This window comes from Brachyhypopomus gauderio, chromosome 3 (genome assembly GCF_052324685.1).
Source record: "Brachyhypopomus gauderio isolate BG-103 chromosome 3, BGAUD_0.2, whole genome shotgun sequence".
NCBI classification, from domain to species: Eukaryota; Metazoa; Chordata; class Actinopteri; order Gymnotiformes; family Hypopomidae; genus Brachyhypopomus; species Brachyhypopomus gauderio.
Genome location: NC_135213.1, coordinates 27,258,626 through 27,330,714, shown reverse-complemented (window position 1 = coordinate 27,330,714; position 72,089 = coordinate 27,258,626). Strand labels below are relative to the sequence as shown.

At 40.0% G+C, this 72,089-nt stretch overlaps 3 protein-coding genes across 3 annotated transcripts; all 3 read left to right on the top strand.

Moving 5' to 3' along the window:
* Positions 1–7,125: 7,125 nt before the first annotated feature.
* Positions 7,126–8,937, top strand: LOC143509800 (C-X-C motif chemokine 10-like). Its single transcript, XM_076998616.1, has 4 exons — positions 7,126–7,238; positions 7,388–7,511; positions 7,845–7,925; positions 8,342–8,937. The coding sequence occupies exons 1-4, from the start codon at positions 7,172–7,174 to the stop codon at positions 8,400–8,402; spliced, it is 333 nt and encodes a 110-aa protein (XP_076854731.1). The 5' UTR covers positions 7,126–7,171; the 3' UTR covers positions 8,403–8,937.
* A 4,598-nt stretch (positions 8,938–13,535) lies between these two features.
* On the top strand, positions 13,536–15,211 carry LOC143509799 (C-X-C motif chemokine 10-like). Its single transcript, XM_076998615.1, has 4 exons — positions 13,536–13,703; positions 13,853–13,976; positions 14,310–14,390; positions 14,807–15,211. Exons 1-4 carry the CDS (start codon positions 13,637–13,639, stop codon positions 14,865–14,867), a joined length of 333 nt encoding a protein of 110 aa, XP_076854730.1. The 5' UTR covers positions 13,536–13,636; the 3' UTR covers positions 14,868–15,211.
* A 10,084-nt stretch (positions 15,212–25,295) lies between these two features.
* On the top strand, positions 25,296–26,226 carry LOC143509798 (C-X-C motif chemokine 11-6-like). The gene is made up of 4 exons (XM_076998614.1): positions 25,296–25,417; positions 25,523–25,649; positions 25,745–25,834; positions 25,959–26,226. The coding sequence occupies exons 1-4, from the start codon at positions 25,360–25,362 to the stop codon at positions 25,969–25,971; spliced, it is 288 nt and encodes a 95-aa protein (XP_076854729.1). The 5' UTR covers positions 25,296–25,359; the 3' UTR covers positions 25,972–26,226.
* The last annotated feature ends 45,863 nt before the right edge of the window (positions 26,227–72,089 follow it).

Genomic DNA, 72,089 nt, shown 5'->3' with positions numbered 1-72,089 from the left:
CCATTTCCATAGTTCCCTCCGTCTGTCACGCCCCTGCTCTCAGTGTTCTCCAGTTGTGCCTCGTTCATGTTCCCTTATCTCAGTGTATTTAGTTTCCCCAGTCCTGTGCTTCCTTGTCGGTGATTGTCATAAGTCCTCTCTGTTCCCTGCTTGCCCTGCTCTCTTCCTCCTCTGTGTCCTGATTCCACGTATGATATTCTCCTGTGATTTCACTATTGTGTATTTTTGTTTTCCCTTTAGTTCTCACCCCTTGTTCCTTTCATGATAGTTCCGTGTGCTCTCTGTTACCTGTGTATATGGTCTCCGTGTTCCTGTCGTTTTATATTTGGATTTCGCCACGTAGCTTTCTCCCTTTCCCTTGCTACTTGTCTGTGTGTGCTTCCTTTGTAGCCTGTTCTTGCCCTAGTTCTATTGTTCCTTAGTCACGTTGTTCTCGCTGTGTTTTGTTTTGTTGCGCCAGTTTTGTTGCTCGTTCATGTTCAGTGTTCTCTTTGATTAGTGTTGTCTGTATTACTTAGTTTGTCATTCTACCCGCGGTTGTTTTATGAATATTCTGTTTGTCACTTACTGCCATTTCTCTACATGTAGATGCTGGTTCCCACTGGTCTAATTTAGTATTGTCCTTTGTGCTTAGTTGTGTATTGTATTGCCCTCGTGCCTGGTGTTTAGCATTCTGTTTATTTAAATAAATCTTACTTTTCTGCATTTGCGTCACGCCTGTCCCCTTGAAACGTTACAAATTTCTTTTAACATTTTCTTTTTGTCTTCTTATTGTGACGGGCAGGGTGAGCGAAAATAAATGGAAGCGATCACGCCAAGTCTCAGGGAATAAGGATGGTTTAATATGTAAAGTGCGCAAACCAAAACCCGTGAACTGATCCGAATTAAGGATATAATAACCAACTGGTACAAAGACAAGACATATATAGACGAACAAACGACCCTCAGGTGAGACGGATCGCGGGCTCCGCCCACCTGAGGGACGAACACAACACCACACCCACAGGACAAGCTGCTGCTGTAGACGGGGGCAACCAGTAGGGGGGGCGCCGTACCGTGACACTTATCTTTGCTTCCTTCTAATGTTTCTTTTTTATTTATTCTGTAAAGCACTTTGAGTGGCATGTATGTATGAAAGGTGCTATACAAATAAAGATTATTTTATTATTATAACATTAAACATTGAAAATATCCAAATTCAACCATTTTTCAATATAAACATCATTAACACATTTTAATACAAATAATTAACATTAAAATATTACATGCTCTATACATTATAGCCTGACCCAAGAGTTACAACCAAAATAACTACTAAGCTCTCACTATAAGGGTAAGGTTTCTTTGATAGAACATGTCATGACACACTCCTACCAAATCATAAAGAGGTTTATGCATTAACTTATAAACCACAATGATTTCATACAAATGATTAACCACATACTGTCATAAAAAAGGGAGACATGAAATTAAGGTCTCTGAAAGTCATTTTGAAAGGGAAAGGGGGTAATTAAATTATGCCTCCATTAACAAGATTAATTTATGTACTGGACACTTGACCACTGAAAGTTTATGATGATGTGCCCCTTCATAACTGAGCCTTGACTATCCAGAGGATCTCATAACTCTCCTAACAAGACCTGGTTAGAATTGGCCTTAACAACCTCCATTCATTTCTTTGCACTTCATCTTCTATTAGAATCACAAAGTTGCCAGTTGGTATATTTCTATGAGGAAGTGCCAGCACTGTACTCCTACCTCCAATGACTCTAAAATTGTTTTACAGGACTATTGAACTCTTGGCCATCTCTTACAAGCACAGATGTAATCTCTAATAAATGTTTAAGGATATTTTCTTACATTAGTCTCTAAACATTTTACTTATGGCATCATACCCATATATTCCAATCAAAATGTTCAAAACAGTTTCAGCCCTCATCCTAATTAGGTTACATTTGACCTAGAGTACGGCATAAATAAATATGGTCCTAAAGCTGAAAATACGAGGTCCGATGATCAAATTCTTTTCGTAATTCATATGAAAACATACCTTCACAAATGGTCTTTGCATTGGGTCATGCATGGGGATTCCTTAACTATGACATTATGGCATACATGTACATTGCTTGATGATTAAGAAAGTGAACAGGAATGCCTACAAAACCCCATCCCACATCTGACTTTAGCATATCGCTTCTATGGCTACTAAAGCTCTTGAACAATTAACTGGCTGTGTGTCTATGCCCAGAGTGTTCCTAATTCTTTGGTCCACAAAGGTGGTGTTGCTCTGTGTATCAAGCAATTTGTAAACAAGCTTTTCTATGTTCGGATTATCCTTTGAGGACACCCGGAGCAACTATGGACTTAACAATAAATGACTTATCCCCAGTTATGCTGAGTGACAGTGCAGATGCTGCTTCACTATCTGGGGATGAAGGTTAGCAGGTTTCTTTTTACAGATATCATATTGGTGAGAAAATAGACAATCTCTCACTCTGTTCCCTGACTTTAAACATCCAAAGCAATGTCCTCTCTCTGACATAATTATGTCAGGTCCTGAACGATCTCCATACATGCTTATGATTTTATCTCTTTGTTTTTCAATCCAATGCATCAATCTAACTTCCAAGATGATTTCAGAAATGTTAGATTTGAACTTCTCGTCTTCCGAACACTTTCCATTGTTCATATTCAGATAACCTTTCAGTTTCCTTTCTCTTTTTTGTACTGCTTCCCTTAGATATGCTGCTCCATTTTTTGTAAGTGTTTGTGGATGACAGGATCGGTGTAAACCGTCATCCATCTCTTTGGCTTCAACTTGTAAGTTGCTGAGTACATTTTCGTTCTTCTCTATTTTGAAGGGTGTTTATTTGTTTCTCTATTATACTGCATTAAATAATACATTAAGCTTTTTTAAATTAAATTAACCTTAATACAGTACACAAGCAAAACTAACACCAAATAACATGCACTAAATAGAACAATACCAATTAAAAAAACTTGGTATTGTCTTTAAGGCAGATTACCTGTTTTAAATGCAGCTCCTCAGGAGGAAACGTCTGATAGAGTCCAATGTAAGAGTCCAACTTTTGTCTTCATATTCACAAATCAATTGCAGACAAATGTTAATATAGTAGTTAATCCTTGGTGCAATACTAATAGTCATCCTAATCTATCACACAATATTAAGTTAATAATACTTACTTTGAAGTCCTTGAAGCCAGCTGTTAGGCAGTACAAACCATATCAACCTTGAAGAAACAAGGTCCCGATATGGCAGCCATCTCACGACTATCTGGAGCCGATAGTGAACGTTCTTACTGTACCATCCCTGCTGAATAGTGGATCATCTCTCAACTGATGATCTGTGCGTCCTTTATTCCCATTTCACACAAACACACTGTAACAACTAAACAAAGCAAAAAACACACGTATCACAACATGCTTTCATTACACAATGGCATAATCATTTAAAATATCCAAATTCAACCCTTTTTTCAATATCATTAACATTAAAATATTACAACACATCATTGGTTGCTTACTGAAGAAGCACACATGCACAGAACAGTGTGGGAGTGGTTATTAAGAGAATGGGAAAGGTATATGTGGCATTAAAATGTGAGGAGGGTTTATATAGTGTATAAATACTTAAATATTTCATGTCATGGCCTGGTGGTAGGGAACTGGTCTTGTGACCAGAGGGTCGTGGGTTCGATTCCCAGATCTGAGGCCATGACTGAGATGCCCTTGAGCAAGGCACCTAACCCCAACTGCTCCCCGGGCGCCGGTCTAGGGCTGTCCACCGCTCTGGGTACGTGTGATCCACAGCCCCCTAGTAATCACTAGTGTGTGTGTTCTAACTGCACAGATGGGTAAAAAGTGGAGGACACATTTCAATTGCGGTGAAAAATGATTGATTGATAAAAATTTGATAAAATATGGCACATATACTGTCTGTACTTCACAGATTTTCAGATATCACGGGTGGTTCTGGAACATATCTCTCATGATAAATGAGGGATTACTGTACTAATAAATCATCTGGTTTGCCACAGCCCCTTTGGTCTGATCAACTACATTTGGTGGGGCCATATTGTTCATTATCTCACAATGGGTCCCACCATTCACTTAAACAACCAACTAGGTCACTTCCTGCTGAATGCTGTCAACAACCTGGCCCCTTTAAATTGATGAATTGACCATGTGGCGGTGCTTATTTGATGAGGATCTTTTTTAGCAAATTATATTTCAAATTAACCTGTATGCCACCCAAGCAGGGGAAATTATTATTGAGGAAATGGCAGCCCACTCATGGGGGTTTAAATGTCACATTCATATTGAGATTACTGTTTCTTCCATGCAGAAATGAAAGACTTCCTCCAGAGATGAGTGTCAACAGATTCAGCTGGATTCTGGCCAACCTGCATCAACATGGACATGCCACAAAGAAAAAAAAACAAGTAGTACAAAATTTGACCTCTCATAAGAAAATTGAAAGAAAACTATAAGAAGCAGTATAGTACAGCCATACAACAAGCCATGGATGAAACAATGGTGAAATTCAGAAGAAGATTTTCATTCAAACAGCACCTGCCTGTGAGGCCTGTGAAGAGTTCTGGACAATGGCTGTGTTCACTGGGAAGAAAGTTGGCAAGACATAATAAGACCTTGGAGGTAAAGTGGCGATGGCTTTCTGTGCACCACTGAAGCATTATCAGATATTTTTTGTTCCAGAGAAAACATTTGTCAACCCTGAAGACTGAAAAGGAGCTTCAGACGGGACACTATGACTTCACAGTGTCTTCTGCTGGAAAATCCTGTGTGAGGTGGAAAGATAACCAAACTGTGAGGCTCCTGTCAACCGTCCACAGTCCTACATCCATCACTGAGATCACAAGGAAAGAGAGCTGGAACTCAAATTAAAATGTGAACTACAACATACATATCGGCTGTGTAAACAAGGCAGACACAGTTTCCTTTATGCAGCAGATTGCAAGAGCAGAAAGTAGTGGAACTGGGTTTTTGCACTTAGTGGATGTCACAATTGTAAATGCTATACAGCATGTCTGTAGACCTACAGCAAGCAATTCCTGCTAAGATGTCCTTGAAGGACTTCCAGTGCTTTGTGGTATCAGTTTTAGTAGGGGACCAAACAAGTTCTAATGAAGATCAAAGTCTTTCAAGACTGCATTAGCATTCCAAGGGAGAAACGCTAATGTGAAGCCTCTCACCTTCTGGTTCAAAGCACATGAAGATGATGTGGTGAGTTCAGTACTAAGAACAGTTCTGCATCATGCAAAATGTGCACAGAGCAGATCTGGACCATTCATCTATCAGACACCAAACAAATGAAAGCGACAATGAAATCATAGAGCAAGCTGAGTCAGTGTCATTTGATGCACTTAATGATTCACCTCAGAAATGAAATGTTCACCCTGAACCTAATAGAACTTCACTCAAATCTGTTTAATGGTACATATCAATAAATGTGGTATTTTGAAAGAAATGCCTGAAATGTCTAGACCAAGCAAAACAAACACATGAGTACAGAGGTTGAATGTTATGATGTATAATTAACAGGTCTTTCTAAACAAATTAGTTAAGAGAAGGTGTTTGGCCACTAGGTGGCATGCAAGTTCTTCATACTGTTTAGTTCATTTTCCTTTGTAAACATTAGAGACCAGTAATAAATACAGAAAATTCAGCACTATAATTTCTATAACAAATAATTTACCTACTTTTTGCTTATAGTCCTTCATTGTATTAGTGAGATTAACACAATGTCTATGTGCATATTTTCTAATAGTATAAAATGTATAATAACACATAAATTGAAGTATAAACATGTATAATGTACAATCTTCATTTCATGTCAAGACAAGCTCCTGCCAAAGGTCAAATTCAGTATCAATAACAGCATCCTCTGTCCCACCAACATCCATGGAGAGAGCGTAGAAGACCATCACATGGAGAGAGAGATAGTAGAAAACCATCACATGGAGAGAATGTGGAAGAGTATCACAGGGAGAGTGAGTAGAAAACCATCACATAGAGAGAGAGAGTAGAAAAACCATCACATGGAGAGAGCTTGGAAGAGTATCACATGGAGAGAGCGTGGAAGAGTATCACATGGAGAGAGCGTGGAAGAGTATCACATGGAGAGAGCGTTGAGGAATATCACATGGAGAGAGCATAGAAGAGCATCACATGGAGAGAGCGTGGAAGAGTATCACATGGAGAGAGCATTGAAGAATATCACATGGAGAGAGCATTGAAGAATATCACATGGAGAGAGCATAGAAGAGCATCACATGGAGAGAGCGTGGAAGAGTATCACATGGAGAGAGCGTTGAGGAATATCACATGGAGAGAGCATTGAAGAATATCACATGGAGAGAGCATAGAAGAGCATCACATGGAGAGAGTGTTGAAGAGTATCACAGGGTATATCACATTTCACATTAGCCTCAGCTTCAACCATAATGCCTTGGAGATTCACACACACAGTCAGCAGTGTCAAAGTGAAAAGTCCAAATCCTGTGCCATATTCTAGAAAACTCATCTAGCTGAAATGGACCATCATTACCCAACTGTGGTCACTGGTCACTTCTTCCTTCTAGGTGCAGACACAGCATATTTACAGAAGGGCAAACTTTGGTGAAACTCCGTGTCCCGTGCCATTTATGTTTTGAATTGTTTTTCCTCATCTTGCAACATTATAGTGTGATTTTACATGTTTTATGCATGTAGAGGTTTTTCTGTGTATACCTTATAAGCAACACTTGTATCTGGCCTGTAGAAAGAATCTTCTATTAGTACCTTTAGGACAATAAATCATAAATCTATGCACCTTAGGTTTACTTTCATTTTTAGTTTTATGTGTGCTCATTTCATTTATGTTTTCTTGTTGTTTACAGATATGATAAAGAGATATCTCTATCTCACATAGAGTTCTGAGTGTGTTACTAATTCAGTGTGAGGCCACGTTAGGTTAGGTCTATTGTAGTGGGATTTTCCCACATGGAATGTCTCATTTGTACACAGCATGTCATTGGTGGAGCATGAAGTGAAAGTCTTGTTGTCTTGTTTCTTTAAAACTGTACCACCCGTCTCCTCCTCCAGTTTTCAGAGTTAACCTTGTCATCCTGATAAAAAGAAGTGTTCCACTATGAAAGCCGCGACTCTCACACTAGTATTTCTGATCATTTTTGGAGTAACTGCAACACTTTGTGCTGGTAAGGTGATCTAAGCTGTATTAAAGTTACAGTAATTTAAAAGTTGCAATGGTTTTACCTTTTATCTTTCAAAGTTAAAAAAATGTGTTGTGTTTTTTGTAGAATGTAACTTTAAGTTATTTGTTAAGCTCTTTGTTTGGGCTCTGTAGGAGTAGGGGGTCCAGTACAGCGCTGTCTGTGTGCTGGAGTTCTTCTGCCCCGGGTCAAACGTCAGAACATTGGCAAGATGGAGGTTTTCCTCTCCAGTCCTTCCTGTCCAAAGACTGAGATTGTGTGAGTATATGTCAGTGGCCTTCATTATAATAATACTTATAATTATTATATTATAACAATTATTGAGTTATAATAATAATTGTTGAGTTCAGTTTCTATATTTATCTATGGTCATGTACTAATCTGTACACTTACATGTGTTTATATGTTTTTACATATATATGTGTTTATATATGTACATGCATACCCACCTCACCTCACATTATGTAACTTAAACTTGAAAGGGGGTACATAAATATACCTCATCTTTATCATTATCATCATCACCACCGTCATCATTGGTTATTTGACATCAAACACCTTGTGTTTGGATCTTTTGTTGTCTTGTTGCAGAACCACACTGAAGCGTACAGGACAAAAACTGTGCCTGGACCCTGATGGAAAGCAAGGCCAGATGATACTGAAGCAAAAAATGTGAGCACCCCCTTAACAACTTACCACCTTACCCCCTTAACACCTTAACACCTTACTCCCTTAACACATTACCATCTTACCCCTTCAACACCTTAACACCTTACCACCTTAAAACCTTACCATCTTACCCCTTCAACACCTTAACACCTTACCACCTTACTCACTTAACAACTTACCATCTTGTCACCTTAACACATTACAAACTTACCATCTTACCCCCTTAATACCTTACCACCTTACCCCATTAACACCTTACCAACTTACCCTCTTAACGTCTTACCGCCTTACCACCTTACCCCTTTAACACCTTACTACCTCCAGTCCTGCCTGCCAACTTGAGTTTACTTAGTTACTCCCAGTTCTGTAAATGTGGAGAGTTCAGCAAACATGGTATCAACTTCCTTCTGTGCTTTCAGTGTAAAGCTGCCAAAGCGAGGGCCCAAGAGAGCAAGAGGGAAGAAGAAGAGACAGCCCTAGAGAGGGGAGCCCCAGGGCGGCCATGTTGGGTCTCACTCTCCATCTTCAACTACAGCTGATTTCAAACACACTGCTTTGGGATGTTTGGTCATTTATATGCCACATGTGATTATCAACATTATGGTGTCATTCTCAGAACTCTGTTACAAATTATCTTTTGCTTCCAGATCATTTCCAGCCATATAACCGGTTTTAGCATCTAATAATAATTTGAGGGTTTGTATAATTTACATGTTTATGTCTAGCTTGTGTGGTGCTCCGTAAGTGAATGTTTTTTGTATCATGTCCAGTAAAGTGACTGATATAAACAAAAAGCACAGATAGTATATCTGATGAGGTAAACTAAATGATCACTATGTCACAGTATGCCACATGCCCAGCATGTACACACACCCACACACACACACACACAGCACGCACACACACACACACACACACACACACACACACACACACACACACACACACACACACACACCACATACGCACATACCCAGCATATACCCACACCCACACACACACACACACACACACACACACACACCACATACGCACACACACACACACACACACACATACACACACACACACACACACACATACACCCAGCACACACACACACACACACACACACACACACACACACACACACACACACACACACACACACACACAGCACACACACACAACACATACACACACACACAGCACATACACACACACAGCATATACACACACACCCAGCACACATGCACATACACACAGCGCACACACACACACGCACTTACGCACACATACACACACACACACACACACACACACACACACACTCACAGCACATACACACACACACCCAACACACACACAGCACATACACACACAGCACACACACACACACACATGCAGCACACAGACACAGACACACACACACACACACACACCCAGCACACACGCAGCACACACATACACACACACACACGCTCACTCACACACACACACACACGCACACATACACACACACACACACTCCCAGTACACACATTCATCTATCAGACACCAAACAAATGAAACACGACAATGAAATCATAGATCAAGCTGAGTCAGTGTCATTTAATGCACTTAATGACTCACCTCAAAAATGAAATGTTCACCCTGAACCTAATAGAACTTCACTCGAATCTGTTTAGTAGTACATATCAATAAATGTGGTATTTTGAAAGAAATGCCTGAAAGGTCTAGAACAAACACATGAGTACAAAGCAGAGCCGGAGTGGCTAATCGGGAGATTCGGGAGGATTCCCGATGGGCCGGCTCATGTCAGTCTCTAGTTTGGGCCGATTGGGAGGGAAAAATAATTTTGGGCCGGATTTGGACATGAAACTCCCGGGCTGAAAATGTGTCCCACTCCGGCCCTGGTACAAAGGTTGAATGTAATGATGTAATTAAAGTTTTTTTCAACTGTTTACACACATTTTCCAAGATTTGTGTCTATTTTTCAAAACTCTACACTCAAAACTCACAATTGCTCACACAAAATGCAAAATGCCTCAAATCTCCAGCAAAATGACACACAACATTCAAAATGTCATAAACACATCTCAAAAGCAAGCACTGACATCACATTGCCAACACCTTTGTCATAATATGACATTTTGGATTCATCATATACACACTGTTGATCAAAACCTAAAGCTCTTCTTTCATTCATGGGATTCTATATTATACAAAAGTGCAGAGAGAAGGTGAAATACTCACAACACGCATAAACAGTTTTCAAACCCAAATTATTTATTTTTTCCAAATAATTTGCTGCTGTTACAGTAATACAATATTTGTACAGTGCAGAAAAAAAAATCCAACCACCACATAGAGTTGGACAGACACCAAAAACGTCTGAAAAAGCTGGGGGTATTGGCTGTGGTTAGGGTATGGGCTGGGGGGTTGAGTGTGTGTCTAGGCTTCATCTCTCCTCTGGGCTGGATCTGGCCACAATACTTCATCCACATCGCAAGCTATGTCCTCTCTTGCTAAACACCGAGGAAAGAAGCTCCTTGCATGGCACATCCATCCTTGAATAGAGGCAGCATCAATGTCGCCACATGCTTCCTCCATCGCCTCAAGAAGTGGAATGCGAGCATGAGGACGACGATCATATACTCGCCAGCACCAGGTGGAGAAGAATTCCTCAGTTGGATTGAGAAAAGGTGAATATGGAGGCAGGTACAGAACAGAGAAGTGAGGATGGGTCACAAACCAGTTCTGGACCAGATGTGCCCGATGAAAACTGACATTGTCCCATATGACCACAAATCTTTGTTGATCTAGATTCTGCCGACCTTGGACAAGAATATTGAGAATTGCATCCAAAAAAGTTATGATATGAGCAGTGGTGTAAGGACCAAGTGTTGCATGGTGATGCAGGACACCATTATTGGTAATGGCAGCACATTGTAATGTTTCCCCCACGTTGTCCTGGGACATTCACAATGGCCCTTTGACCAATGACATTTCTCCCCCTTCTCCTGGTCTAAGTGGGGTTCAAGTCCACCTCATCTATATAAATATACTCATGGCGGACATTTGCATCTGCATCCATCTCCAAAATTCTTTGTAAGAGACAAGAATATATATTTGCACACATGTGCACAACCCAAAAATCTTGATATGTGCAAGTCTAACATACTGGAATTAGATTTGCATACATACATTCACAAAGTCATGATGCAGGTTCTTCACTCTGACGCTGTTCCTTTCAAATGGGACCCTGTATAGCTGCTTCATATATAAGTGATTATTCTGCAGGACACGATGGACAGTGGACAAGCTTACTGTGTCCATGTTATGGAAAACAGTTGCATCGTTGACTATGTGGTACTGGATCTCGTGGATTCATGGTTCAAAACAGACATCTTGACATTTGACCTATTTATAGGCCTATACTTAGCCAATGATTGGTTGGTGTTCAATAAAGTAATGAGTGCTTACACATATGAGGAGTGGGAGTGAAGCACTGGTGATTTAGTGTGGCATTTTGATAGGTTGTGTTTGAAAGATGAAATCAAGTAACTTCCTGTTTGATCTTTGTGTGTTAGGTATAAACTTGTGTGTAGAGTTTTGCTAAATGTGTGTTTGGAAATTGAAAACTGAGTCAGACACTGAGAGTTAGTGTATGGTTTTGCAGATTTGGTGTAAGGTTATGGTGTTTGAAGGGCATATTTTAAAAATTGTGTGAGAAGAAAAGATTTAGTGTGTAAACAGTTGCAAAAACTGTAACAGGTCTTTCTAAACAGATTAGTTAAGAGAAGGTGTTTGGCCACTAGGTGGCATGCAAGTTCTTCATACTGTTTAGTTTATTTTCCTTTGTAAACATAGAGACCAGTAATAAATACAAAAAAATCAGCACTATAATTTCTATAACAAATAATTTACCAGCTTTTTGCTTATGGTCCTTCATTGTATTAGTGAGATTAACACAATGTTTATGTGCATATTTTCTAATAGTATTAAATATATAATACCACATAAATTGAAGTTTAAACATGTATAATGTACAATCTTCATGTCATTTCATGTCAAGACAAGCTCCTGCCAAAAGTCAAATTCAGAATCATTACCAGCATCCTCTGTCCCACCAACATCCATGGAGAGAGAGTAGAAGACCATCACATGGAGAGAGTGTAGAAGACCATCACATGGAGAGAGCGTGGAAGAGTATCACATAGAGAGAGCGTGGAAGAGTATCACATGGAGAGAGTGTAGAAGACCATCACATGGAGAGAGCGTGGAAGAGTATCACATAGAGAGAGCGTGGAAGAGTATCACATGGAGAGAGCGTGGAAGAGTATCACATGGAGAGAGCGTTGAAGAGTATCACATGGAGAGAGCGTTGAAGAGTGTCACATGGAGAGAGCGTGGAAGAGTATCACATGGATATCACATTTCACATTAGCCTCAGATGGAGAGAGCGTAGAAGACCATCACATGGAGAGAGAGAGAGTAGAAAACTATCACATGGAGAGAGTGTGGAAGAGTATCACATGGAGAGAGCGTAGAGGACCATCACACGGAGAGAGAGAGTAGAAAACCATCACATGGAGAGAGTGTGGAAGAGTATCACATGGAGAGAGCGTAGAGGACCATCACACGGAGAGAGAGAGTAGAAAACCATCACATGGAGAGAGTGTGGAAGAGTATCACATGGAGAGAGCGTGGAAAAGTATCACATGGAGAGAGCGTGGAAGAGTAACACATAGAGAGAGCGTGGAAGAGTATCACATGGAGAGAGCGTAGAAGACCATCACATGGAGAGAGAGAGTAGAAAACTATCACATGGAGAGAGTGTGGAAGAGTATCACATGGAGAGAGCGTGGAAAAGTATCACATGGAGAGAGCGTGGAAGAGTATCACATGGAGAGAGCGTAGAGGACCATCACACGGAGAGAGAGAGTAGAAAACCATCACATGGAGAGAGTGTGGAAGAGTGTCACATGGAGAGAGCGTGGAAGAGTATCACAGGGTATATCACATTTCACATTAGCCTCAGCTTCAACCATAATGCCTTGGAGATTCACACACACTGTCAGCAGTGTCAAAGTGAAAAGTCCAAATCCTGTGCCATATTCCAGAAAACTCATCTAGCTGAAATGGACCATCATTACCCAACTGTGGTCACTGGTCACTTCTTCCTTCTAGGTGCAGACACAGCACATTTACAGAAGGGCAAACTTTGGTGAAACTCCGTGTCCCGTGCCATTTATGTTTTGAAATGTTTTTCCTCATCTTGCAACATTATAGTGTGATTTTACATGTTTTATGCATGTACATGTTTTTCTGTGTATACCTTATAAGCAACACTTGTATCTGGCCTGTAGAAAGAATCTTCTATTAGTACCTTTAGGACAATAAATCATAAATCTATGCACCTTAGGTTTACTTTCATTTTTAGTTTTATGTGTGCTCATTTCATTTATGTTTTCTTGTTGTTTACAGATATGATAAAGAGATATCTCTATCTCACATAGAGTTCTGAGTGTGTTACTAATTCAGTGTGAGGCCAGGTTAGGTTAGGTCTATTGTAGTGGGATTTTCCCACATGGAATGTCTCATTTGTACACAGCATGTCATTGGTGGAGCATGAAGTGAAAGTCTTGTTGTCTTGTTTCTTTAAAACTGTACCACCCGTCTCCAGTTTTCAGAGTTAACCTTGTCATCCTGATAAAAAGAAGTGTTCCACTATGAAAGCCGCGACTCTCACACTAGTATTTCTGATCATTTTTGGAGTAACTGCAACACTTTGTGCTGGTAAGGTGATCTAAGCTGTATTAAAGTTACAGTAATTTAAAAGTTGCAATGGTTTTACCTTTTATCTTTCAAAGTTAAAAAAATGTGTTGTGTTTTTTGTAGAATGTAACTTTAAGTTATTTGTTAAACTCTTTGTTTGGGCTCTGTAGGAGTCGGGGGTCCAGTACAGCGCTGTCTGTGTGCTGGAGTTCTTCTGCCCCGGGTCAAACGTCAGAACATTGGCAAGATGGAGGTTTTCCTCTCCAGTCCTTCCTGTCCAAAGACTGAGATTGTGTGAGTATATGTCAGTGGCCTTCATTATAATAATACTTATAATTATTATATTATAACAATTATTGAGTTATAATAATAATTGTTGAGTTCAGTTTCTATATTTATCTATGGTCATGTACTAATCTGTACACTTACATGTGTTTATATGTTTTTACATATATATGTGTTTATATATGTACATGCATACCCACCTCACCTCACATTATGTAACTTAAACTTGAAAGGGGGTACATAAATATACCTCATCTTTATCATTATCATCATCACCACCGTCATCATTGGTTATTTAACATCAAACACCTTGTGTTTGGATCTTTTGTTGTCTTGTTGCAGAACCACACTGAAGCGTACAGGACAAAAACTGTGCCTGGACCCTGATGGAAAGCAAGGCCAGATGATACTGAAGCAAAAAATGTGAGCACCCCCTTAACAACTTACCCCCTTAACACCTTAACACCTTAACACCTTACTCCCTTAACATATTACCATCTTACCCCTTCAACACCTTAACACCTTAAAACCTTACCATCTTACCCCTTCAACACCTTATCACCTTACCACCTTACTCACTTAACAACTTACCATCTTGTCACCTTAACACATTACAAACTTACCATCTTACCCCCTTAATACCTTACCACCTTACCCCATTAACACCTTACCAACTTACCCTCTTAACGTCTTACCACCTTACCACCTTACCCCTTTAACACCTTACTACCTCCAGTCCTGCCTGCCAACTTGAGTTTACTTAGTTACTCCCAGTTCTGTAAATGTGGAGAGTTCAGCAAACATACTGATATGGTATCAACTTCCTTCTGTGCTTTCAGTGTAAAGCTGCCAAAGCGAGGGCCCAAGAGAGCAAGAGGGAAGAAGAAGAGACAGCCCTAGAGAGGGGAGCCCCAGGGCGGCCATGTTGGGTCTCACTCTCCATCTTCAACTACAGCTGATTTCAAACACACTGCTTTGGGATGTTTGGTCATTTATATGCCACATGTGATTATCAACATTATGGTGTCATTCTCAGAACTCTGTTACAAATCATCTTTTGCTTCCAGATAATTTCCAGCCATATAACCGGTTTTAGCATCTAATCATAAACAAAAAAGTTTATACTTGAGGGTTTATATAATTTTAAGTTTGATTACTGCACTGGTCATTCTTTTGTTTGTGGGAAAATGTAACAAAAAAATAAATAAATGAGCTCTTCTGATAATCATTTGCATGCAGCATAAATAAACGGTCTCCCTCTTCCTTTGTAGATTATATGTTTATGTCTAGCTTGTGTGGTGCACGGAAAGTGAATGTTTTTTGTATCATGTCCAGTAACAGAACAAAAAGCACAGATATCTGATGAGGTAAACTAAATGATCACTATGTCACAGTATGCCACATGCCCAGCATATACACACACACACACACACACACACAGCACACACGAACACACACACACGCACACACGTACACACACACACACACACACACACACACACACACACACACACACACACACACACACACACACAAATACACACACACACACACACACACACACACACACACACACACACACAGAAAGAGACCATCATCAATATGGTCAGAGCCAACAACTGCATACGTTTCCGACAACTTCAACAGCACATCATTACTGACAACGTCACCATAAGCAACATCCACTCAGTGAGTCTATCCGAACTGGGCCAGTGACAGTGTGAAACAACTGCACTATGAATTTGCCACTCATCATCATGCCACTCTTGGTCCTTACAACACAGTGCACATCATCACCTTCTTCAACACAGATCACAACACACTCATTCTCCATCACTAGGGGGATGATCCAGAACAGTCCAGGTTTGTTGTCGTTTGGGACAACACAAGTTTGCACCGGGCTGCTCAAGTACAAACTGGTTCACTGAACAGCCACGATTTGTTAATTCATCTCCACCAAACTTTCCATTGCTGTTGAATTCTTTTTGGCATGGAGGTTGTTGCCAACCCCACCAGTGCAAATCCATTCAGCAGGTGATGGAGGAAGCTTGAGGTTATTTAGTCTTTTTTTCTTTTTGTTGTTCATGTGTTTACAGTATATACAGCATGTGTTGCTGTAGTGTGTTAAGTTTCGACAAAAGAGCCATAGTTTCAGAAATTGGGTCTTACCATCTACAAAAAACTGTAAAGAATTTCCTTTTCCTCACTCTGGTTTCCACACTAATTACTGTGAAATGAAATGGGAAAAACCTCATGTTTCATGTTATCTTTGAAACCTCTTAAGAACATCTATCCTGCATCACTGGAGGAAGAAGCACACTTTGAGGAACAGAGTCATGTGTCAGTTTTCACTATAGCTCATCACACCCACTACCAAAATAGCACTAAAAATCCCAGTGTACATGTTATGTAATATAATATAATATAATATAATATAATATAATATAATATAATATACAGTATATACATACCTTTTAAGAGATACAAAACACTTTTTTTTTATTTTGATTACTTAAAAAATATCTTCTGGTACTGAGAATTTGACAGAAGGGCTGCAACATAACATGTCAGTATGTCAGTAATTATGCTGATGGATGAAAAATACACAGCATTACAACTTAATCTTCCGCTATGCAATTCAAATGATGACGCTTGCACTGTAAACAAGCCTGGGTGCCGTACTGTACTCTGTGACTAAGATAACATGATGTAATGTGACCCCAGTGAACACTGACTATAAATGAAAGTATTTCTGAGAAATTTAAAAGTAGGCAGGAGAGGAAGTAGTACTATGAGGGTAAAAACCCCATCAGCATGGGAACCAGACTGCTACATTCATTCCTTCATACATTTCCCAACCTGCTTTAACTGGTTGCAGATTATATTTCTGCATGCATTTTTTGTTTTAAATATTATTCACAAACAAATACAAATAATACCAAAAGAGCACACTGTTTTTTTCTGTTGTATCATTAATAAACAGAATAAACTGTAAAAATAAAATGTACAGAATTTATGACGTGCACGGTGATCTGCCCACAACAACAGTGTAGTCATGTTTGTCAATAATTATTTCACTCATTAATTTAAAGATAAGAGCGAATTTGAAGCGGTGGTGCTATAGCTACAATACAGCGTGCATGTCAATACAGCTTACGGTCTAAAGCAGTAGAGAAAGCAGAATTTACTTTCATTTTCCTTGTTTGTTTCAGGGAAAGTGTGGCTTTACCTGAAATATTGAAATACTGATTATGCATAGTCACTTATCTCTGAAATTCTTCTGTTACAGATGGTCAAAACATTACACTGATGTTTTTTACATAATGAAATATGCAACTGAACTACACAAAAGAGGCACACTGGAGAGATTTTTAATGTCAGAAAAATTATTTATTTTTAATGTAATTAAATTTCAGCTATATATTCTATACTTCACAGGCCACATAACTTCACAGGCCATTTTCATTTTTCTTTGCGCAAAATATGTTTCAGCATTTATTTATTTATTATTTGTCTTACGTATTTGTCATGCATATATAACTTATTACGTATTTGTCATGCACCTTAATACAAACGTAAACACCGTTCTCGACCCCAACTCAAACAATCGTATGAAAATTGCTGAATGTAAAACGGACCATTTCCAAGAAACTTGACAGTTGCATAGTGAGAAAGTGAAAGTAGCGGGAAACTCCATCCTGTGTGTATAAGATTCATCCAAGCATCCAGGTTCATTCACCAACTGAAGGCTAGTGTGAGCAAACCCGCCAGTGTGAGCAGTAGACGAGTAACACAACACGAGTAAACATGAAGTTTGGCGCAGTCCTAGCGGTTCTTGTCTGTTTGGTTAGTGTACACGTACAAGGTAGGAGTCTTTCTTTCATTTCTTTCATTCTACTACTGTTTTTATCAATTAATAGATAGAGTAATACAGCAATTTTTTTCATTTCATTTTTCATTTCTGTTTACAGGACATGCCATGGGTAATGTAAGGAGGTGTTTATGTCAAGGTCATGGAGTAAAAATGGTTCGACTACAAAATATCGAGAAGGTTGAAGTTTATCCTGCTAGCGCGTATTGTGAAAACGTTGAAATCATGTGAGTTAGTAACTACAGAACTATCCAGTCCGATGAGCAGAACTTTTGTACAGTGCAACACAGTTCGGCTGCAGTCTAACTTGTCACGTTTCTTCATCAGTGTCACACTGAAGAATGCACGGAAAACATGCTTGAATCCAGCATCCAGATTTGCCCAGAGTTATGTAAAAAAAGCGATTCAAAAGAGGTGACAATACTCGAATATATATATATTGATTGTAATGTTTCATTCTGCACAATTTTTCCAAGAAAGCATATGTGACAAATTTGTTTTCATTAAAATGTATTGATCTTTTTAGGAGTGCACAGTAAAGTATGGGAGACAACACTTGATGTGGAACAGGAAGCTGCTGTCAAAGCACAATGAGCCAGTCTGACTTGTTACATGAAATATATGTATTTAAATTGCATAATATATGTAAATAATAAGAAATATGCTGTAATAAGAACTGTCTGCTGTTATGTTTATAAATCTTTATTGTTTTTGTATTTTATTTGACTGTTTTACATATTTTAATTAAAATACTTAAAAATGTAATACTACAAAAATGTGTTTTATATATGGACGTAAGTCCACAGATGTAGCGACGAACACTGAACACTAAAAAGGCGCGTGCAAAGACATAAACCACGTGGTGACACCCGGAAAACAAAACAAAAACACGAAACCACGTGGTGAGTAAAGCAAGGCAAATTATATAGCACCATTCATACACGCTGACAATTCAAAGTGCTACACAAGAAAAGAAAGAAGCTTATTAAGAACCGAGGTCTATCACCTTGGGAGGATCATTGACAACAAAATATAATAAATAAAAATTAAAAAGATTTTAAACAAATAAAAATAGAAATTAAAATGAATTAAATAATACATTTAAAGAAATCAAATTAAATTAAAATAAGATTAAGAAAATAATTAAGAATTAAAGAAGATAATAAGTAACAGATAAATAAAACTGGAAAACAGCAAATTGAGATGAATTAAAATAAGAAGATAAGAATAAGTAAAAGATAAATATTGCTACATTTTCAGTACCTACAAAATAATATCTAACCAAATAAGTAAGTTTTTATCTTAGATATAAAAATATCTAGCTGGCAAGGAAAGTGACAGCGTTCTCCCAGCCTACACCAGCTTCTCCACTGTTGCTGGGAGGTTCATGTGGGGTGGGGGGGGGGGGGGGGGGGGGGGGTTAGAGATGGAGGAGAGTAAAGAGTCCTCATGAGGTGGTGGTGTTCCCATAAGCTGATAGGCTCTACCATCGTCATGGCTCTCATCCTCGTCTGCAGTTCAGTTTAAGCATCCACAGTGGGGGAAGGATGTTGTGGCTCTGGAGCAATAACTCCCCCTGGTGGAGAGGAGTCCTTGTATGCTTGTGCCAATATGTTATCACTGGTGGGGATGAGAAGATTGCATACGGCGAAAATTAAGTTCTCTGTTAAGGTATGAATATTCCTCTTGTTTTGTATGAAGTCCATCTCCTAAACAAATACATTGCCTAAAAAATCCCTCTTTCCAAAAAACAGGTTAAAGTTGTCAATAAAGTTCAAGTTGTCTAATCTGCAACTTTTGAGTAGTCAAGTGTTTAGTCTAAGTAGCCTTGAGAAAATATTTGTTCTTCATGCTGGCAGAGGACCACTGATAAATGTTTGAAAGCTGAGCTTTCTAATTATACTGAAGAGGTTGTTAAAGTCTCTTTTCAATATCGGACTACTTTCTTGTCATTTTTGCCAACATGCACAATAAGTCTTTTTAGTGTTGAGTGGTCAGCCAGTCATTTTGGCAGTTTATCATTTAGTGTAGAGACTGCGGCGCAGAGACTGTAGTGTTCGGTTCATAGTGAACTATGAGATTCTGATATTTCATGCCATTGATCATCACCAATTATGAGGGTGTCAGCTGTGTAATCATCACCAATTATGAGGGTGTCAGCTGTGTCCACAGACTAGGGCTGGGTATCGATTCAAATTCCAAGAATCGATCCGATTCAGATTCTGAAGATTAAGAATTGATTTATTTCGATTTAATCCGATTTAATCGATTCGATCCGATTCAATCCAATTCGGGGTTTAGTGTTATTAAAAATGTATTTGAGCTGGCTATGTACAGAAGCAACATGTTAAAACTAGTATTATATTGATATTAATCAGCAAATAGTTACTGGTAGTTGGTAGTTACTGATGGCTGGAAGACTGGTGAAAAGGGTCATCATAAATCTACCTTCAAGAAAGGTAATAAACAGGACAATAAACAGAGGACATCTTTGAGGTGTCTATGTCTGCAACAGTGGACTCCTACTGGGACACTAACCAGTGCAATATTATTATGATTGAAATAATTAAGAATTCACTCAAAAGCTGTTGCTACCAAATGCATTTTTATTTTAAAAGTGCTCACACTTAATAAACTGAAAGTATAAAATGTAAACGTGTATTTTTCTTTAAAGTGCGAATATAAGAACAGAACTCTCATGTTTACGGTCCCCGACCCCTCCCTTTTGGGCGTGTGTTAACGTTGTCTGCGTCTACTCGTCTGCTCTGTAGATCTCCGTGGGTGCGGGTGCGTCTTGTGATAGTCCGTCTCACCTGTGGCTTGTCTCGGCACGTGGGGTTTGTGTGTTCGCGCAGCGTCCTGTGCTCGTCGTTGTTTGAGTCACACACGTTCTATGTAAACGTGTTTTATGTGCGCTGTCTGCGATTCGGTAAATGTAATAAACGGAACGATTTGGAAAGTGCAAAGAATTCTGTCTCGTCCATCGCATTGCGCCCAACGTTACAAGAACATTTTAAACTTTTTTAAACTGTAAAAACACTGGGTAAACTGTCAGTGACATGGACTAACTGTAAATAGTCACTGACACTGGATAAACTGTCCTTCTGCTTTTAGATTGCCGATTTGACTATCGTCGTTACCGTCACTGGGGGAGTCATGGCCTAGCGGTTAGGGAACTGGTCTTGTGACCGGAGGGTCGCAGGTTCGATTCCCAGACCTGAGGCCATGACTGAGGTGCCCCTGAGCAAGGCCCTAACCCTCAATTGCTCACTTGTATAAAAATGAGATAAAAAATGTAAGTCGCTCTGGATAAGGGCGTCTGCCAAATGCCATAAATGTAAATGTCACTGTCCGACGCCATGTTGTTTTACAGTTAGGTAGACCGAGCACGCCTGCGTGAATTCAGTGACAATGCGGGGTTAAAAGTTCACTAAAAAATCGATCTTTGGACGTACGAAATCGATTATCAGATCATCATATGCAAATCGATTCTGAATCGGAAAATCGATTTTTTCAACACAGGCCTACCACAGACTGAGACTCTGTGGCTCTGCTGGAGTGCTCTGTGCCACAGGCATTTACTGTTCTTTCTGTGCTTCTGGCGTTCTGCAGTGGTCCAGTCTATTTTGCAGATGAACTAACCTACTGTGAGCTACAGTGTTAGCTTTAGAATGAGCATTGGCAGTGGAGGTTGAAGATAGTACTACAGAGCTGTATATAGCACACCATTTGTGTTCAGTACCAACCCGGACCCACAACTCCTGCTGTCTGTACTCACAATTTGAGGTAGTATCTACCAGATTTCTTGCTTTCATAAATGTGGAAAAAAAAATGAAAAATTACAAGAGAAAAGAAAAACAACTGACTTTGGCTCTCTAGTTCTTTTAAATAATCTCATGTACTGTAACTTGACAAAATAACTTTTGAAGTAAAAGTAAAATGCAATCAGCAGATAAAGAAGCAGAGCTAAGCTTAGAAGTGTCCGAATAGCAACGAAACCAGAAGAGCACAGGTAGAAAACAACCAATGGGTTAGTTAGATAACGCAAGTCAGAAATTCAGGGAGAACATAATGAAGAGTAAAACTTTTCTAGTTTAACTTACTTGGTATCCAAGGACAGGCACTGCGACAGGTAATCATATCCATGTCTGAAGCAGCCGTTGGATCTGGGTGAAGCGAAATGACCCCTGCTGGGTTTAGAAAACTACTGGACCCAATCACTAACTAATAGCCACCCTACACCCTTTCTCCAAATCCAGGAGTTGAGGGACCAAGGTATGCAGTCAGTTCCAAGCCTGACGCCATGCATATAGTCCCATGGACTTGTGATTGGGTATGGGACACAAGCTCGGGCTTGATCACCCTGTAGCTGGCCACCTTTGAAGAGAGTGTCTAGTGTTGAAAGGCCGAAACACCCTCTGATTCAAAGGAACACTTCTGACGATGTGTTCTAAATTGACAGATACAATCCCCACATCTCTCTTATCATCAAGGAAACTCATGTGACTTAACATCTAATGGCACAATGGATAGTAATACCATCTCGTCCAGTGTTTATGAATCTGAATCTCAGCAGAATGTTGGAAGGGTTAAGAAATGTGCAGCACTTTTGAAGCATTGTCTATAGCTTGGACCCCTCCATTCGGGCATGTGTAGGTGTAGTCGGTGTCTATGTAGATAGTTCCTGTTGGTGTGGCTGTTTGTGTATGTGTTTAACCGTCTCGTTAGTCCAATGTGTTACTCGTGGTGCTTGTTACGTGTTAAGTATATATGGTGTGAGTTAGTCTTGTCATGTGCTCGTCTTTGTGAGTTCACATCGTCAGTGTTGCTTGTCTGCTACTTTAGTAGCCATTATTCATACAAATAAATTATGTGTTTGTCTCTGCATCCTCTAAGCCTCGCATCGTTACAGAAAAATACACCTTATTACGTACATGAATCTTAGTTACAATAAGCTTTGTTATTGACTTCATGTGAACTTTAGAGGTAAATGAATATGCTTTAGTTATAAGCTTTTTGCAGAAACAATTCAAGTCTCACACACACTGGAATGCAGAGCCATAAATGAATAGACACATTGGTTTATTCACAGTAAAAAGGAGGAAACCATTCTTAAGGGCATTAGGGCAGCCATCGGGCAGCATGTCTTTGAAAAGAGAACTACATACTGTGGACAACTTACAAAAGGGTATCTTAGGGAAGAAGAAAAGTTGGCAAGTTACTTTTCACAGGCACAGCAGAGTGAAAGGAGTTCAGAAAATTTCCATATTTGAATTTCCCCTACAGTGGTAATTTGTTAGAGCCTAAAGTAGTCTATGGACTGAGTACTGAGTTAGTGTTAGTTAACGTATTCTCCAGCTGTAACGTGGCTCGCGCCACGGAGCGAGGAGACGGACACAAATGCTGAGAGGAGCGAGATTTAATACAGGGAATACCATAATCGGAGTCGATGGAACAGGCAGGGGTCATAACGTGCAGGCTATCCAGACATGAAACGTAAACAGGCATGATAATAGACAAGGGAAACAACGAGGCGGGCGAACAACGGAAGGGCAGGCAAAACTCACGGAGGACGGGAAAACCAAAACGCAAACAACACGGCAGAACTCACGGCAAACAGGAACAAACCAACAGCATGAACAAACTGGAAAGACAAAACCACGGATACCAGACTGGGGAATGACGGGACTTAAATACAATGACATTAAACGAGGGGCAGGTGACGGTAATAACGAGGGCGTGGTAATAAACAAGGAGTCACAAAGACAAACGAGCGGGGCGAGAGAAACAGGCACGGAAACACAGACACAAGGGAACCCAGAGTGACAGCTACGAGAGGGGGCGTTGCCCTACGTGACACCAGCTATGTATAAAACATTTCCAGTCCACCTTAAAAGTCAGGAGGCTAACAACACATTCATCAGTTTGTCCAACTTTTCAAGTGGTTTGAAAATACTAAATTCATAGAGTAATTAACTTAATTTAGAGAGAGTGCCTTATCTTCTGACTTCACCTCTGTTTTAAATAAGATTGCTGTATTGAATAATTTAAGTCATGTGTAGAATCACTGTGCAATACTTTACTGGGGAATATACCTCTGACTGTAGATGCCTGCCTACATGTACACACCTTGTGGTTACACTTGCAAACTCTGATTAGAAACTTTCTCAATGCTTGCACTGAGGGCAAATCTATATTATCTCTCAACCAGTTGTAATTCATGACTTGTATGAAATCAGAGGTACAAATAACTTGGATGTTCAAAGAATAAAATCCCATTGACATTGTGAAAAGCATCTCTAGATGGTGCTTGAATATGTACACATTTACCGTAGATGCATCCAAAATCACTGCTGCCCTCCAGAATGCAGTTTTCATGCTCACTGGGTGTTGCTGAGTCTCATGTTTGTATTGGAGAAGAACTATTCACACTCCTTTCAAAACCCATACACCAGGCCCACAGGACTGAGGAGACCTTGCTTATCAGAGTCACCAGGGCCTTGTTATGAGGAATTATGACTCCCACCAGGACAGAGGGCCCCTATTTATGGCCTTTGTTGTTTAGCTCGATGCATTCCTAACCATAAAGCATCGCCTTTGGACAAACAGACCTATATCCAAGAATGCCCAAATTGACCATGATTTATATAACTCTATATTCTGAGATAGAACCTGGATTCCAACACACCTAGAGGAAACAGCTCTTCAAGACCAATCCAAAGACACCACATATGGAATTACTCTAATAAAGAAAATGATCTTACTAATAAAGAAAACCTTACTTTCTCACTCAAGTGAACATCGGTTTCGGAATGGACCGCTCACACATAATTGCGTCTGGTACAGCTGGACCACTGTCATTGTTTGGTGTATCTTTGGTAATTACGTGTGGTTTCATTTTGGACCTCAAAAATTCCTACCGGCACGAGTGGACAGCCATCCGAGCTTGGAAAACCCTCGTCCTGAGAAAGGCCAGCTTCATTCATAATGCCACTTTGATGCAAGCCTTGGTGTTCCCTTATCATTATTCTCACAATAGAATTAGCTATTCCAAAAAAATTGCGTGATTTTTAGCCAATCCTTTATTTGCATTTCAGACCTAGATTTGACCCATTTTAGCATAGATGCAGATCCTATACTCGTATGGTAGATTTTCTGAAATACTGAAAATGACTCTAATTAAATAAATTAAGTTGAAGAAGCAAAAGACAACCAGAACATAATTATGAAATGTTACCTCATACATCAATAACTAAAAGCCAAGCATTTCCAAGAAAGTAGACAGACACATAAATTGGAAATAACAAGAAACAAGAAGGAAGAAGTGCTTCAGAAACTGAAATTGTGCTGGAAAAAGAGAACATGTCCACCCAAGTACACCATGGGGAAGCCCCGATACATCAGCCCCATACAGTATAAATATGGAGTAAGTCTTCAACCAGTCACTGACTAAATCTCCAAGCTGCAGTGAAGAACACCTTCAGGAGCATCATCAAAAGAATCTTCAAGAACTCCAACAACATGAAGTCTGTTGCAGCTTTAGCTCTTCTTGTCTGTCTGGTTATCGTACACGCTCAAGGTATGCATGCTAATTTCTCCTTAGATGTGACTATGGCTCTTTACTGCTGGAAAATCGAGGAATAAATCTCTAATAAGTCAAAATTATATGTTTCTGTTCTTGTAGGGCAGGCCGTGAGTAATGTAAGGAGATGCTTATGTCAGGGTCCTGGGGTGAACATGGTTCGACTACAGAATATCGACAAGGTTGAAGTTTATCCTGCTAGTGCATATTGTGAAAATGTGGAAATAATGTAAGTTGTACAACATCTTATATGCAGAACTACTCATACTCTGACTTGTGTTAATAGTCTGATCCAGACTAAACATTTTAATTTTGCTTTTCTAGTGTCACTCTGAAGAATGATGCCGGTCAAAAATGTTTGAAGCCAGAATCTAAATTTGCCCAAAACTACATCAAGAGGGTTATTCAAAAGAGGTAAGAATTTTTTGTTTCTATTTTTACTTTAATAATAGTGTGTATATGGCCAAAATCACATTCCTTTTTAAAATGACATTGAAAATGAAGAGAGTACAAATGAGTTTTCATTGATTTGTTTTAGGAGTTTGCAGTGAACTCAGAGATCTGGAAGTCTGTGAACATCATATGTTTCAAAATTCCTTCAGTGAGCCAGTGTGCCTGTACTTACTTGAACAGGTCTTTGATGTTGTAAACAAACTATCACTTTCATTTTTTATTTAATAAAAAAGCACTACTCTATATTAACATATGTACAAACCTTTTGTAAGATTATATCTTATTGCTTTTGTTTTTTTGTATTGAATTGCTTTCATGTGTTTTATTGTGTTATATGATATATCTTTCATATTAAAAAGGGACTAAAATTGCAAAAAAGTTGCAGTATGTATGTCTTTAATGTTTAACAGTAAGTATATTGTACTGGTGGGGTGGGGTAGCAGGATGTCGAGACAAGAGCAGGTTATATTACAGTTTTATTATAGATACTACAGTAATATACAAACACGGAACACTTGCAAAGCAATAGTCATACAAGAACTGACAAAGACATAGACTAGCATGCACATTTAAATACACAAAGATAAACAAGATATTTGAGAAGAAATATAATGTGTGTAATGTCCTAGTCATTGAGTGCTGAGAGGACAAGTCCATGAGAAGGGTAACTTAAACAGACCAGGGTCATAACAGATGGGAACCGGGAACACACAAGTGTTAGAAAACACCAGGATTTGAAGACGGGGGCAACGCACAATGACCAGCAACTGGGAAGGAAGGACTAAACATGGGAACTAATCTAGATGCTGGTGAATACCTGTTACAGAGGGCGGAATTACAAATGACAACAGTGTGGCAGGAGAACACATGGCAAAACCAAAATATGAGAACATGGAAAAATAAAACAAAGCAGTGGCAGGGAGAAAGAGGACGTGCTATGAGAGGACGTCATTTTATTTATTTATTTTTGCGTGAAATGGTAACGTTAAAATGTAGGATTAATGTGAAATGAAGCACAACATGATTCACATACAGGGCTTCCAAAAGTTTTTAGGGGCACTGAATAGCAAAACTGCAGCTGACAATATGAAGGTTTGATTTGATATATATTCACTCCTATTTGAGCATAAAGCCATGACCACGACGCATGCTCAAAGTAATATTTTACAGCACATAGTGTTGAGTAATAAAACTAGCAGATGAAAGGAAAGTCAAAACGGCAGAGATTAAATTACACAAAACAAAGTACACAGTTACAGAAACATTATCATGTACTTGAGTTTTATAGCAAGCACATGGCATTTTTATATTCAAATAAAACAACTCTGAAACAAACTTGTAACTGAGAGCAAAGCAAAACAAAGGTGAACCTGAATATGCTTTATTGTCTACATCAGCCAGTACAGGGAGAAGCACTTCTGCCCAGCTAGAATAATACAAACACATGCACATACAAAACATAACTACATTCATAAGTGCATACAATGGCCATGAAAACAGCCAGTGAAACATGAAGATCAAATACACTGATGGACAAATGAGGAAACAAAACACAGGTGAGCGCAATAAGGGGTGGAGGATACTAAACAGTAGACTGGGCTTAGATTAATAAATGTACAAGATTAATAAAAAATACAAAAAGTGAGCGTTATTTAAACCTAATACAAGAAAATCTAAATGACCCTAAAACATTCTGGAAATTAGTTAAATCTACCTCCGGGTGTGACGATGGGGTCGTGGTGAAGGATGAGACATGGATCCCTCTTGTGGCGACAGACGTCACTTTTATTTCAGACAGATATTGCGCAATAGCGCACGAGAAACAGCAACACAACGCACACAACGTGTAGACTGTAGACAACGACGAGCACAGGACACTGCGCGAACGCACATTAAGTAGACAAACCACACAAGCCCCACGTGACGACGATACAAGCCACAGGTGCGACGACTAATCACGAGACATAACCGCAACCACGGAGATCCAAAGACGTAGACTAGAAGGCCGGGGCCGGGGTCCTCAACGTGACAGACTCCCCCACCAAGGGCACTACCCGTCCCGGGGTGCCAACAGGACCAAGTGCCCCGAACCCACAACGATGGGCGGATCCGCACCGCTCCGTCCTGCGTCTGGGAGATGACCGCCCTCGGCGTAGAGAGTCCGCCCCGCCACGAACCGCCTAGAACCACCTCCCTGGGAAGACGGGGGAAAACACGTTAGACACATTGAACGGGACATTCACAAACACACAAACAGGTACACTCACACACAGAGGAACAAACGGGAAAAGGGGATTTGGTAAACATACGGGCAGACTTACGATCACTGGCACACATACACACGAAACAGGCGCCAGGCTGCGCACCAGGAGGAGAGCTAACAGGGGAGAGAGACCGGGAGCTGCTGGTGCTGCAGTGGGCACTCCCCCTCCTGCCTTTGCTGCGAACTCTCCGTTGGGTGCAGCGCGGCTGGTGGAAGCGCTCGGTGCAGCGCGGCTGGTGGAAGCGCTCGGTGCAGCGCGGCTGGTGGAAGCGCTTGGTGCAGCGCGGCTGGACTCTCCCCCCAGCTGACCGTATGACACGCCCACCTCGCTCCGTGACCGCCCTCTGGAGTTGACAGTTTTTAATAGGCATTTTATTATGGCAGGAATGGTGACACTGGCGACCCTCTCAACCTCTAATGTGGACAGTGAATCCCCAACTGTCTCTACTAACCTTTTGGATGCTTTTAATTTTTCATACATATCTGCGTATGAGGTACAAAAGGAGCTTTTAAACTTAAACTGTAAAAAGTCTGCTGGGTCAGATCATATTGAGCCATATTTTCTTAAACTAGCTGCAAGATTGATAGCTGACCCCATTTCTGCTATTTTAAATCTTAGTTTGATCAGCGGCTCTATTCCAAATTCCTGGAAATCTGCCCTTGTCCTCCCACTGTTAAAGGGTGGTGACCCTACTAATTTGGACAATTATCGTCCTATCTCCAGACTATCGGTTATGGCTAAATTATTTTGAATCACTTATTAATGAACAAATAAAACATTTCTTGGCTAGCCATAGCATTTTAAGTCCTATGCAGTCTGGTTTTAGGCAAGGACACAGTACGATTACTGCGATAACATCAGTGACAAATGATATTATTTCTGCTTTAGACAACAAAAACTCATGTGCTGCTCTTTTTATTGATTTGTCTAAAGCATTCGATACAGTCTGTCATGATCTTTTATTGCAAAGATTGAAAAGTGTAGGTTTTAGCCCCCCTGTCGTTAACTGGTTTTCTAATTATTTGAGTGGTAGATCTCAATGTGTAACCATTGATAACTGCACCTCATCCTCTTTAGAAGTTAAAATGGGTGTGCCCCAAGGATCAATTCTAGGCTCTATTCTGTTTTCTATTTATATAAATAATTTAGGTGTGGGTTTAAGTCCCACAAAAGTACATCTTTATGCTGATGACACAATTTTATACACCTCTGCATCATCAGTAGAAGAGGCTGTGATTTGCTTACAGTCTGCTTTTAATCTGGTACAAAATTCCCTTGTAGGGCTTAAGCTGGTTTCTAAATACAAAAAAGACTAAATTTATGGTCTTTACACGTTCACACAAACAATGTAATGGGTCTATTTTTACCACTAATGGAACACAGTTAGAAAGGGTATCCTCTTATAAATATCTAGGAGTATGGCTTGATGAAAAATTTTCTTTTAATACACATATTGAATGCCTCTTAAAAAAACTTAGACCTAAACTAGGATTTTATTTTAGACAAAGAAAGTGTTTCCCATACAAAGCAAGAAAAAGGTTAGTAGAGAGCACATTCTTATCAGTATTAGACTATGGTGATATAATTTATATGCATTCTTCACAATTGCTATTGAAAAAGCTGGATGTTTTATATCACTCTGCTCTGCATTTTATTACAGGAACAGCAAATAGGACTCATCACTGCTTGCTATATGATATGGTGCAATGGTCCTTTCTCTCTTTTAGAAGAAAGTTTCACTTTCTGACTTTTACTTTGAAAGCATTATTGGGTAACTTGCCACAATATATCTCAACATTGCTTTCTTTACACACTAGTACATACAGTTTACGGTCAACAAATAAGTTATTATTAATTGTACCCTCAATAAGGACTGATTTGGGCAAGACATCCTTCTCATACTATGCGGCATATGCCTGGAATGAACTCCAGAACACATTGCATTTAGAGACACTTCCTCCTGTCAATATTTTTAAAAACCTCCTAAAATCTACTCTTACAGAGCATTGCCATTGCTTTTAAATATGATGTCCATGAGTCTATTTCTCTAAATGTATTGTCAGTTGTGTTTATGAGAATTGTCTTGTTTTAGTTGTTTTCTTTTTCCTTAGTGTATGTTGCATGTTTTAGTTTCATTCATATTTTATTTCTTTATTTGATGTTGTAGTTTGATTTTTGTCTTCAGTCCTCTTGCAGTTCTGTCCTGTGTCTTTGTATTTTTATTTTAAATGTTTAACTTGCTGCCTGCCACTCTTGGCCAGGACTCCCTGGAAGAAGAGCCATTGTGGCTCAATGGGACTTTTTCCTGGTTAAACAAGGGTTATATAAATGAATAAATTAGAGTAAAAACGTAAAAAACAAAAAACCACATGGGGCCATCACCATGGGAACCATGTTGTAGGTGGGAAACCATGATGCAAGTAGAACCAATTGTCTGCAATTATGCCTATTCAGCAGTACAAGTTGGTCGTCGGATTAAAGAGGAAGTGAAAAAGACTCAAGATCACATTCCATGAATCATACAGAAACAAAACACAACAGACACGTGCAATACAGACACAGGACCAAACAACAAGAAAATACAGACAAAAAGACAGGTGAATAATACCAGCTAGTCATTGCAACAAAGAATAGAAATGTTGAGAGGAAAAAGTTTCAAGTTCAGATATATAATAGGAAAGTGAGGGATGAAGACATAGGAGTGGTTGCAGTAAGGAATTCCATAATTTTGGGTCCAAGACATTAAAGCCATAAAGACAATTTAGACTTCACAATTTAGAGAAGACGGGAAAAAGAACATGGAGTTCAGTGATGTTCGGGGTGAGAGGCCATGTAGAGATAAGTAGGTGTGCAATAAAATGATAAACTGTGTGTGAAGTGAGACAGGGAGCCAGTGTAGCTGATTGAGTATAGGAGTAACGTGAGCACATTTTTAGCATGAAATTGAACTCTGGCTGCAGAGATTTCAACATACTGGAGTAAGCGAATGGTTTAATTCTGAATATCTAGAACGTGGGAGACACAATAATCAAACTAAGAGGAAATGAAAGCATATATCAGGATTTCTGCATTTTGGTTGGTAAGCATAGGCCGTATTCAGGAAATTATGTTGAGGTGGAGAAAAGACTTTGACAAGAGACCCAACGCTAGCTTGAAAGGAAAGTGTGTGTCAAAAGGGACACAAAGGGTGCAAAGAATAGAGGGTGAAATAGACACACTGCCTAAACAAACTGTGAAACCAGTTAGCTTTGAAATTGTGTGCTTAGAGTCAATAAAAAAGATTCGATTTTAGCAGGGTGTGGTTTTAATGTTTGTGCTCAACTCGTTTTGAGATTATTTATACATGACAAAAGAGCAGGGGTGGTAGAGTTTTTAAAGATTCTGTGCTGACCGGTATATCTGAGTGTCATCTGTGTGATAGTGAAATTGAAGACCATGGCTATGATTGCAATGTCAAATGCAGCACTCAAATCTAACAGAAGGAGAATACTGACAGCGCCGGAGTCAGTGAAGAGGAGAAGATCACTAAGGGTGTGTAGCAGAGCTGTATTTGTGCTGTGCATGAGGCGGAAACCAGATTGCCACTGTTCAACAAATCATGAGAACTTTAAAAGATTGTAATTAAGAAGTTGCAACCTTTTCAAACAACTGGTTGAGAAAGGGTACATTAGAGATAAGCTTATAATTATCTAGGTCTGTTGCATTAAGCCCAAGTTTTTTGAGAATGGTTATAGCAGATAGTTGGAGAGCCATAGGAACAGTTCCAGAAGTAATAGTTGAATGAATAAAGAAACAGAACAGAAAATTTTTTACTCATTTTGTTCACCAAAAAATTCTGGTAAATCTCCTATCATCCTAGTTAAACACACATATCCCCTTGTTTCCATCACTCTGCCTATTGGACACACAAATATATTCAAATTGCTTAATATGTGAAAAGTACAAAAAAGGAAGAAGTGATCACACCAGTCTCAGGGGATATTGAGGATTTAATGGATAAAGTGCACAAACCTAAAAAACCTGTGACATAATCCAAGTGAAGGATACAATAACCAGCAGTCAATTGATACAGAGATGAGATATAATTAGCCCAACAAACAATCCTCAGGTAGTGAACTCTCTAATGGGCCATGCCCACATGACAGATGAACACAGCGTCACCAAGGACAGGGCAGAAATGGCCAGCTGATGTGGGCGGCCAGCAGGGGGTGACCTTCCGAACTGTGACTCCCATGAACATACACCCCCAACCATGTACACACCCCAAGGAGCATTCAGGAGCATCAAACAAATCTTCAAGAACTCCAACGACATGAAGTCTGTTGCAGCTTTGGCTCTTCTTGTCTGTCTGGTTATCGTCCACGTTTAAGGTATACATGCTAATTTCTCTTTAGATGTGACTATGGCTCTTTACTGCTGGAAAATCAATGAATACATCTCTAATAGGTAAAATATGTTTCTGTTCTTGTAGGGCAAGCCTGAGATATGTAAGGAGATAATGAGATGTTATAGTCCTGGGGTAAACATACTTCAACTACAGAATATTGAAAAAGATTAAACCAGATGTGGAAGGGAAGTCAGAATATATTTTTCAAAATTCTTCATTGATGCCTCTTGAATGCCTCATAGCTTCTTGAATAGGTCTTTCTGATGTAAACAATTCTATTTATAATTATTTATAATAATTTATAATTCTGTTTTTTTTAGATAAAAAGCACTACTGCATACTATAGGATGTACAAACCTTTTCTAAGTTCATATTGTATTACTTTTATACTTTTTAATTCTTTTATATGACTACTCTCATTAAAAAGCCTGTTCACAGTCTCATTGACATGCCTTATACACTATAATATTTCATAAATCCTGCCAGCTACCCCCAGGCCTTTCACCAAGAAAATGTAAATTTGAATATTTGGGAAAAAATATGTACTCCAATTACAATTTTCCCCTTGTGGTATACATAGATAAAACACTTTCAGCATTCAGCATCCAGGTTCATCTTACATAGCCAGACCATTAAAAGGAAAAATGTGTGATACTGGAATGGTTTCATTCTGCATTTTTTTAAAGTTGCATCAACACACATACCCTTGTTTGAATTTATAAGACTATGTCAGTAGGGTTAGATTTTTTTTCATGAACACTTTAAGACTTTGATGCACATAGTGTCTGTCATATTGCCAAGTTTGGTCTGGGTTTGCACAATCACTCTATTACTTCTTGCTGATTTTGTGTAATTCCAAGAACTACCTTTCATGTAAAATGTATCCAGACTGAGACTTTCACCTTAAAGCTCCATCAATTTTTGTACAATTGAAAGTATGACTGTGTACTTCCAATTGTGTGGTGGAAATTGTGGTGGATTTTTTGATATTCTGAAAACGATACTGATGAAATTACTTAAAATGAAGTAGGAAGACACAACCAAAACAAAGTGATGAACTTCTGCCTCGTGCATCAGTAACTAAAAGCCAAGCGTTTCCAAGAAATTAGAAAGAGGAACTAAGGAAATCCTGTCACGTGGAAGATGTGCTGTAGAAACAATGCCTAGTAGACACATCTAGTGCAGGGGAAATGCTCTAGAAACCCTGATATAGCTCACAAGTGTGGCTCAATCTCCAAGCTGCAGTGAAGAACACATTCAGGAGCATCAAACAAATCTTCAAGAACTCCAACGACATGAAGTCTGTTGCAGCTTTGGCTCTTCTTGTCTGTCTGGTTATCGTCCACGTTTAAGGTATACATGCTAATTTCTCTTTAGATGTGACTATGGCTCTTTACTGCTGGAAAATCAATGAATACATCTCTAATAGGTAAAATATGTTTCTGTTCTTGTAGGCCAAGCCTGAGATATGTAAGGAGATAATGAGATGTTATAGTCCTGGGGTAAACATACTTCAACTACAGAATATTGAAAAAGATTAAACCAGATGTGGAAGGGAAGTCAGAATATATTTTTCAAAATTCTTCATTGATGCTTCTTGAATGCCTCATAGCTTCTTGAATAGGTCTTTCTGATGTAAACAGTCTAGCTTTTATAATTCTGTTTTTTTTTTAGATAAAAAGCACTACTGCATATTATAGGATGTACAAACCTTTTCTAAGTTCATATTGTATTACTTTTATACTTTTGAATTCTTTTATATGACTACTCTCATTAAAAAGTGCCCACACTTTCAAGTTGCAGTGTGCATGTTTAATTGCAGCTATCAATTATATTAATGTGTACATTCATGTCATATAAACACATCTGAAAAATTCAGGAAAAATAAATGAGCTAGTGTCATTTCTGACACTCAAAAATAAAATTATTCACTTGAGGAAAGTGTTTTTTTCATGGTACGATGAAAAAGGGTCAAAGCCAGAACAGGACGGAGTTGTTGGAAACGGCAAACAAAAATCACTGTCACAAAAACAGTCCAGGTCAAAATGCCACAAAGTGGAATACAAGCAGAAAAAACAGTAAGGCAGTCCAAAAGACAAAAAACAAGAGACATAAATCAGGTCAAGCCAGAGAGTTGTCCACAAATAATATATAACACCAAGTACACTTTCCCCAAAAGTTCTTCACAAAAAGTATTTGGAAGTTTCACTTATATATAGGGAACAGGAAATTGGTTACAAGTAGTGTTAGTAATCAGGGGAGGAGGATCTGGTGCACCAGAGTGAGTGATTCTGGGAATCTGAGTTCTCCGGGTCGTGCAGCATAACAGCTAGTCTGTATAATATACAGTGTTCTGTACAATATACATCTGCTTTCAACATCAGTATTTTAAGATTTGCAAAGAGAGGTAGGAATGTCTTTGTAAGATTTTTCCAAGTAAATGGTAGGCCCTTTGTGACCCAGCCAATCTTAACAATGGTCACAATAAATCCAATTACACCACCTAGGAAGGGAACATCCCTGGGAACTCTTATGAAAAGAATATTAATCTCAACCAGATGCAGCATTGGTGTCAGCAATCTCTAATAGAATACAGATAAGGTGGTCAGCAATCAGGTTTTAAAAAGCCAGTATTTATTACAAAGAATCAAAAAGACAAAGACAGTCCCGCCTCCTTCCTATGCGCAATGCCACTAGACCCACTAACAAAACAAAAAACCCCACACAACCAAAATCACTACAAACCAATAATACACAAATATCTATTACTACGAGAAAAACCATAGTGTACACCTTACTGCCTTAATCCTCTGTGGCATAGAATCAGAAAGGTACTGGAAACATTCTTCAGAGAGTCTGGTCCATATTGTCATGAGAGCATCAGGCAGTTCCTGCAGATTTGTCGGCTGCACATCCATGATGCGAATCTCCCGATTCAGAAATCAGTCTGAGATGATTTGCGTTTTATGACATGGCGCGTTATCCTGCTGGAAGTAGCCATCAGAAGATGGGTACACTATGGTCATAAAGGGATGGACATCGACAGCAACAATATTCAGGTAGGCTGTGGCGTTGACACAATGATCAATTGGTACTAACAGGCCCAAAGTGTGCCAGGAAAATATACCCCACACCATTGCACCACCACCACCAGCCTGAACCATTGATACAAGGCAGGATGGATCCATGCTTCCATGTTGTTGCCACCAAATTCTGACCCTACCATCCGAATGTTGCAACAGAAACTGAGACTCGTCAGACCAGGCAATGTTTACCCCTATTTTCTATTGTCCAATTTTGGTGAGCCTATGCAAATTGTAGTCTCCTTTTCTTAGCTGACAGGAGTGGCACCCAGTTTGGTCTTCTGCTGCTGTAGCCCATCTGCCTCAAAGTTCAACGTGTTGTGTGTTCAGAGATGCGCTTCTGCATGCCTCAGTTGTAACTACTGGTTATTTGAGTTACTGTTGCTGTTCTATCAGCTCAAACCAGTCTGGCCAGTCTCCTCTGACCTCTGGCATCAACAAGGCATTTGCGCCCAGATAACTGCCGCTCACTGGATAGATACCTAGAGATGGTTGTGCGTGAAAATCCCAGTAGATCAGCAGTTTCTGAAATACTCAGACCAGCCCGTCTGGCAGCAACAACCATGCCGCGTTCAAAGTCACTTAAATTGGGCCAGACTTTTGTTGCTGCTGCTCTTCTGGACAAAAAAGTCCTGACTACATTTTTAACAAACATTTCCTGCGTCTGTGAATGTCTGCTTGTGCAGTCTTGTCCAACCAGTCACAAGATGTTTTCACAAAGCAGCTTTACACACGCATGGGTCCAGAACCCCAAATGAGCAAGCTAGGTGCGACAATGGCAAGGAAAAATTCCCTAGGCAGGGATTTTAGGAAGAAATCTTGGGAGAATCCTTGAATGGCCCAGCTAGAAGAAGTCCATATTTATAGTTCGATATATCATAAATCATAACGTCCTACATTGAGTTTCTAGATGTCCTTTAGTTAGGACATTTACATTGTTTGGTTGTTATCACTGGCAGATGAAACTGACAAACTAGTTTAAAAATAGAAATGGCCCCATAATCGAGTCTTGTGCCAGACCTTCAAATACTGTGGCAGAATCAGACACATTTGCATTGTTCTTTATTGGTCTGTATAGTTGTATAATCATTTGTATGCACTCAAATTACCAGAAGATTCAATGACCTGAGCTCCACACATTAGAATCTCAGATTAGAGATGAAAGACTGTTCCATAACTGAGGGGCACTAAAGGAGAAGGCTCTGCCTCCGGCTGTAGTCTTGCTAATTGTCAGAACTAAGAGAAATCCTGCATGGTGGGCTCACTCAGATATTGGACAAGAACATTTAGCACCTTAAAGGTCAACAGAAGAATAAAATCAATTCGATATTTAACCGGGAGCCAGTGCGACGCAGAGAGACTAGGACTAATGAGCACAATGGTTTGTCTCAAATGTGCAGAGAAAGAATCTTGCCTATATTTGTCCTCAGGAACGTCCCTCTTCCATGTCCAGCAGTAGTCCACCAACACACAGGACACTTTCCTTGGTACCCCTTTGTCACGCTAAACATAATGATATATGGGCATACTGGAATGAAAAGATATGGGTGATGAAAACATATTTGGGTTTAACATGTTCAAATGGCTATTTTAATTTTGCTCAGATTTGTTATTATGGAACAGAAGAGTAAAAGTTTTGTCCTTGCGTAGTTTATCTTATGTAAGTTTATGTAATTCCCCTTGGACCATTGATTCATGTGATGTGAGTCATGATTTCCCATGTCGGTGTTTCCCCTCCATTGTGGTTGTAATCGTGGTTGTAGGGCACAGACAAAAGACCCATTGTAACACTGTCCTGAGACTGCTTAGCCCCTTGTCCTATGTGTGACAAGACTGAAGACAGCTCTTTCATGCAAAGAGAATTTTGTCTCAGTGACATTATTCATTCTAATGGATTGACGTGTTTTAGTTTGTCAGTTTATACATTGTCATGGAAATTTTAACCTTAATGGTGAGCAAGAACAGTCAACAGTAGGTGGGTATGGTGTCAAAGTTTATAGAAAGAAAAATATAAAGATGGATCGATCCAGAGATCTCCGTTACACACACTCAAGTGCGTCTGCAAGAGAGCGCTGCCCCCCCACCCCCTCACAGACCATAGTTTTATACTATTCCGTTACATGATTACATCATACTTCTGTGACATGAGTTAAGCATGAGGCCCACATGAGGTGATACCTCACCCCATCACCCCTCCCCTGCCCGGGTCCTCGGGCCAAGGTTCGCCAGGTGCCAGGCATGCCAGATATGCTACCATTGAGACGCCATATGCTCTTATCTGCATTATTCAAATAATACATACCTATCTATATTCAAACAATGTCATACATTTCAGTCTATTCTATAAAAATGCATTCCTTGCTATATCACCTGTATTCCATAGATTCTTCTAGATTGTTTTAGATTGTATTGAGATGTTATGTAATAAAAAGGATAAGTACATGTAGCTTTTCAGAATATTGTGTGAAAAATGTATGCTCTGAATTAATGTAATAGTTTATGAAGCATTTAGGAAGTAAATCTGTGTTCATTTTCATCAGCATGGGTGTCAGTTGAGACCAGAGCCATATTAAATCTATTTGTAGTAGCTGTTTTGTTTTCCTATGTACTACATTTCCTTGAAAAGTTTAATTTGGATTCATTTAACATATTTTGGTCTAAATCATAACGTCCTACATTGAGTTTCTAGATGTACTTTAGTAAGGACATTTGCATTGTTTGGTTGTTATCACTGGCAGATGAAACTGACAAACTAGTTTAAAAATAGAAATGGCCCCATAATCGAGTCTTGTGCCAGACCTTCAAATACTGTGGCAGAATCAGACACATTTGCATTGTTCTTTATTGGTCTGTATAGTTGTATAATCATTTGTATGCACTCAAATTACCAGAAGATTCAATGACCTGAGCTCCACACATTAGAATCTCAGATTAGAGATGAAAGACTGTTCCATAACTGAGGGGCACTAAAGGAGAAGGCTCTGCCTCCGGCTGTAGTCTTGCTAATTGTCAGAACTAAGAGAAATCCTGCATGGTGGGCTCACTCAGATATTGGACAAGAACATTTAGCACCTTACACATTCGCATTGTTCTTTATTGGTCTGTATAGTTGTATAATCATTTGTATGCACTGTTGAACAAACAGGGGATCCATGTAAATAAGGTATTACAATCCATGAAGTCATGAACATAAGTCACTTGGAGAAGTGGTATTAATTTTGAAACCAGCTCAGTTTCCCCTTTCCCCACCAAGTTTCCACTTTCATAGGAAATTGGTGTGATGCAAGAAATTATATAATTTTTGTGACTGCCCCGGCGAAGCGTCCATCACGAATCGCCTAGCACACCCTCCCTGGGAAGATGGGGGAAAAGACGTTAGACATGTTAAACGGTACATTAACAAACATACACACAGGAACACTTACACACAGAGGAACAAACAGGAAAAAGGGATTCGGTACACATACGGGAAGACAGACGAAAACTGGGACGGACACACATGACAGTGGCGCCAGGCTACGCGCCTGGAGGAGGGCGATTAGGGGAGAGAGACCGGGAGCCACTGGTGCTGCAGGCGCTGCGGTGGGCGGTGCTCCTCCTGCCCTTGCTACAAACCCTCCACCAGGTGCAGCGTGGTTGGCCGACGCGCCAGGTGCAGCGCGGTTGGTCCCACCCCTCGGTGGGCCGTACGGGAATCTCTCTTCGCCCGGGGATCTCCCTCCGGACCTGGCAGTGGGAGTGGCTTCCTCCGCTTCCATCTCCTCCTCACTGCCACGGCTCCAGCTCATGGGCTGCCCCGAGCTGCCACCCCGGGAACAGTCCATATCGATGGCTGGGGAGCGCTCGGGGGATGAGCCCGCCTCTGGACTCCTCCTCCTCTTCACCGGCTAGACGGACAGTTCCGAGGGGGGAGGCATTTTTGTTGGTGTCTCGGACGGCTCGTTGTTCTGTGACGCTGGGGTCGCGGCGAAGGACGAGACACGGAATCCCTCTTTTGCAACTTACGTCACTTTTAATAAACACGTATATTGCGCAATAGCGCACGATAAACATACAGACTTCCAACACAACGTGCAGACTTAGACAACGATGAGCACAGGACACTGCACGAGCGCACATTAAATAGACAAACCACATTAGCCCCACGTGATTACGAGACAGGTCACAGGTGCGACATATCACACGACATAACCCTAACCACGGAGATCCACTGACGCAGACAATGCACGTGGACAACGTATACACACGCCCAAAAGGGAGGGGCCGGGGTCCTCAACGTGACAGTTTTAGATAAACTGTAATGATAAATGATTATTTAATCTTCAGTACATTTTTAAATCAAGCTTGAAACCTGCAAACCAAACTTTAATTATTCCACTAATATGAGCTATTGGATATGTACTCCAAAATCCCTTGTTCATTTCTTATGAATGAATGAATGAATCTTCAACTTATATGGCACCTTTTTAGATACCCAAGGTCACTTTACAAATTTAATACAGGTACAACTCTTACACAACCAATCACGGCATCCAATTGCGCACAGTGTACTCTTTACCAGGACCCACAGCCCCCTGGGGGACTGAATGGGGTACAGGAAGAGGAGAGAGGACAGACCCCCATCACCCATTGGGCATACAAGCATACACACTCAGACAACTGCTTTTTTATTGGACATGAAGAGCAAACCCACGCAGAGACGGGGAGAACATGAAAACTCCACTCAGATGGGTACTTAAACTCAAGACCCCAGTGCTGAGAGGCAAATGTGCTAACCACCAAGCCACTTATGACTTGCCTTAGTTATCTGTTTTGGCCTCGGCAGTGTTATAATCATTTTGCCACAGATCACATTTCTGTTTTACATCAAAAAAGCACATACAGCAGGTCTACTTTCACTTCTACAATTTCATCTGTATTACTAACAGGGAAGTGAAAATTAGCTAAGGAAAAGAATTCCACACCGCTATGAAGAGTAAAACTGGCTCAATGAGGGATGGCCCATGCAGGAGTGTACATATAAATCCAAGCGGCAATGCCTCACCACCACATAACCCTGATTACAAAGGCAACTGTGCACTGAGCAAGTCTGCAGGCCCCAGTAACAACAGTGCCTTTGTCTTCCAGGGCAGGTAGCACGTTCCCAAGGACACTGTTTGTGTAGTTATTCTGGCCTCAAAGTCTTTCGGATAAATCGAGTTGAAAAGGTTGAAATTTTGTGATAAACAGGAGATCATGTCAGTATTATAACTTTATAATAAGCATTGCATATTAGAAGCTTCTGCATTAAATCGATCAGTTAACCTGTTTTTCTCTCAATGGCTGTGTGTCACACTAAAAAAGGATAGCATGCAGCAGAAATGCTTAAATCCAGAGTCTGGCTTTGTCCAGAACCTCATCAAGAAGATGCAAGAAAAAAGGTCAGTGTATGTCTATTTACAACTTCATGTATCATCTTCCATAATAACAAAGCATTTCACTTTTCATGTGTTTACATGCTGTCATACAGGATGTGGTGTCCTAATTTGTATGATATTCAGAGAAATTCTTACTAACATTGCTTTGATCAGTTCCAGAAGTCAGCAATAGAGGAAGTGCCAGAGAGACCAGTACAGCCCTGGAGACATGACCTGAGGTCATCAGACAGGAAGTAGTGCGTTCACACACATGCCAACAATTGTTTGTACCAAATCAGCATTTCAGTCAGTTATTCAATGTAAATAGTTTTATTACTTCTTTAAGTAAAATGTCTTAGAATTTGAATGCTTTAAATTATGTCCAAATATGTGCATTTTAGGTTGATTGGTTTCCCTAAATTGCCTGTGTGTGTGTTGGCCATGTGGTCCATGGTGTACCTGCATTTACCTGATGATGCTGGGATTGGATCCAGACCCCTTGTGACCCCCACTAGCAGCGTTAAGCACTTAATATAATGGATGGTTGGGTATCAGAGCCTGTGTTTATTTAATACTAGGTAGTGGTATTGATTCTTGTAGTTTAGTAGTGGTCTGGCTCAAGGTTATCTTGAATTCTGACCTATGCTATGCTAGAATCAATATAAAAGCAGTTTTCCTTGTATGTATTGTACTTTTTTTCTTTAAAATGTTAAATATTTCCTATATGACAATGCAAATGTTATACCAAAAAGCAGTGGACTAGATAACATCTGAAATGCTCACTTTTCCATTTTACTATATAAGCTAACAATAATGCTGAACTCACACCGTGCACAATATTCACCATGAACAGTTCTGTGTTCCATTCCACTAACATTTATTCAATCCTTAAATAGTCATATAACAGCACAATAAGTTTTTTTTTAATGTTTTTGTGAAACCCCAACAGTGTTTAAAAATCAGCTGGACACAATATTTAATATTGCACAGTAAATATTTTCAATAAATATGGCTCAGCAGCTGAAAATCAAGCAGTATTGCAAACACTAGCACGCTGCAGTGTGGTCAGTAGTGCAGTGCGGATAAGAGGAACACACAATGTACATTGGCTCAACTCCAGAATGACACACAGGCACTTTGACATGTGGTTTGAGCAGCCGGTGGATTTTACTGCACTAATTCAGCACTTATTACACCAGCACAGAGTGAAATGTCATCTTATGGAATAAAAAATCAGAAAAAGGCTAAATAAGGGATGCCAGTCATTCATCTCGTTGACATTAAGTTTTACAGGTAAACTGGAGGCCTGTTTCTCAACTACACATTAAGTGTTGGACAGTGTCAGCAGCGTCGCCTGAGTGTGCGGTGAGCGTGCGGTGAGTGTGCGGTGAGCGTGCGGTGAGTGTGCGGTGAGTGTGTGGTGAGCGTGCGGTGAGTGTGCGGTGAGTGTGGGAAGGTGACCATCATGGACGGTGCTTGTTTGCTGATTTTCCTCTGCTTTAACAAAGGTCACTCTAAACAAACTGAGATCAAAATGAGATATCTATTTTTTTAATGGTATTATGAGATGTTTTGATTGGATGAATTAGAGAATAAGTCTGCTTTGTTAGTTTCCATACCTTATTAGGGCTTTTCCTGCTTGGATACAAATGGCTTTAAGCCCACAGCTGGAAATGTGTGTAAAGGCCTGTAGTGGAGAAAACAGCATGATTGACATCAGCATTTTTTGACTTAGTTTCAACAAGAACACGTTTAATGTTCTTAAGCACTACATTAATGCAAACTTTTTAAAATGATCTAGGGATCTAAATAAAGGGAAGAAGTGCAGTAAGGAACATCTGCTATGCTTGAAAGAGATGCAACAGAAAGGCAGAAAGAACAGCAAAATGTCCCAAAAATGGGCAGATAAGACAAGCAATCATAAAGAGAATTTGGTTGGTATACCATCTTCGCACCTTAAATGGTGGTATTGGTCCTCTGGTCAGAGGTGGAATAGATGTGGATTTGTTTTGGTGAGGGGATGCGTAAAGCATGAAGGGCTTGTGCTGAAAATCAGATGTTGTGCATGCATGGTGTGGTGGAACTGATGACACAGAATTCAAGGTCTTATATTAAACAGTATTTATTTGATAGCAAGAGAATTACAAAATATATAAGTATAAAAGTATGATGTGAAGCTTACGCTTCATGCAGCAACTCTGAACTGTCTCTCTCAGTCCAGATTGATTATAGTCAAAGTGTGTGTGTAGAAAAAACTAAGGATGCTGCTTCCCAGGAGCAGTTATCAGTTTCCCTGGGATTCAACCTTGGGTGCATAGAAATGGATAAGCAACGTTATCACTAACTCTGCTACTGCACAGAAGACTTCAGTCTTACAGAAAAACATCTTCAATATGGTCATAGTTCATTACTAAGCAGTGCAAGCAGTACTTTTCACACAGACTGTGTTATAGTGTCTGCATGGACATGATTAACATGAATCACACATGAATATAATCAATATTTCCTTCACAATGGACAGGGTTTAAATATCAGATTGTGTCATTAGAAAAAGAGGAATCTTTTGGATCTGCTGATGTTATGTCACTAAGAGAGTAAAAATAAATGTTTCTTGGCCATACCTAAATGAAATAAAAAGTTGCAAAACACACAGTGACTTGTTTACAAATATGAAAAAAGGTAAATTGGCATTTTGTTTTCATTCACTTTTTAATTTAACCAAACAAAGTCAACAATTGTCTGAATAATATATTCAATTAAATATAGAATTTTATAGGCCTACAGAATATATTGACACAGAGAGCAGACAAATGTGTCAGAAATCTTTCTTGGACAAGTTGAAAATAGATGAGGTCACCCTTCCACTGTCACTTTCACTGTCGTTTCCTTCCTCAGTGAATGCCAGTGAATGACACGTGATGGCCTACAGATTTACGGCTCCTGTGACAATGTGAGTTTATGCAGGAATCTAATTTTCTACATATAGCAGGATGGAATAATGCTCAAGTGAAAGCAGGCATAGGCATTTGCAGTTGGCAGACAAAAAAACCATTGTTGAACTGGACAGTAGGCAATTCCTCAGTGACTGACAGTGTCTGACAGATTATATTAACTTCTGTACAGACGTGGTCTCCCCCATAAAAACTGTACGATGCTTCCCCAACAACAAACCATGGGTCACACAGAAAGTAAAGGCTGCAATCAACACAAAAAAAGCGGCCTTTAGAAACGGGAACCGGGAGGCGATGAGAGCTGCACAACAGGATCTAAAACACTGTGTGAGGGAAGCCAAAGATAGCTACAGGAGGAAGATTGAGCAGAGGCTGGCAGAGAACAACATGAGAGAGGTATGGAATGGTCTCAAGAACATCACAGGCCATAACACCAAGACCCGAGAGTGGTGGCGGGGACTGTGGATAAAGTGAATGAGATGAACATCTTCTTCAACAGGTTTAACCAGTTTAACCAGACCACGTCCCCCTCAACCCCCCATTCACTACAGCCATCTCCCCTCTCTTCATTATCACACCCGCCTCCTGACACTGCAGCAGGCAACCCCACCCCCATCTATCCTCCCACTACAGCAACTTCAACCCTGACCTTAACACAACACCTACACAACACAACCACAACACAGACCTCAGCATACATCACTTCAGACCAAGTCAGGAAACAACTAAGGAAGCTCCATCCCAAAAAATTGCCAGGACCTGACAAGGTATTACCTCGTGTACTGAAGAACTGTGCTGATGAACTGTGTGAACCGCTACAACGTGTCTTCAATCTCAGCCTGCAGCTGGGAAAAGTGCCCACCATATGGAAAACTTCATGTATAGTTCCTGTTCCCAAAAAGAACAGACCCAGTGAACTGAATGATTTTAGACCTGTGGCACTAACATCGCAAATCATGAAGACGTTTGAGTGGCTCCTCCTCTGCCTCCTCAGACCCCAGATACAGCATGCTCAGGATGGACTTCAGTTTGCTTACCGCGCAGGTGTTGGCGTGGATGACGCCATCCTATACCTACTACACAGAGCACATTCACACCTGGACAATAAGAACACAGTCAGGATTCTTTTTCTGGACTTCTCGAGTGCTTTTAACACCATTCAGCCCCTTTTACTACAGGATAAGCTGAACAGGATGTGTGTGGACCCCTGCCTGGTTGTCTGGATCACCAGCTACCTCACCAACAGGCCACAGTATGTCAAGATGGTGGACATCACGTCTGACACTGTGATCTGCAGCACAGGAGCACCTCAGGGCACGGTGCTGGCCCCTCTACTCTTCACCCTCTACACTGCTGACTTCTGGTACAACTCTGAGCTGTGTCACATCCAGAAGTTTGCAGACGACACAGCCATCGTCGGGTGTATCAGGGACGACAGGGAGGAGGAGTACAGGAGCCTAGTGAAAGATTTTGCAACCTGGTGTAATGCGAACCACCTACAGGTCAACACCACAAAAACCAAAGAGCTGGTCATCGACTTCAGGAAGTCTAGAACCAAGCCACGACCGATCATGGTAGGAGGGGATGAGGTGGAGATGGTTGCATCATACAAATACCTGGGTTTGTGGCTGGACAATAAACTGGACTGGTCTTGCAATACAGAGCAACTGTACAAAAAGGGTCAGAGCAGGATGTATTTTCTCAGGAGAATTCGGTCCTTCAACATCTGTAGGAAACTCCTGCTGACTTTCTACCAGACTGTAGTGGCCAGGGTCCTGTTCTACACCGTGGTCTGCTGGGGGGGCAGTATATCCAAGAAGGACTCTTCCAGGATAGATAAACTGATCAGGCGGGCAGGATCTGTAGTCGGTACGGGGCTGGACTCTCTGGTGACGGTAGCAGAAAAAAGGACACTGAACAAACTGCTGGACATCCTGGACAACACCAGTCACCCATTGCACACTAATTGATAGTTAAAGTAAATACAGAAATCTGGAGCGCAGAAAAGAAAGTCGAATTTTAATGTATTTTAATGCATATGAAACTTTCTTGTCCCGGGCCCCAGCAAGACTGTCAACAGGCCTGCCCTCATGCCATCAAACTATACAACTCCTCTCTGGGAAAGAGGGGGGGAAGGAGTTAAATAGGTGGATGTGCCAATTGGGTAGACTGAGGATGTCTGGGAATTAGCTGATCACCTATAAACCGGGCTATTTGCAATATGTTATAATATAAGCAATCTGAATACTCACAATACTAAATAATGGGCTGCAATACTCCATAATGGGCTATGTGCAATTACATCCCTTTATACATTGCCTTATTTCTTAGTATTCTTAGCCTTATCTATCTATCTATCTATCTATCTATCTATCTATCTATCTATCTATCTATCTATCTATCTATCTATCTATCTATCTATCTATCTATCTATCTATCTATCTATCTATCTATCTATCTATCTATCTATCTACCAGCTAACCCTAATGGCAGATTACATTCGTAACACACACACACACACACACACACACACACACACACACACACACACACACACACACACACACACACACACAATTTTCTCCCAACCACAGCCTTGCTCATCACCACAGTATAAAATAAATCCATGTTTTACATTACTTCTCCTCACTATAGGCAGTACTTAAGGCCCACAGGTAGCTGCCATTGCCGTTGTCGCTGAGAGTTTGAATGTGTGCTCTCTGAAAGCAACACAAGCTATTAGTGCTATTTGCTGCAACAACAGTGTTCTTTTGTTGTTAATTGCTTTATGGATAATAACCCCTCGACTCATCCCTGCCACCGGTACACGTGCAAATAAAACTATTGCAGTCTTAAGGGGTTCCCTCAATTTTATTACTGTAACAATTATATAAAAAATACAATAAAAGATATGATCAGCGACATGTTTTCTGTATTTCATGCACAGGGAGGGGAGCATCCACCAGCACATGTCATAAGACATACACACATCCTCCTACAATCACACCAAGTACAACACTGTCCAATCGCTTGGGACTTTTAAAGGATTTTAAAAGTTTCCCCATCCCGTCCTTAGACTCACACTCAGGACTTTCGCCTCTCCTCTATGATCTTGGGGTTTCCCCAGCAATTGTTTGTAACCTACAGAATTATTCATATTTCAGTACGCACCAAAGATTCAGTACGCACCTTTCTTCCTTGCTCAAATGCCCACTATGCTTAAAGTGTCCAACAATTATCTGACATCCAATGAACCTAAAGTCGTGCATGCCCACTACTCTTCTCACTTAGGCCACACCTTCGTACCTCATCACAGAATGCCTTGCCTGATTGGGAGGGGAAAACCGCACCCAGAGTCAGTGTGATGATCTGACCCTTGTGCCAGGTTTCACTGGCATGCACAGTGTCCAGTAAGGCTGTGATGAGTCTATGAAGACATAAAGCAATCACAATCTCTTCTCTGCAAGACATGCTCAACTCTGAAATAGTTTATAGGTTTTTGAAATGACCCCAGTCTGACACACACACACACACACACACACACACACACACACCATAATGTAGCAACCTTTAGTATTGAGTAGTTTAAGATTGTTTACAATTTTAAAAAGTGAAAAATGTCCTTTTTGTTTTTCTATCAGAATATAATTACAGTTGCACTGACAACATGACTAAGTATATTGACTGCCTTGTTGATAGGCAATGGCACACAGACTAGATATTCTGATGGCACTGACAAATTGATTGACTTTAAATGTTTTTACCTTATCTTTTGAGGTAAAAACAAAGAATTTTGAGTGAAGTTTTGCTGTTTGCACTAACTGTTTTGAGAAATGCAGGGCTAAATAGAGAACGATTAAATATGAAACAGGTGTTTTATCAATAAATGGGTGACTGTGGCCATGGGAGTGAGGGTGTTGCTGAGTGACATGGTTAAGAGGAAGGGGGTGTCTCTCCTGAACCCTGGGACCAGCCTGCAGTGACAGTTACTATTTGATTGCTTAAGTTTGTTCTTTGTAATATCATGTTTAACTCTTTGTCAGATCTGACCCTAGACTCCCTATATGTTTTTGGATTGACCTTTATTAAATCTCACTACTCTAGGCATTTGCATCTGCCTCTTTGCTCCATAATGCCCCAGGTGTCACACATTGACTGAATTATTAATTTTTGCTATCCAAAAGGCAGTTCAGAGTTACAATATAATGCATTAACATATTTACAAATGAGCAGCACAGCAAAGTATGTTGCTGATAAACTACTAAACTGTATTGTGGCCATATGTGTTAAACTGTTGTTGCTGTCATTAAAATAAAAGTATCAGCACAAACATTTAACTAAAGCAGTATTGTCAAATCCAAGGGACTTTTCAGAGACCTCAAAAATTGAGGGGATGAAGACAGCACCATCTTTGATGGAGGGGGTTTCTGAGGACCATGCAGTTTCATTCCTGGCATGATATTCTTGCTTACAAGCCTCTTAATAACTCCAAACAATCATCTCAGTTCATGTGATTCTTGCTTAAAGCTTTTAATTTCTCCAAATCATCATCGCAGTTCATAGGGTAAGAAAAATAAATCTTTCCACTCATCTTTGAAATGGCCAGAATGCTTCTGTACCATTAGAAATGATCTTTAGTCATAAAATTGAGTTGCATTTCACATTTTACAAGTTGTTTGAATGCACAGTATGCATGCACACTGGATAAAGTCTGGATTTAGTAGTGGGAATTACAGCGTAGGCAATCTTGGCCGGAGTCCAGCCATTTTCAACATCATTGCATCATTTCCATCAGTTTCCTCCTTGTACGGCACAGTTGGAATGGAAAATCCCCTGAAGGACAACCCCATCTACAAACTATATAAACCCCTTTGGTCTCCTTCCACCCGGACACTCATTCAGGGCATCACATCTCCAGCTGGAGAAAGTTTCGTCAGCAACCATGACCCGCGCCACCCTGCCTCTGCTGCTGCTGTTCACTCTGATGTGTGCGGAGCTCAGTACAGGTATGTGGGCTCTTTTGTTCTTCTGATGTGTACAGAGCTCAGTACATGGACGTGGGCTCTTCTGTTCTGCTGGCATAAAGGCTGAGGAACCTACCTGAGAACGAGTGTAGTGCGGTGCTCATTTATTGCTCATGTTGTAGCAAACAGTGTTCATCAGGAGGTCAAACCTGTGATTTATGGTGTTGTGCAAATATGAAGGTGCTGCATATAATATTAATTTGCATTGATACACTGGTTGAATGAGAATCAAACATCTGACATCTGTCAACTGTGTAATCTGTGCAAGTCTCTTTTCATTCATACATGTTCCAGTGTTATTTGACAAACTAAAGAACACTTGCCACTAATGCTCTTGACATGATCTTGTCATTGAATTAATCATTCAAATGAGTCAAATATATAAAATAGTTTTACTAAATAACACAAACATGTCTTTAAGTGACTTAAGGGCAACTGTTTTTCCTGCTGAATGACAAGCCCTACTCTGTGTTTCAGCTTTCATACTACACAGTCACCAGCGCTGCCTTTGTAGGTCTTTCAACAAAGTCCATCCCAAGAATATAAAAAATTGGAAAGTGTTCAGTCCCAGTCCATTCTGTGACATCGTTGAGATTGTGTAAGTCAACTGGTTATGAAATTCGAACTTTGCGTAGAGCATGGCCCTTGCCAATCAGAGTGAACTGAAACAAACACACTGCTTCTGTTCTGTTGTTTCAGGGTCACGCTGAAGAACAGGAAGCAGCTCTGTTTGCATCCAAATTCAAGGGTGTGGAAAAAAATAATGTATGACTATAGTGTGTCAATATAAATAACAGGAATTAGCCTGTAGTATACAAACCCATATAAGCTTAATGTACTTAATGTCTTCTTAAATGAAAGAGAGGAGGTGATGATTTTTTTTTATCCCATCACCTGTGTTTTCAGCCGTGCATATATGTAGCTGTGTGTGTGTGTGTGTGTGTGTGTGTGTGTGTGTGTGTGGTGTGTGTGTGTGTGTGTGTGTGTGTGTGTGTGTGTGTGTGTGTGTGTGTGTGTGTGTGTGTGTGTGTGTGAGAAAACCAGTATGTTTGAGCTCTGGGTTTGAGAGTGGTAATAGACCATTCATCTTTAACCCTGATGATACAGCAGTGCCTTGGACTTCCATGCTGGCAGGCATGTTGAGTTGTGGATGTCAGTTTTCATTTTGAATAATTTTAATGTATCAAATAAAATGATTAGTTCATTAAACAAGTGAAAAATAGCTGCTTTAGGATTATTTTTGGTTTATGTATTTGGTTTATGTGGAAGCAAATTAAATGTATTAACAATTTTAAGTGCTTGTATGTGTATGTAAGTGATGTGTATGATTGTTATGAAATCATTTTTGAAAAAAAGTGTCATGAAGATTATTTAAATATTATTAAATTATTAAAAACCATTAAATGTGCTGTCAAAAATCTGACTAACCATTACATGACCTAGACAAACTGCAGGAGATAAATTTCCTTTAAATGTTTGATTGACAGGAATTCATGTGACTTTACAGAATTTTTTACATGGTCAGGCACTGCAGCAGTAGCATTTTTGCATGATACTGATATTTAACTCTGGCGGAATAACCCTGGCCAAAATGCTACCACACACACACACAGCGTATTTTTTCTTCATATCTCCCTTGAGTTTCAGATACCCTCTTATTTGTTATATCCATTTCAATAATAAAGGTAAGATATGAACTTTAACAACCAACTGACTTTTTCCATTGACTAGAAATCATATCTATTTATATTCATGCCATTTTATGTCATGTGAGGAAGGTTTGACATTAGCTTCTTTTATCCAAATGTCATGCATTTGGTGATTGATTTTAAAAGTTTATTGCCTTTGTATCTGGTTCAGTGCCCTGATTGTGTTTTATCTTCAGTCTTTATAGAAGAAGTAGTTATTTGTCCCCCAGAACAGAAGATTCCCAGGGCCTGATATGCCTGTTGTTGCTCACATATAGCACTCCCTTAAGGACAGCAAAACGCACTCCAAGAAAATAGAAATTTGCAGAATTAAAATTGATTGATTCATTAATTTGTCTGTTCACTGATTCATTCATTCTTTCATCAATCCATTTACATGCTAGCTTTTTTTCTGCCAAACATCTTTATTAATTTTAAAATATCTGAACAAACCTAGTCTTTACCGAATACATGTTTTCATTTAGATGAATTAGCCAGATATTTCTTATTCCAATATTCTATTCTATGCCATTCTATAATATTATAATATTACTATTAGAAGCACATTCAGTTTGGACAAACTGGGTAAAGAAATTTAAACAGCAAGCTGCAGAAATAAAGTTACTAATGCCCCCTGCTGACAGAACTATGTTTTTCTTAGAATCTGCCATTCTCATGTTTATCAGGATGTGAGAGACAGGACAAACTGAAGGCTGCCTAACAAGGGGTGTGGTTCGATCACTACGATCCTTTGATGTCTTCAGACGTTGACTGAAAATATTAAAAATAATAATGTCGTATTTATATAGCGAGCGCTTTTTGCAATTTCAAGGACACTTTACACACACACACACACCAAAAAAAAAACCTAAGAGAAATATTGTGAAAATACATATGTTTGAAAGTGGAAAGAGAAAAGAAGAGTCAAAGAGATTGATGTAAAGAGTTAAAGCGTTAAAGAGTTCCAGAGTGTCAGTGCCATGATTCTAAAGGATCTGCCACTAGCCGGGCACAGTCTGAATTTCGGTATGGACAATAATCCAGAACCAGAGGACCTCAGTATATGGGCCGATATTCTAGTCTGTAGGCTACATGGATTCTAGCAGCTGAACTTTGTATGTATTGAAGTTGGCAGGTGGTTGTAGACGGAGTGTTACGGTAGATAATGTTACAGTAGTCTAAATGGGATGTAACGAAGGCATGACCAAGAACTTCTGCATCATGCTTACTGAACAAGACAGTTAGATTGGTGGGCTAAAGGATGGAAGCCATACGTGCTTAACCATACGTGCATTTAAAAACGTCAGCTATCTTGGAGATTTTCTTCAAATTCACGGGCTCATCACAAGTATTCAAAATATGCATGGGGACCCATCCATCACCACTCATAGAAGCTATAACTCTCCCTACTATTACATCCCTTTTATGAGTGGGGGACCTTGGCGGTTCGACGAGTAGGGTGCTCTCAGCAGAGATAGGCAAACCTGCGGGTAATTTTCCCCACATAAGATGTTCATGCCTTGGCAGCAACGTGTTGGCTTGACAGTTTCCACCAAATCAGGAATTTTGTCTCCTTTCCATCTGTTAAGACTGGACAACATGTTCAAAAACTGCTCTATTTCAAGCTCATTTGTAATCACTGGTCTGCTCATGACACGCCAATATGTGGGGCTCTGCTTATGTTGGCCAATGAGATACTTGATGATATTTGTGCCAAGAATGAGATGATCTTGCTGCCCTGGGACAACCAACATGGGGCACTACATGGTGTAGCCATACACTTCTATTTTCAGCTGGTATATACACTTGGGTTGGACTTTGATGCCTCCAGAAGACAAAGGGGATAGTCCTATGGCCTGGGGATTAGGTCCTAGTGAGAAACCTTGGCGAGCGGGGGTGCCCAGTTAAAAATACAATCCTACTGGGAAAGAACCATATATGTGGTGAAAGAACAGGTAGCCAGTAATCCAGTTCATGTGGTTGCTCCTGCACCCTCAGACCACACCGGATTTCCATTTAAGACGAAGATGCAATTAAACCAGTAGGAACTCAGGACAACAGGTTCCCTCCAGCGATGCAACCGACTCTGAGCAGGAACAAAGCCCAGGAGGTTACTGGTTAAGAAAACCTTTTAGGGAAGAAATAAGAAAAGACCTACCCTACTGTGAAAGACCTACCCGAGTCCAGAGCAATCCGACTCTGGAAGATGAAGAGTCCACCTACAGGCTGGACAGAGGGTTGAGACAAAGTCTGGGTAAGCTCCAGCCAGAAACTAGGGGGCCAATTCAGCAGTCTTTGCATGACCCATCTGAACCTAAGTCACTCAGTGAAGAAGAAGCAGTATCAGAACTGAAGTATGGGCATTCAGCACCCGCTGCCATCAACACATACTGAATGTAAACGGTCTGCTAGAGACAGGGGTGGAGCTGGGGCCTGGGGTGAGTTGGTTTCTGCAGCGATTAGCTCAGCCTCTCATATTCGAGAGGCATCTGAAGCTGTTGGCCACAGTTCCTTGTGTCCCATGTATTTTATCCTGTTTACAGGTTACACAGTAATCTGCCTACACTCCTGGGTGTGTAACACATACTTCAAAGAGCATGGTTCACTCAGTGAGGCAAGTGGATTGCTGCGATGTGGTGAACAGATTTGTGATCCTTGAAGGTATGAGAGAAAGCATGCTGCAGAAGATTTACAAGGGCTGAAAAGCGATATAGGGGTGCTGTGTGGTGGCCAGACATTACCACTGAGGTGAAAGCTTGTGTTGTTGTGTAAACATTGCATTATTCATAGGCTGAGCCAGAACAGAGTGTCAGGGCTGGCTCCAGGGCTGTACCATCTGCCGCCACCGGGGGAAGCTCACGAGTCAGCTCTCGTTGGTGCAAACAGCAGTGATGACCTGCACCTGTCTTTCTTTCTACTTAAGGAAGACATAGATGCAGTGACTCACCGCTGAGTTGTTTGTAGCCTACTGCTATGCGCTTGCAGCCAGCCTTCTCTTCGGTAGAGTGTTGCGTATCTCTGTGTCTCGTCACCAGTGATGTCAGTAACACGTTACTTAGTAACGTTTCTGCCAAGAATGAGATGATCTTGCTGCCCTGGGACAACCAATATGGGGCACTACATGGTGTAGCCATACACTTCTATATTCAGCTGTTATATACACTTGAGTTGGACTTTGACTCAGCAAGAAGTCCAGTGCTAGGGGAAAATCCTATTATGACCGAAAGACAAAGGGGATAGTCCTATGGCCTGGGGATCAAATCCTAGTGAGAAAAAAAAAAAACAGGGGAAGGAACAATTACCTGACTAATTTTAAGGTTGCATTGTGTTCCAGGTTTGAAAACTGCTAGAAATTTAGCTAAAGTAGCCTACTTTTAAATGCTTGAAATTGTGATTGTATTTTGTTGCACAACAAATAGCTGTCTGACTGCATAGTTCGCTTGTATTATGTCTACAAATAGGCCTAAATCTACAAGTAATACCGCGCAAGCAACACAAATGATGTCAGGAGATACATTGTTACTGTTAAAAATGCACTTCCAATAAAGTGAGTATTGGAAAAATTTATTTTGCTGCTGAATGTAAAGTAACTTGTAATCTAACATAGTTACTTTTAAAATCAAGTAATCTGTAATGTAACTAAGTTACTTTTTAATGGAGTAATCAGAAATCGGATTACTTTTTCAAGGTAACTAAGCCATCACTGCTCATCACCACGTTCTCTCTCTCTCACTCCCTATTCTTTCAAGTGCTCTTACATCTGCGCACCGCTCCCTGGCCTATCTTAAGTTTTCCTTTACTGTTTGTTCCGCTATCTAGTGTTGTTTATTTTGGGAATGGTTTTTTGTTTGCATTGTTTGCTTGAGAGCCAACTACTTCCCCTGGCGTAATCAGTTGTTTCTTTGTTTTCTTTGAGTTTTCTAATGAGGTTTCCATGTTATTTCTGTTGTTTACTAAATTTTCAGCTAAACAGTTCAGAAGCCTTGCTGCGGAGTACAAGTTACTTCCAACCTTCATTTCCCACAGTCCAACGGCATGGCTGAACAAGCTGTGAAGACTGCAAAGTAGATCTTGAAGCAAAATGACCCCCACCTAGCTCTTCTGAGTTACCGGTCAACTCCCAACTGAGCCAGCAAAGGAAAGTCTGTCCAAGCTGTTGATGGGTCAAGAAATTCATGCGACACTCCCAGTACAGAGAGTTTGCGGCCAATGTAGCACAATTTAAAGGCAATTTATTTCCATTGTGGGTTTTGGTTATTTTGACTCCTGACATTTGTTCCAGTGTTGCATTTTGCCCTGTTTATGTATTACACCTGTAAATATGTGTATTTGTTTATACTGGAACCCATGTGCATCTTCATTAGGGGTGCACGATATGGACTAGAATTACGATGTGCGATAACATTGTTGGATATCCCGATATCGATGTGAACCACGATAAATTAAGATTAAAATACAGAGATGTAGTGTCTCTCTGAACAGCAGCACGTTAATTTAGTTTTTTTTTTTACTGTGTAATGAATCCAGAATAATTCCAAATATTTTGCAGGTTTATTCAACAATAGATTCAATCTAGGTTTATACTTTCACGAGTGACCGTAGCGCGACTCCGCACACCTCGCGTAAATGTCCGCGAACGACGGAAGCGTTTAATCTTGCCGTGTCACATTCTTTGCAGTGTTGTCCGAAACAATATGTAGGCCTAGTAGTATAGAAAAAACACCCCTCAAATACAGGGGAATGAACATTTACCTGACCAATTTTAATGTTGCTTTGTGTATCAGGTTTGAAAAGTGCTGGAATTTAGGCTAAAGTACTTGAAATTGTAACTACTTGGTTTCACAACAAATATCTGTCTGACTGAACAGTTCTCTTGTAATTACATTAACAAATACGAGCCTCTTGTAATTCCAGGACGAAACATGAAAGAACGTGAAGACGTTAAGATTGGGCGTTTTGAAAATAAACAACCATTAAATAATGTGATAAAAAAGTGAATTATTTCGAATCATTTAGAGTATATGTATAAATATTTAATTCAATTAAGTTTAACGAGCTGGGAATTATTGAAATGGACCTTGAAAGTGACGTACAAGTGCTTTAATTCCACCTTGTATAGGTGTATGAACCCGGCAAACATGACTGTTCTCATTGCGCTGAGACGCGGCGCGCGCGAACTTACAAAATTCGAGAGGTGCACGACCTCGTGAATCGACAGCGCGCGAGACCATCACGCACGGGCGAAGCCACCGTGATTACGTTATTTTCGCCTTGCGGACCCTCGCGCTGCGTCAAGTGTAAACCAGGCTTAAACCAAATCGTGTGTCTGATGAGCGTGTTCACCTCACTCTGCCTCTTGCCTACTTACGTCACGTGATCATAGTCTGCAGCGCGAATAGCTCCCTCTATTGCTGGACGAGGATAATGCAATTTGAGTTTGCTGTTATTCAAGGAGTTATCGTGGCTCTTTCGATGTGTTTATCGTGAAACTTCACATCGCGATAACGATAAAAATACGATTCATCGTGCAGCCCTAATCTTCATCCATTCACACCCTGATACTAGACAAGATCGTAATGCATAGTGTGGCACTATTGAATAGTAATATACATGGAAATAGTAGCCCCCCATTTAGTAATATACATGGAAATAGTAGCCCCCCATTTAATTTTGATGTCTAAGGTCATTCTTTTCTGTAATTTAACAGTTTAATATATTTCACCAGTAGAGGGCGCTCGGTACCATATTCACCACTAACTGCCGCTCTGACCGACAGAAGTAGTCGGCCAGTCAGTAGCGAACGCACCGAGTGGTAACCTGCCGTTTTCTCTGTTGTGCAGGTAAGCTGGGTGGTAGGCTAAATTATATTAAATATGAGTGAATATAAGATGATTCTTGTGCAGTGTAAATGGTGGAATTATGGTCCGAGGCAGTTGTGGTAACGGGCTGCAGAGTGGGTTTATGTCTGTAAGCTAAAGCTAATGGTATGATCGGACAGGCTAATGCTAGGCTGTGGAGCGCACATGGTCGTATACCTGAACTAGTTAAGTTAGTTGGCCGGGATTAGCATCCGTGCTAACGATATAGCTGTGTTTAGTTTAAAACTGCACTATATATATTTTCTGTTTACTGGTGGAAATGTAAAATACTTGTTGTTAATTTAATTAAAACGGAGTTCGTTTGAAGATGCAATTCATAGGAGTACTAAAGAGGTTAAAACTGATTTAAGATGGCGGTTAAGGACACGGTAAACCGGGATAAGAGTTTATACTAATACTGGTTTATACAGTAAACTACATTCTGGTTATTTAGTGAGTTCATGATAGCGATGTTTGTAGACATAAAACTGTAAAAGTGCAGAGACATTAATGTAATTGATGATTATTGATTGAATTGATGATAATGCAAATTGTTAAATTAATACTGTTTTATTATTTGCATTTACAATACATGTCTTGTGTAACTGTCTTGTGTAACTGCCGCTCTGACCGACAGAAGTAGTCGGCCAGTCAGTAGCGAACGCACCGAGTGGTAACCTGCCGTTTTCTCTGTTGTGCAGACAAAATAAATATGTTGCACCTGGGATGAGTTGGCCCATCATTTCCAGAAGTGTAACAATAGCAACTAAACATGTCAGGAATATGACAATAACCGACAACTGAGAACGTGACATGAAGGATTTAAATACATGGATTAAACAAGGAACTAAGCCAGACACAGGTTTAAGGACCACACCCATCCAACACAGACTCTCATCTGCTACCCTCAGACTTTACAGAGGTTTATCAGCACTAGGGCTGCCATGATTAGTCGACTAGTCACGACTATGTCGACTACTAAAATAGTCGACGACTAATTTATTAGTCGATGCGTCGTTTTTTTTCCCTCTCCAAACTGCTGCGACAGTTTCCACTGCTGCGTCTGCGTTTCTGTCCTTGACGCACATGCGCAGTTTAGTGGAAACCGGGGTAGACAGTTGACGACATCCCAGGACGTTATACAGACAGGCTCTGGTATCGTGGCTACCCAGCTACGGAACTCAAAAGTGCGGGATCATTTTCCGTAGTCGGGTTCCGAAACGCGTGCAATATCTGCAAGGCAGAACTTGCCTTCCATGGCAGCACAACCACGTACCTGAAGCATGTTGTGGCTACTTGTGACAACGATGAATAGGGACCGTCATTTCTGTAGCCTAATCTAAATTGCTCGTTAGCTGCTAAAGTTACCATAAACAGAGCGTTAACTTAGTACTTACTTATCGCAGGGTTGCCAACTTTTTTTTCGGCGTGAGATATCGGATGTGTGGTGTGTGAGCGTGTGAAGACGGTCAAATGCGTGTGTCTCACTCTCAATGCGTGAGAGTTGGCAACCCTGCTTATCGTGGTAACTGTAAAAGTTAACATTAGTGATGGCGATTGGTTTAATTAGCCTTAGCACGCATTCATGTATTTTCTGTAACGTCAGTGAGACCAAAACTTTATTTTTGTGAATAATTCCTTAGTTTCACGTCCCTACCTAATTTGATTTAAATGTAGCGAAGTTTGATGCCAGAGACTAATGAAAGAAAGAAAAACCTTAAAAAAATTATTTATTAATGTAGGCCTATTTATTTTTGTGTTTTTTTAAGGCAGTGCCTTATCCTTATTTTAATAATTGTTTGTTGCAACAAGCTGCATATTTCATTAAAGGTTTAATGAACTATGATCTTAATTGTTTTTATTTTTAGTTATAGCTGAAATCTAATGATGGTTATATAATAGCAGTTGCATTCTAGTGTGATAAGCTGTATGTTTTATATTCAATTAACGTACAATTCGACTAGTCGACTAATCGTAAAAATTAATCGGTGATTAGTCGACTATTAAAATAATCGTTTGTGGCAGCCCTAATCAGCACGCACAAAAAGACTGAAAAGTTGTTACACACAAGCTGTCAGACTACTGAACTCCTGGCAGTAACACTATTGTGTGTAAAGTACTTCACTAAGCTACTTCACATCCACTGTCATTGAACTGCTATATTCTTAATATCAGTGTTGCGAGGTAACGTCGTCATTTTGTCAGTAACGGGATAATATAATTAGTTACTTTTCCTGTCATTACAACGCCGTTTACGTTACTGATCATTAAAAGCGGTGCGTTACTATATATTGATATACTAACAGTAATCCGAGCTAGGGTTGTCCCGATCCGATATTTGGATCGGATCGGCCGCCGATATTAGCAAAAAATGCGTATCGGTATCGGATCGGCAGACACGAGAAAATGCCAATCCAGACTCCCGATCCAGTTTTTTTAAGTCCGATCCCGGTTTTCCTGCGCACCCATTTAGATAATCCATTCCAGTTTTTGCTAGTGAGAGTAAAATCTGGTCCGCATTTTCCAGCACACCTTCAGCACACAAGCGTAGTTTCTGCCCCAATTTAGCTCCGTGGCATCTCGGACCGCCGTGTAAATTTGAAGTTATCGGTCAGTTGTGTGGGATTATTTTACCTTAAAGGATGACAAAGACGAAGAGGTAGAGTGCAACATATGCCACAGTAAAGTCAAGCGTTGTGGTAAAGCTGTAAGAACTTTTAATACCACCAATCTAATCAAGCATTTAGCGAAATACCACCATAAACAACATGACGAGTTTCTAATGAAAACCGAAGACAAAAAGAAAGGTCCTACACAACTAACACTGGCAGGAACGTTTGAATTGAAGGGAGTGTATAGATGGGGATGGAGCAGCAAAGTGTGAAGTAGAAGGCATTTTGCTTTTAATTAGTTTACGATATGTGCACGGATTTTTTTTAAGCTTTGGTTTACACTTGTTCAAGAGCACTGATGGATGTTAATGTTAATGTTAATAATAGACTATTTTCCACTCAGGTTGTGTGTTTTTTTAAAAATATAATTTACAATATTATTTGCACTTGTGGCTTTTTAATCCTTGGTTTACTGATGCTATTTCTGTTTGTTATTTAATATTTTGTCTATTTTGAGTTTATTAATTGCTAAATAAACAGGTCAGTTTCTCCTTACCAACCATTGTGTATTATTCAAACACACCCAATTCAGCTGGCTACTTGTTATCAAGAGTAAAACGCTTTTCAACATGAGTTTGACAACAAAGTAAGTTGGCTAAATAACTTTAAACTTTAATACATGCTCGGATAGGCCGGTATCGGTATCGGCCGATATCGGTATCGGATCGGAAGTGCAAATAAATATCGGTATTGGATCGGAAGTTCAAAAAGCTGGATCGGGACATCCCTAATCCGAGCGGACCGCTGCCCAGGCTAGTGAGGAGTAACAGATCTCGATAGGTCACAGTTCTCGGTGTAACACCTGTTTAACTTAACAAGTCAGTAAGCGATTGGCTAAGGCAGCGTTATGATAGCCAATCAGAGCCAGTGTTTTTACACGCGCGCCGAAGCACGCGAGTGACACGACACAAACGGAGAAGAGGCGGAAATGGCGTCCGGTGCAAGCCGAAGAAAACTAGAACTTTCAAGGCGATATAAACATTATTTAAGAAAATACTTGACGTTCCTGAATGTCTACCAGACTGGGTATTTGATTTATTTAATTAAGAATAGAGGTTTTATTGTTAAGTTTACTTCTGTTGTAAACAAACCAGTTGTCTCAGGTTGAGAGAATTTAATTTAATTTCATAGATGTAAATGCACTTTATATAGTGTAACTGTTTACTTTTGCTTTTTTTTTCCAAAGATTTTGGAATTTTAAAGGATTTTATCCTGCACTGGTCTGTGGATGTGCAATAAATATCAAAAGTTAAACAATTTTCTGATCTACTCATTTCAACTGACTGTGAAAACTGCTTTAAAAAAAAACTTAATTAATTGGCATATAACCTTTTTTTAACTGTAACGCAAATAGTTACTTTCCCTGGTAACGAGTTACTTTTATTATAGAGTAATTCAGTTACTAATGCAGTTACTTTTTTGAACAAGTAGTGAGTAACTATAACTAATTACTTTTTTAAAGTAACGTTCCCAACACTGCTTAATATATTGTTACCGTATCCCGTGTTGTTACTTTAAAAATGTAATTCGTTACAGTTACAAGTTATCTTGTTTAAAATGTAATTGTAGTGTAACTTTTCGATTACTTTTAAAAAGTAATGTAACTAATTACTTTTGGATTACTTTTTGATTACTTAAAGGTCTAAATGAGTATTGACCCATGTTCAACATTTAATTTTTGACCTTAAGAGTACTAAGCAGAGAAAGAATTGCTGACAGGTAATCACAGGAGGTCCATAAGAAGAGATGCCTGCACCAGCAAGTGCAAAGCAATAAAAAATATCATTAAATAGTTTGCAAAGGTTTTTGTTTATATATATTTTTAAATGTAACTAAAATTGTAATTCTTAATATTGCCAGAAGTAACTAACTGAATTACATATTTTCTCATTGTAACTGTAACGAATTACAGTTACACTTTTTTTGTAATTAAATTACATAACGTTGTTACATGTAATTCGTTACTCCCCAACACTGCATATACCAGTGAACTTTTTTCTTCTTTTTTTGTTTTATTTTAGATTGTCTGCTGCTACTGTCTCTACTGCTACTGGTGAGTTGAATGGACATTTTCATTCAAAGCTTTCATTGCATCGTTGACCTGTGGTAACCTGCATATGTTACGCAGGTTTGTTGCGGTCTGAATTTGTTACGGCCTGTCTAGGCGTGAGGACCGTAACAGAGGTGTAGGTGAACAGCAGCGTAAACGTCAGTGATGACGGGACTACAAAAGTGGGTGGTTAAAGGTGTATTTTACAGAAATTGTATTTACAAAGACATATATAGGTCTCACCATCAGGAGTGGCCCAGGTCAACATATAAAATAAACGAAACATGAATTACTCTTACAGAAAACATACACTCAGTACTACACTAACTCCCTAACAAAAACCACACAGACAAACCCAAACCCCAAAACAAAATGGCAGCCACTCCCTACTTACCAGAACACCAACAACAAATAGAATATTTACAAAAGGTACAATCAGCAGACAATCCAACAGGGACACAGGCAAAAGCATAAGCCAGTACACAATGCGGTCAAAACTAGATTTCCAAGACGAGGTACAGAATTCTCACAACACAAGCAAAGTAACAAATCCAAAGGAGCATAAGATGTCTCACTGGGGGATACCGGGAAGGTCCTTTTATAGTGTAGGACATGGAATGAAGTCTGGAGCAGAGTCTGGAGCGGACTTTGGAGCGGGCTCTGGAGCAGAGCTATACACACAGAACAGACAGCAAACACATACAAACGTGTGCATAGGACATAACAAATTCAGTTCAATTGAATTTACCCCCTCATTTCAAGTCATGCTTGATTTAAAATCAGTTTTGCTTAGTGAGCAAACTTAACTTATTGTGTTGTACTGTCTGTCTGTTGCACTTATGTCCTGTCTGCACTGTGTCTTATGTTGCACCATGGTCCTGGAGGAACGCTGTTTCGTTTCACGGTGTACTCTGTATGTAGTTGAAATGACAATAAAACCTCTTGACTCTTGACTAAAGATAAATGACATAAACATCTTTTGTGTAGCTGCTGTTGCCTGATTTCACCCAGAACAGCAGATGGTGCTGTTTATCTTCAAAGACAGCTTTGAAATAAAAATGAAACTTGAAGATCATCCTTCTCTTACTAAATCTTCATTAGAGGATCCTCATCCTCATAAATCCTCATTAATAGGAGGAAATGCAATAACTAGACAAAAAGTGTTTAGGGTCTAAATGTAGTACATGGTACTTCATTATCCAAAACCATATGCAGTATTACGGTGACAGAGGGCTATGACAATTGTTGTTAGAGGTGTGTGGTCTGAGGTATTTTGCGTGTCATTCATCTATCTATTCATCTGTCTATCTATTGACACTGTGGTTGGAACAGATCACAGGGGAAAGCTGTAGGTGGTGTACAAAGAAGAGGGTGCCCAATCACATCAACAAGAAATGTGAGCTGTATGTTCCTATCTCAAATGAAAATGTATGTATCTCTATCGCCCATTCTCAGCATAAATATTTCTGTTCCCACTAACTCAGATACATACACTACCATTCAAAAGTTTGGGGTCACTTCGAAATGTTCTTATTTTTGAAAGAAAAACAGTTTTTTTTTCAATTTAGCTAACATTAAATGCATCAAAAATACACTCTATACATTATTAATCTGGTAAATGACTATTCTAGCTGTAAACATCTGGTTTTTAATGCAATACCTACATAGATGTATGGAGACCCATTTCCAACAACCATCAGTGTTCTAATGGTACATTGTGTTTGCTAACTCTGTAAGGAGGCTATTGGATATTTAGAAAACCCTTGAAAACTCTTGTGCAAGTAGGTTAGCACAACTGAAAACAGTTTTGCTGATTAGAGAAGCTATAAAACTGACATTCCTTTGAGCTAGTTGAGAATCTGGAGCATTACAATTGTTGGTTCGATTAAACTCACAAAATGGCCAGAAAAAAACAACTTTGAATTGAAACTCGACAGTCTATTCTTGTTCTGAGAAATGAAGTCTATTCCATGCGAGACATTGCCAAGAAACTGAAGATTTCCTACAATGGTGTGTACTACTCCCTTCAGAGGAGAGCACAGGAAGGCCCCGCTGCACAACTGAGCAAGAAGACAAGTACATTAGAGTCTCCAGTTTGAGAAATCGACGCCTCACAGGTCCTCAACTGGCAGCTTCATTAAATAGTACCCGCAAAACGCCAGTGTCAACGTCTACAGTGAAGAGGCGACTCCGGGATGCTGGCCTTCAGGGCAGAGTGGCAAAGAAAAAGCCATATCTGGCTAATAAAAGAAAAAGATTAATATGGGCAAAAGAACACAGACATTGGACAGAGGAAGATTGGAAAAAAGTGTTATGGACAGACGAATCAAAGTTTGAGGTGTTTGGATCACACAGATGGACATTTGTGAGACGCAGAACAACTGAAAAGATGCTGGAAGAGTGCCTGACACCATCTGTCAAACATGGTGGAGGTAATGTGATGGTCTGGGGTTGCTTTGGTGCTGGTAAAGTGGGAGATTTGAACAAGGTAAAAGGTATTTTGAATAAGGAAGGCTATCACTCCATTTTGCAACACCATGCCATACCCTGTGGACAGCGCTTGATTGGAGCCAATTTCATCCTGCAACAGGACAATGACCCAAAGCACACCTCCAAATTATGCACAAACTATTTAGAGAAGAAGCAGGCAGCTGGTGTTTTATTGGTAATGGAGTGGCCAGCGCAGTCACCAGATCTCAACCCCATTGAGCTGTTGTGGGAGCAGCTTGACCGTATGGTATGAAAAAAGTGCCCATTAACCCAATCAAACTTGTGGGAGCGGCTTTTGGAAGCATGGGGTGAAATTTCTCCAGATTACCTCAGCAAATTAACAGCTAGAATGCCAAAGGTCTGCAATGCTGTAATTGCTGCTAAGGGAGCATTCTTTGATGAAAGCAAAGTTTAAAGTAGAAAATTATTTCATCCATCCATCCATCCATTATCTACCGCTTATCCGGAGCCGGGTTGCGGAGGTAGCAGTCTGAGCAGGGAAACCCAAACCTCCCTCTCCCCAGACACCTCAGCCAGCTCCTCGGGTGGAACACCGAGACGTTCCCAGGCCAGTCGAGAGACATAGTCTCGCCAACGTGTCCTGGGTCTTCCTCGGGGCCTCCTCCCCGGGGGACATGCCTGGAACACCTCCCTAGGAAGGTGCCCAGGGGGCATCCGAAACAGGTGCCCAAGCCACCTCAACTGACTCCTCTCGATGTGGAGGAGCAGCGGTTCTACTCCGAGCTCCTCCCGAGTGACCGCGCTTCTCATCCTATCTCTAAGGGTGCGCCCAGCCACTCTGCGGAGGAAACTCATTTTGGCCGCTTGTATCCGCGATCTCGTTCTTTCGGTCATTACCCAAAGCTCATGACCATAGGTGAGAGTAGGAACGTAAATCGACCGGTAAATCGAGAGCTTCGCCTTTTGGCTCAGCTCCTTCTTCACCACAACGGACCGGTACAGCGACCGCATTACTGCGGAAGCTGCACCAATCCATCTGTCGATCTCACGCTCCATTCTTCCCTCACTCGTGAACAAGATCCCGAGATACTTAAACTCCTCCACTTGAGGCAGGACTTCTCCACCCACCTGAAGGGAGCAAGCTACCCTTTTCCGGTCGAGAACCATGGCCACGGACTTAGAGGTGCTGATTCTCATCCCAGCTGCTTCACACTCGGCTGCAAACCGCCCCAATGCATGCTGAAGGTCCTGGCCCGAAGCTGCCAACAGAACAACATCATCTGCAAATAGCAGAGATGAGATCATGTGGCCTCCAAACAGGACTCCCTCCGGCCCTTGGCTGCGCCTTGAGATCCTGTCCATAAAAATTATGACAAGGGGCAGCCCTGACGGAGTCCAACATGCACCGGAAACAGGTCTGACTTACTGCCGGCCATGCGAACCAAACTCCTGCTCCTCCTGTTGGACAGCAACATCAGCTCCATCATCAAGAGAGCCCAACAGAGGATGTACTTCCTGCATCAGCTGAGAAAGTTCAACCTGCCCCAGGAGCTGATGGTACAGTTCTACACAGCCATCACAATGTGGAGCAGCTCAGCTACCAAGCATGATCTCTACCATGGACGTAATTTTGATTTCAAAAGTGGGGGGGACATGGATTCGTCGCTATTTAAATATTTGGTTTTAACCATAAAAACTGGGGGGGACCAAAACCGGCTTTTGAAAAAGTGGGGGGGACATGTCCCCCCCGTCCCCCCCCCAAATTACGTCCGTGATCTCTACAGACTGCAGCACATCATCAGGTCTGCAGAGAGGACAATTGGGGTTGAGTTACCTACACTGCTGGAAGCGCATGCCACCAGAACCAGGAAGCGTGAGAAAATCTCCACAGACTCTTCTCACCACAGACACCACCTGTTCCATTCTTCTCTCAGGCAGATGAGGATCAGGATATCCATGCTACAAAGGATCTTCTTCCCACTAGCCATCACTCTCTTGAACATTTAAAATATCACACAAAACAATTCCAGCTTCAAACTGCACTTCTAGATAGATACTCGTATATTGTATCACTCCATCCTCTGGAACTGTCGCTCAAATCAGTGTTTATTCTAGCATCTTTTCACCTGCTAAATTACCCCACCTATCTGCCTGTCACCTCATTGAGCCACTATGTACCTTTTAACCTCTGCTGCACTGTGTGTGTGTGTGTGTGTGTGTGTGTGTGTGTGTGTGTGTGTGTGTGTGTGTGTGTGTGTGTGTGTGTGTGTGTGTCATGTAAGGCTCCGCCCCCCCTTCTAGCTGTCACTCTGGTCGTCTGTTCCATGTGCCTGTGTTTTCCTTGCCTGTTAGTCCCGCCTTGTTTTCTGTTGTCATAGTTTCCCTCTGTCTGTCACACCCCTGTCGTCAGTGATTCCATCTGTATCTAGTTAATTTCTGTGTATTTAAACCATGTTGCATTTCACCTCCGTGTCGGTTATTGTTCTTATTGTTGTTGTTATCTTGTACAGTACTTGGTTGTATTTGTAAGTAGTCCCCTGTTTCACTGCCCTGTCGCCTTCTGCATCTTTTGTTATCAGGTTGTTGGTTTTGTGCTTGTTTCGTTTTGTATATTCCAGTGGTTCTTTGTTTTCAATATGTCGTCCAGTGTAAACTATGTTTCATGTTCGGATTCCCTCTCATATCTGACCCTTGCTTTTCTGTATGAAGCCAAGTTTGGAATTCCCTTTATTAAATTTCGCTCTCCTCAGCAATTGTGTCCGCCTTCTCACTCCGCGATATAGCATAAAGCGTTACAGTGTGTGTGTGTTTGTATGTGTGTCTCTCTGAGAGAGTGAGGAAGGAATGCAGGTTTTAATTTACTTCACTTTGTATTTATTTTATCTTATTTTATATCCATCTGTCTGATACTGTCAAAGGTGTCAATTCCAGGTTCAGAAAGTAAAAGTCCTCACCAGGATTTTGCTCAGGCTTCCTGGATTGTGTTTGAATCCACTAATTTTACCTGGATTGAACTAATTAGCAAATCTAGCAAGCTTGAGCAAAATCCTGGTGAGGACTTTTACTTTCTGAACCTGGAATTGACACCTCTGGATACTGTGCACTGTGAGCCCCTGTAACCAAAGCCAAATTCCTTGTATACATAGCATACCTGGCCAATAAAGCTTGATTCTGATTCTGATTCAATTTATTGTGCACCTATCATGGTTAGCCCCCAGTCATGACCATAGAAATATATGTTTTTTCATTTGAGATAGGAACAAGAAGCTCACTATTTAATGTTAATGTGGTTGGGCACCCTACTCGTACACTACACCTACAGTTTTCCCCTGTGCATGTAATGGTTCCTGCAATGGTGCATGCAATCTATTCCAACCACAGTGTCAATGAATACATCTCTTTTTTTTCTTTGATACTGAAATATGAAACTGAAGTTATTATTTAGTGCGAACTGGCTTTGCACATTTACTGGTGCACACCAGCTTTCTATTCTATGAAAATAATAAATTGGGCTTTCTTTCCAGGCTGGCAGACAGATAAAAAGTATCAAAACATGGCCAGAAGTTTAAAAGGTTATTAGGTACAGAACATGCACAATTGTGAATTTGATATACCATATGTGGAGTGTGTAAGGCAATTACTAACATTTTCCAAAATATATTACTTTTTTATTTGAAATAAATTGTTGTTTGATCTCCCAGAAAGAAAGGTCATATGTCCTAAAACACATCATGGGTGTAGCTTAAAAATAGATGGCAGTGTCTAGCAATCTAGTTAGCATTTTCTGTTCCTTATTCTTCATATCTCTCTTATCCAGTATAGGGACCTAAAACAACATAGACATAGACGTTTTTTGTAAAATGCTTAATGCCTTTTTAGCATTTTAGCTTACACTAGACTCTTACTAGCTACCATAGGTTCTTTGTAAGAGTTTAGAGTCTTCTACCTGCTGGACATGTGCTGATCATGGTAGCAGAGTCATTCTCACAGAATAAAGCACTGATGTAATATACTATAGACTGATGGATTCCCAAGTTCTTAGAAATCCTTTTCTTAACCATCATAGTCCATTTCTATATTCTCTGTTCTAATTTCTGATTGGTTGATGAAGGTATTTGGAGACCTATTGTATCTGAATAATACTGTATAACAATGCTACTGTTTGCAATCACTATCAGCTACATGACTTTGTTAGATTAGCAGATCAATAAAATAAATTATTATAAATTATTATTTAGTCATTATTACGGAAAAAATAGCCCAACAGGGTACTCAGAGATGAAGAGGATTGTGATTTTGTTATATATATATATATATATATATATATATATATATATATATATATATATATATATATATATATATATATATATATATAAGGCAGAACAGAACTACACCAGAGCAGATGGGAGTACCTGTGAAAAATGACTTTCTTTCTAAAGGTCTTTTTTTTTCTTCTGTGTCCAAGAATGTTTAGAAAAAATTTGAGCAGTAGATATAACGTAAATTTTTGTGTTTGTGACATTATTACAATAGTAAATTATTGCAAAAATACACTGAATATTTTAAAGTTAAGGCAAGTTATTCAGGTATTATTATCCGAGTGTATGTCATTTTGGCATACAACAAACCCAAGGGGACCACAAGACCCAGAATTCCAGTCGTCATCTGCTTCGTTCCTCCTCCCCTCTAGCTCACACCTGTTTTCGATTTAGTATCTCCCTTATAAACTTCACCAGTCTGTTGTCTATTTGTGAAGTATTGTCGAAAACTCCTGGAAGTAAACATACTGAGCTTTTTTTTGCAGTGTTTTTCTATTCAATGTTCGACCTAGTTTTCTCTTTTCAAATCTCCTTTGGATTCCCTTCTTGGTACCTTTGCCTGGTGTATACGATTGTGTGATACTGACCGGAATAGTTTTTGATACTGAGTTTGGATTATGGTTGGATTCTGTCTGCTACTGCTCTCTTGATAAAAACCACGATTTTTACATCAGCATGCGTCTGCGAGACACTATGTTCCAGCCATCACATATTTGATTGTTGGTGTGCAGAGATGCATAAATGTGTTGTTTAAAAACACAGTTAGATAGTGATGGAGCAGTAATGTTATAGCAAGAGGAAATGAAACAAACCCAAGATAACAGTAATAACCAATGCAGCAGTTACGACAAAAAGGGGTTTTATAAGGGAAGAAATAAACATATATGACACAAATGGGAACTCACGACAACTCCACGTGACACGGACTCCAAAAGTCCAAATATCACATAGACCAAACTACCGTGCTGTGGCCACCACCTCCAGGTGGAGGCTTCTGGCATCTGTTTAAGTATTCCCCACCAAATACTTAAATACTTGTGGAGGCCCAGCTAGAGGAGCAAAGACAGAGCAATGAGGCCACACCAGCACACTCCTGGACAGCATATGAGAACTGTGCCATCCTACACGCAGAATGCAGTGTTGCTGCACCATGATTGCCATGGGACACGGTGGACACCATGCTCCACAGGGCCCAGCTGTGGAAAGCTCAGTGCTTTCCTGAGCATGAGGCAGAGAGACACCACCCTCGTTCACCAACAGGTGGCAATCATCATGCTGTCACCTGGAAGCAAAACCACAGCAGGTTAAATGTGCTCCTGTGATCCAGACCAACCTTCCCACCTACACACAGTCAGGTAGGGAGTAGTCAGTCCCTGGAGAGCATAGAGCAGGACCACATGTAGGAGCCAAGGCAGTGCTGGACACCAAACTTTAGCTTCTCCAGGTTGTGGCATGGACTGCTTCTCTTTATTTTGCCTGAATTATCTCACCTGCGACTTGCTTATATGTCCTTATGTATTTGGACTCCCCTTATGTGTATTATTTATTTGTTCATTTGAGTTTTAATAAAGCAAGGTTTGTGATAAATTGCAGAAAGTCATGTGTGAGAGGACATTTGAAATGAAAATAAAAATAGTTTATATAATGTCTTGATGAAGATGAAATCACATTGAGCTTAGTTCATATTTATGTGGAAATCAAGATCTAACAGGTATTACTATAATTTATTCCTCTCGAACTATGAATGAACAGCACTGGATTATCGAATTAAATCAGTGTAGCCTGCTAACACATACTAGACTATGATTTCCACTTGCTTTCCATAACAAGCATAACAAGCTTCAGGAGGTCTGAAATGATCTGGTGTGGAAAAAAAAAATGTTGTTTAATAAATACTGCAACAGGAAACCACACTATACATGTGGCAAGAAAGCAGAGCAAGCGCCTCAACGCTCCTTTGAAAGGTCATAAGCACATCCTCCACTCTGCTGTAAGGCAACGTCTGTGCTTCTCACTGGCGGAAATGGAAACGTAGTTCCGAGAGGCATAGTTTGAAGACCAACGTGGTCAGTACTGGGAAAAAGTTAAAATCATATAAAGAATGCGAATGAAAATGTCAAAATTTACACAAAGGAATTTTTTATTTTTTATGTGCTCTGATGATATTTTCTCTTAGGTTCGCTGATATTTTCACAGATCATGTGTCTTTCTTACCTGTTTTTTAAAATAATTTCCAAATGTGAACAGAGGATATTAACTGTGCTCTACACTTAGCATGTTGTGATTTATCAGAACAGAGAAGGTAAAATAGACACAGAACGTAGGCTTTCAAGGGACCATAAAAATCCCATGATGCATGATGCATGATGATGTTTCCCAGCAACCCAAAGGCAACATCATGAACTTAACAGATATGAGAGATATGCTGTGGTGTGTTCTATCAGGAAATTGAGCCTTCTACGGCTGGCTGCTGCATTTCCCCCTCTAATTAATACAGCTACACTGCAAAGACTTTTTGTTTTCTACAATGAATGAGTTTCATAAGGAAGCATGTATTATATTTTGGGGAAATACAGCAGTGTAACACTATACAGTATCTAAGATCTTCTGATTTACTGCAAAATGGTACCAAAATCATAATGCTTCTTTAACATTAAATAATCCTCATCTAAGGTGTTCTACTGGTCAGTACAATTTGATGCAAGACAATTCTCTTGTCTTTCTAAAGTTTAGTTCCAGCCTTTCACTGAGCAGAATTGATATTAGTTGACCAAAGTTTAAGTAGGCTATAAAGTTGATTTTATCCAATTTTACAAGTTCTTTATTTCAGGGCTATGTTAAAAGACATTGTAATCTTTTATAGGATTTTCTACTAACTTAATTCATATTAAACTTATTTTATATATGTAACAATTTCCAGAAAACCCTAAATAACCTACTGGTCTGTAAACATTGTCTTGCAAAAATTCAGTTAAATGCATTGCATTACTGTCATTACTATAAATATTTAATATATTAAATATTATAGCTTTTTATTAAAGCTATAAATATTTATTAGTGTAATTTATTGGAAACTCTGCTACAGAAAATGTACTATTTAATAAACGCTCTGCCCACCCACACTTTTCCTAGAGACTTATTACTTCCTGTCTGAATATCCGTATATAGGCAGTGAAGCCACTCCGCTGCCAATACTGCCAACATGCCTCACATCATCTACCTTCTGCTGGCACTGTGCAGTTTCTCCACTCTGTTTGGTAAGACATTCTTTTGTAATCAGCCACTCCATCATTGTGTATGCTAATATTTATTATTTATTATATATGCACACACACACACACACACACACACACACACACACACACACACGCACACACACACACACACACACACATATATATATATATATATATATATATATATATATATATATATATATATTCAGGTGATGATGATTGACATCTATTCAAATCGTATAGTAAAAGCAACCCTGTATAGTTCTGCAAAGTATCGAACAGAATATAAACCTTCACCAAATCAATTGCAATTGCAGCGCTTCCTATGGAGGTATTCTCTACAAATCACCAATGCCGCTGCATCGACACCACATCCTCTTTCATCAGCCCTCGAACTTTCAAGAAAATCGAAATCCTGCCTGCTGGCGCGCACTGTCGGAAAACCGAAGTCGTGTGAGTCCTTTGATATGTGCACAGAACGCTTTGACAAAGCGGGGGATGGAACATTGTGTTAATCCAGCAAGCAAACATTCTCCTAGAACTAGTAAAACTGACTGTGTTCGTATGACTTATGAACATTTTGCCCCGTACATAACACGTGTGTTTTATTTTGTTATTTAAAACTTGTATCGATTGTCATTTGTCCAGGATCACGAGAATGAACAATAAAAAGATTTGTGTGTCACCCGAGGCGGCGTGGATTAACAACATCGTCACCAGTCTAAACAGGTAGCGAGTTTATACATATCCAAAAAATGGCATAAATCATTTTCAGCGATACATGTGGAAAATGTATTGGTAACATTAATATAATGGTAATTTCTCTCTTTTCTA

Bases quoted from the DNA above. Each gene is read 5' to 3' on its own strand.
- LOC143509800 (XM_076998616.1), top strand. From the start codon at position 7,172: ATGAAAGCCGCGACTCTCACACTAGTATTTCTGATCATTTTTGGAGTA. The intron at 7,239-7,387 runs GTAAGGTGATCT...TGGGCTCTGTAG, and splicing joins AACTGCAACACTTTGTGCTG to GAGTAGGGGGTCCAGTACAG. The intron at 7,512-7,844 runs GTGAGTATATGT...GTCTTGTTGCAG, and splicing joins TGTCCAAAGACTGAGATTGT to AACCACACTGAAGCGTACAG.
- LOC143509799 (XM_076998615.1), top strand. From the start codon at position 13,637: ATGAAAGCCGCGACTCTCACACTAGTATTTCTGATCATTTTTGGAGTA. The intron at 13,704-13,852 runs GTAAGGTGATCT...TGGGCTCTGTAG, and splicing joins AACTGCAACACTTTGTGCTG to GAGTCGGGGGTCCAGTACAG. The intron at 13,977-14,309 runs GTGAGTATATGT...GTCTTGTTGCAG, and splicing joins TGTCCAAAGACTGAGATTGT to AACCACACTGAAGCGTACAG.
- LOC143509798 (XM_076998614.1), top strand. From the start codon at position 25,360: ATGAAGTCTGTTGCAGCTTTAGCTCTTCTTGTCTGTCTGGTTATCGTA. The intron at 25,418-25,522 runs GTATGCATGCTA...CTGTTCTTGTAG, and splicing joins GGTTATCGTACACGCTCAAG to GGCAGGCCGTGAGTAATGTA. The intron at 25,650-25,744 runs GTAAGTTGTACA...TTGCTTTTCTAG, and splicing joins TGTGAAAATGTGGAAATAAT to TGTCACTCTGAAGAATGATG.